Source organism: Peromyscus maniculatus, chromosome 4 (assembly GCF_049852395.1).
Source record: "Peromyscus maniculatus bairdii isolate BWxNUB_F1_BW_parent chromosome 4, HU_Pman_BW_mat_3.1, whole genome shotgun sequence".
NCBI classification, from domain to species: Eukaryota; Metazoa; Chordata; class Mammalia; order Rodentia; family Cricetidae; genus Peromyscus; species Peromyscus maniculatus.
In genome coordinates this window covers 42,145,954-42,218,042 of record NC_134855.1, presented here as the reverse complement: position 1 = coordinate 42,218,042, position 72,089 = coordinate 42,145,954, and the positions used below count along the sequence as shown (strand labels likewise).

At 38.7% G+C, this 72,089-nt stretch overlaps 2 long non-coding RNA genes across 2 annotated transcripts; both read right to left on the bottom strand.

The window, feature by feature from the left end:
• Nucleotides 1–15,476: 15,476 nt before the first annotated feature.
• Nucleotides 15,477–18,303, bottom strand: LOC143272697 (uncharacterized). The gene is made up of 2 exons (XR_013050316.1): nucleotides 18,034–18,303; nucleotides 15,477–15,628 (listed from the first exon to the last, which is right to left on the bottom strand). It is a non-coding gene; the product is annotated as an uncharacterized LOC143272697 (long non-coding RNA).
• Nucleotides 18,304–23,528: 5,225 nt separating this feature from the next.
• On the bottom strand, nucleotides 23,529–56,161 carry LOC121829049 (uncharacterized). The gene is made up of 4 exons (XR_013050315.1): nucleotides 56,117–56,161; nucleotides 34,040–34,201; nucleotides 24,842–25,037; nucleotides 23,529–23,748 (listed from the first exon to the last, which is right to left on the bottom strand). It is a non-coding gene; the product is annotated as an uncharacterized LOC121829049 (long non-coding RNA).
• Between the last annotated feature and the right edge of the window lie 15,928 nt (nucleotides 56,162–72,089).

The window sequence follows — 72,089 nt, the reverse complement described above, 5'->3', positions numbered from 1 at the left end:
AAGCAGAAAACAAGTCAAGTTTGAATTTTAAGCCAGTAAGGATGAAACTTTCTTCACTACGGAAGTTATGGAAGAAAGTAAGGGAGGAAAAATACCCGTGGAAAATAATCATTAAATCATTGCTCCAAACCGGCATTGTCCCTCTAGTGACCTTTTTAGTTTATTATACAAAATTGAGAAAGAAATGAAAAGATTTTTAGAGAAAAGCAATTAAACATAGTTTCTTTAAGAACAAAGGGCTTGTGAAAATTTATGTTTTCACTGATGGATTTAAATAGACTGGGCGAGAGAAGTGGTAAGAAGTGGGGAGAGGAAGAGGACAGGTTTAGTTTGAGTCACATGAGTTTGATGTGCTGATGTATCTGTCTGAAAGCCCAGGCAAGGAGACAGGGGCCTGTGTGAATCTGAACATAAAGTCAACATGGAATGAAATAAGGCAGAGAATGCAGGTTAAGGGTATTTTGTAGGCAAGGGACACAAGAGAAAATCGGTAAGGTAATTTAATGCATATATTAATGTTTATACCAAAGTCCAAAGGAATGATGAAGGGTGACTGCCAGAAACCTACAATGACATGAGATGTGACATCAGGAACAGACTACCACTATTGTCATATTTCTCTGAAAACTGGAATAAGATGGAGCTGAAATGAGCCAGGTGGCAGAGATGAATAGTTATTAGGAGTTGGGGCATACACCTTATCTCTCAGTTGTTTATAGACTGAACAACATCCTGCACAAATATTCTATATTGTTGTGGGAGATGGAAAATGTGCTCAAGTATGATCTATTGTACAAAATGCAACTTGACATGAGAGGAAACTGATATGTCATAAAATGAATTACAAATGTAGACTAAAATAAGCTACCAAAAAAATCTCCAAAGTTCTCTTACTAAGTTCAATGATGCTGTACCAAAATTTGGACAGCTTTTTAAGACTTCCTGCACAAATGAAATCTGGACCATGTCTTAAGGAAAACCCATCTACCCAGCTTAGTTTCGCTGCTCTGGCCTGTTTACTAGAAATGGAAAGAGGTGAATTATGTGGGGACTGGTAGCTCTAATCAGATAAAGGGGCAAGAAAACAAAAAGGGAGATCCGGTGAAAGATGTCTTCCCGACCTAGCAGTATTACAATTGTTTCTTTAATGTCAAAAACAAATAACACTTGCCAAACAAAATCCTATTTAGAAATCGAGGTGAATGATTATGAGAGCATTGGGCTGCTTTGTTTGAAGTGAGATTGAAAGAACCTGGCTTTCCAATTGGTGTTCTTCAAGCTTTTCGACACTACGCTATGGACTCCTGTGATCAACGTACTGAACCCCCATCCCTGCAAATACAAACCAGAAATTCAGATATACTTAGGCTCTAGCTCAAGGTGCTCCAACTAGCTAATATCTCAACAGAATTACATAATTACATAAATTACTCATTTATCTTAGGTTTTGCACATTGCATTTAAGTTAAAAACTACTTAGGAAGGCTTAACCTCAGAGCAAGAAATCAAAGCATGATGGGATTTTGCGCTGGTCCATGAATGCTTTCAGAAATTGTGTGTGTGTGCATGTTTAGATCATGAATTTGAGAGGGTGCAGGACAGGAGACCAGAGGAATTCGAGGGATGTGAGGTAGGGGTGGAAATGATCTAAATGCAAAACTCATATATGAAATTCTCAAAAAAAAAAAAAAACCTGAACAATTAAATTAATGAAGGCTGTTCAAATAAAATGTTTCCTATTCTATACTTTATCTCTCCCATTACCTGAATTATGTGTCAGTAAATAAACATCAATTTCATTTTCTAAGAATGGAATAGTTAATGAAGATATTTTTCTCCATCCACTCTATGATTTATTTTAAGCAATTTGTAAAAAGGCCTATATACTGAAGTCACTAAAGCTTCCTCTCTTAGAGTCTATACTTTAAGGTGCATTTGAAGTGCACAAATGGAAGGAGAGTGGTGGGAAAAACGACAATTTGTCCCCATTTGTACAAAAAAGTCATATATAACTATAAGTTAACCTTAATAAAACAACGCTTGTTCAGAAAGATGTGATGGTTTGAGTCTGATAGCAAATTCACTGAGAACGTTCGTGTTCTCAGTACTTCTGTGGGAGTGTGTGTAGACAAAAACAACCAGAGTATAGTTCTCTGTCTACAGAACAAACCCAAAGTCTGTTCTGGCAAGCACATTTTACAGTGGATTATTTTGGCCACATTTATTGTTTCATATACGGTGGGGGTGGGCATGAAGTCTGAAGTGTTATCAAACACACCTGTCTGCTGCATGCTTTGTGTTTTCTTTAAAAATGTGAAATTGACCATTTTAAAATTTGAGTGCTTTGTAGGCTAGTAGTTCAGCAGTCTTTTGGTAATAAACTTTGCCAGGAATTGCACTAGAGAGGCATGAACTGCAAGGATATTGCTGATCATTTGACATTTTCCAGCAAACAAGAAGAGAATCCTTCAGCATGAACTGGCACTCTGTTATTTGTTAGTTTCTGCTAGCTAGTAAAAAGTGAATGAGCCATTATGCTAAGTTCTCATCTGGAAGTACCCACACATAGTAGGAATTTATGTATTGTTTGCCAAAGCCAAATGTAATTTTTGTCACAAGTAAGGCAAAAGTTCCTCATTCTATTTCATTAAATGGCACCTGTGTCAAGATCCAAGACTTGGCTCTGTGTGTTCTTGGGTAGCCATACATCATTTGCAAGGGATTGCAGGCAAAAAGGCCAGTTTCCTTACGCAGGCTGTTGCATCTACAAAACATGGGAATAATTTGCAGTCAGGTCAAATGTCTTTGGAGAATGTGATTCATTGCACTGCCCATGACCTATACCGAATTTAAGTTTGGAGATCTTCATCTCAGTTTGAAACTAGGTAGATTTATGGGTCTGTCCACACAGCAAAGTCCTTTGACGTCATCTCAATAGGAAGTATACTTGGTAAGGAGAATATTAAGGCAGTCGCTATGTCAATGTTGGGCAAAGTTAATTAGTCAACTAAAGCAAATGGTACTTTTTACGTTCCCCTGAGAACATAAATATTAAAATTCTTTATTTGATCAGTTATTTTAAGAAAAAGCAGTCTAAAGGATTTTGCATAGAGAAGCAACCCATACTTTAATAATGAAAACAACAAAAGAAGTTATGCTAAAAACCTGTTCTCTGCTTTTTCTGTACTAAGCATTGTACATACATATGTGTACATGCATATATATACACAAACATTCACACACATATTTTTATGAATATAAAATATTATCCAGCTGTTTAGCTAAGTAATTGTGCGTGCGTGTGTGTGTGTGTGTGTGTGTGTGTGTGTGTGTGTGTGTGTGCGCATGAATATCCTACATTAAGTAAAGGTGAAAATAGGATCGGTGAACATTGTACACATGAATAATTTTATCTTATTAATAAATATGAGTGCTAAACATTAAATTCAACATATTCTGAATAATCTTAGATACTTCAAGGTAGACAAAGGACAGAATAATACAATGAAAAACTAAAAATCTTTAAGAAAAATGAAGACTTTACATTAGCATGTGTAATATTTGGGGTGAAGTAGGACCTAACAAAACAAAGATTACTATTCTAAGTGTAGAGGCTTTTACTGATCCTATTAAATCCTGTATGTGTAGCCATGTTCTTTAGATGTCTGAAGGAAAGACATGGAGACAGGGACTTTTTCAAAAACACTGGCAGCTTCCTATCTTGAATGAAGAGAAATGGAGGAGTTGTTGAAGAAAAGAGTAGTGTAATACAATATAGTGCCTTGTTTCTGTGTTGGGGAAGGGGATCAAAATCAGACTCCCTGGGACAATGATAGAGTAGGAATTTATAAAGAACAGTACTAGTCTTTGTCCCTGTGTTATTCCTAAGCTCACACAATGGAAGATTATGTAAAAAAAATAGAAGTACTTGAAATATGAAAGAGAAAGGGCTATCACCATTTTTAGTCTAAGGAAAGGGAAAACATATACAGGAGTGATAAAGGGATATAATCCATCATTCTTCACATGGGTTTCTCTGGAAAGTCTTGGTCTTTGCCAACAGGTTGTGGGGTATAGATTATGAAACATTTTTGTCTTGTGCACTGGTGTACCCTAACATACAAGATGATAAATAATATCTGGCCCATAGTAAGTGCTCAATAAAACTTGTAGAATGCACAGATGAATAAAAATTGATCAAAGAAAATGAGGTCAAACAAAGTAGAGACTAGCAACCATAAAAGGCTTCTCATGGGGCATCAGACATACTAAAAGAAGCACTGAGATCTCTTGGAGATATAATGGGTGAAGAGATGGCTTTAGCATCTTCAAGAAACAAACAGTTGTCCTCTGTAATCCTGAAGTGAGTGCAAAGTAATAAGATACTAATGCTTATCCTCTGCAGTTAGTATAAATCCCTTAAGTTAAAAACTCAGTCCTCTGCTAGGGTGATACTAGCCACATGCTGGGGATCCTCAGGTATCTTAGGACACCTCTTCTTCTAAATGACTAACCCTCAATTTTGGGGACCCTCCTCCCTACTTTAATAGTTCATAGAACAACCCACAGAACTCAAAAGCTAAATGCTCTGTCCATAATTTTATTTTTATTATAGAGAAGATAGATGAGGAGACACCACTAAAGGAAGGGATATTTATTGCAAGATCTAGGAAGAAATGGTGTCTAGGGGTGTCTTTGGGTTCCAACCCAGCCTCCAGCTCTTTTACCTCTCAGAAGGTCAGACTCAATTTACTAAGAGTAGTTGGTCTTTGGGTAACCAGCCCAGTTCCTAAAGATCTCTGGGAAATGGAGAGTAACCTCACTAGCTTAAGAAAGACACTCTCACCACTTAAACACCTTCCCGCATAAATATAGGCTCAACCAGACAGTGAAAACTTCGAATGTTATCTAAAATCCAGTTAGTTAATTCATTGTTGAATTTATCCTTGTGATTCCTAAAATTTCATGCAAATGTAGCACCAGACATTCCAAGGTAAGTTTAGAATGTTTATTTCTTACTCCTGTCGGTGTATTCTCTGCAACAAATTGGATTCTGCTAAGGCAAGTACTCACACTGTGGTAGTGTTAATGAATAGTTCTAGATGTAACACTAGTTCTAGAAGCATCTCTCCATGTCCTCAACCATTTCTGTTATAAAAAGAAGTCAAACACAATGCAGAGAGTTCCTAAGTTTGTCAAAGGAGTCTGGTCAAATAATTGTTAATCATTTTAATGAGAACATAACTCTCCCTTTCTAGTTCTTCCATCTGTAAGATTTAATCAGTTTTCTGGCAGTTTACACAGTGCCAAAAACCTTCTTTAAAAATTCAGTGTTTTTATAAACAAATGGAAGTGTTCTCTTCTCATTCATTCACCTATTTGCCAATTGGTTAACTATATAGAACACTGTGCTGTGTCCTAAGGGTACAGAAACTGCTTCCCAAGTTCTTGTCTGGGAGCTTTACTACAACAGGAGGCTAGGGAAGCAGATGATATTAAGAGGTAACACTGCCGACCAGACCATGAAGATATTAGACAGAGCACATCCTGCAAAGGGCACACTGTGGCTGAGGAAAGTGATTTAGAGTTTACCTAGGGAGGTAACTTGTCAAAAGATGACAATATGTCAAGTGACACAGAAGAGCCACATCTCCATCCTAGTAGAGAAAAGGGGCTTAAGGGGACCAGCACTGGTGGGAGAGGCAGTGAGTGGTGTGTTGGAGGTGATGCTCCATCAGGCTACCTGGATGGAACCTTGTTGGCTGCGTCAATGAGGTTGGATGTGTTTTCCTGAGGACAAAGGGAACTCATTGGAAGGTTTTCAAATGCTCTCCGAAGAGGCTCTCAGTTTTGCTTTCACAGATTGTTCTGCCTCCACTCTGCAGGAAAGCAGAAAGCAGCAGAAAACACGGAAACATGGAGATAAAAGCAGGGTGTTCTAAAAGTCCACAACCCAAAGCTGCAGCTTCCCACATATGAGACCAAGAACAGGAATGAGCTGTGTGCTTTACAGATTCACCCCCAGTACCAGAGAGATACTCAGAGGAATTTGCCTTTCCTGACAGTGGCTCATGTTCTTTATTTTCAAGTATCTGAGACAGTCCAAGGGCATTCTTGGTGCTGCAGAGGGACAGTGGATTCTCTCTTCCATGCCCACATTTTCTAGTACTATTTATCCATGCAAGGTGAGCAGGAGGGGGTGTGCAAAAACAGGTGTAAGGAATTTCAGTGAACAATGGATCATATTGTTTATCTGAATCCTAGTAGCTGTTGCCTTAGCAGGACAAACATCACTTTTCTCCTCTATACCCAACCCTCAAAGGTCATAGGACTTTGAACTTCTTTGAGTCTAAATTTTTCTGAGAAGGATCAGGTTGGAATTTACACAGGAACAACATTTCAGGAGTTGATAGGCATGAATATGCTTCTCATGTAACTCTGAAATTTATGCTATCTAGAAGATGCCTGTATTTCCAGATACCAGTGTATGACTTGGAGCTTACTCCTGAGTTTTCCATTTTGTACATGGTATATCCTCCTGAATTCAGTCCAATTCAGCCCCTATCTGAATTTTAAAGGTTAGGATTATGGCATGTATTTACAAAAATGGCATTTTAGTGATTTATATCCATAGGGTAATTGTAACTAATATTTTTACTGGGAGATACTATAGGAGAAATGGTGGTATTGTAAGACTTGCTGGGGCTTGAGACATTATCCATCTTTTCCTTTGTAGTGTACTTAATAATGGAGGATGGGTACTTTCAAAGATTATTTTTCATTTGAGAAAAAAATAATAATCATTTAGTGGACATGGCAGGAAATTTTCCTAATTCTGAAATTGTCTCAAAAACCAAGTGGTGTTATGTATTCTTTTCCTTGATGCGTTAAATCCCTGGCTCACTCCCCCTACCTGAGTCCCTGCTAGAGGCGTTTGCTTGCTCACCACTTTTCTCCCCTACCCCACTTATTCTTTTGGTCCTGTGGACCACTTACACATATCCAGAGGAACAAAATAGTTTATTTAATTAAAAGGAGAAAAACGATTTTTTTAAAGGCTGCCATTGTGAGAAGATGCCTTCCGAAATGAAGCATGGAGGGGCGGGCACTCTGGCTGCAGCCTCTGTGCCACTTGTGGGACTGTTTTGGTATTTTAGTGACTGTAAAGGAATGACCCTTGAAGTTCTCATGTCAGGCTGGTGATAAAATGTTGTCTTGAGGAAACCAAACCCTTTCTTTCTCTGAGCTTTTTTTTGCCTCCTGTAATTAGACTTGCTATCATTGGGGACTGTCTTTGTTATTAAACAGCATCCCGCTCACCTCTGCCCAGGGACAGCAACGGCTAACTGAAGGCATCCCCTTACGTACTAGGCTGAGGATGGAGATGCACAACATTCACAACAGCTGCAGTGTTCCTTTGTTAGCCTCTGCATCTTTAGGGATCTTTGCTTTTATTTGAAGGGCCCTGTTTGGTACCCCGCCCCCATGCTTCTTCACAATGTCGTATTATTTGTTATGAAAAGCATAAAAAGGTAGCTGCTGTGCTGGCCTCTCAAGTTTTCAGGCTATAGAACACTTCTGTGGAATTGGTTACCAGCCAGGACCATTACTAAAGGGAAACATGTGGCTGACACTTGTGTCTCTTGGCCATCTCAGTGAACCTAGTAGCTGTAGTGGAACACACTGCACTTACTCTTCCAAGTGAATGGACCCCACCGGGACTGCAGAGAAGGAACATGATTGCTTTGTATCAAGCCAGGGACTCTATATCTCCCTCATACACCATCAGCACACTCACCCTCTGCTGTGTCTGCTGGTGCCTGGACAGATGTAACTAATTACTACACTATTGCAACAGTTTTCTTCCAGGATCTCTGTGCCCTCTGTGCATTCTGCTGGGTTCTGCTCAGATGCCACTGAAGAGCAAAGTCATCTGTGCTTTCTCTTCTCTGAGGCAGATTTAAATATCCATGATTTAGAGTCCTCTACATTTTGTATTGGCATCTGCCAAAGGCTAATTAAGCACTCTCTTTTTTTTCACTCCCCCCCACAAGAAGGCAAGGCCTCCCATGGGGAGGCACAACCAGTAAAGGCAAGTCTAAGCCCTTCCCCCTGCCTCAAGGTTGCAGGAGGTGTCCCATTGTAGGTAGTGGGCTCCACAAAGCCCACTCATGCACCAGAGATGGATTCTGATCCTACCACCAGGGGGCCTCCCAAGCAGATCACGCTACACATTTGTTTCGCCACGCAAATGTCCTAGTCCAGTCCCATACAGGCTCCACAGCCGTTGATCCAACTTTCATGAGTTTGGACCACCTGGGAAGGGGAAATAGATGAAATTCCCATGAGTAAACTGGGGAGCAGGGGTGGGTAATGGAGGGTAGGAGATAGGAGATGAGAACATAAGGGACTGGGATGGATGAGCTGGAACAGGGAGGGGGGGGGAAGCAATGAAAGAGATACCATGATAGAGAGAGAGATCACGGGGATAGAGAGAAACCCAGTGCTAGGGAAGTTGCCAGGAATCCCCAAGGATGACCCCAGCCTGGACTACTGGCAATAGTAGAGAGGGTGCCTGAACTAAACTGGCTTACCCCAGTGACCAGATCTGTGAATGCCCTAACTGTCATCACAGAGCTTTTCTCCAGTGACTGATGGAAGCAGATGTGGAGATCCCCAGCCAAACACTACACAGAGCTCCAGGAGTCCAGTCAAAAAGAGAGAAGAGGGATTCTATGAGCAAGTGCATCAGGATCATGATGGAGAAACATGCAGGGACAACCAAACTAGTGGGAACTCATTTCTTAAAAATCTTATTGAGAGCACATTATGCGTTGGCACTTGGTTAGTACAAAGAGGATGCAATCTTTGTACTTACGTAATTACAAGTCAGTGGATGGACTTAGATGATGCATGCATAAACATGTAATCAGTGAGGATTTCATATAAGGATAAGTATGATGAAAGAAATTAAGTACTGGAGTGTGATAGAGAAAACCTGATCACTGGAGTACCCCACTGGAGATAGTCCTGGATCAAGGGATGGAACTGGTTATGGGACAAGCTAGAGGACAAGCATATGATGGAGCTATCAGCAAGCACAGAGGCCCAGAGGCAGCATTGATTTGAGCTTTCTTAGGACACAGAAGAGTTGGTTGGTAAGTACTTGGAAAGACATTGAGGCACGTGCACGTGTCCTTTGGAAGGTTACAATGGGATATGGGAACATCAGTTGAGGTATGTTTCCAATGAGATGGAATTTCTACATACCTAGAGTAGTTCCAGACACATAATAACATTGTAAATCTATCTGTGGAGCAAGACCATGGGTTCTCGGGTTTTGACTGTTTGATCAAACACATATGAGTATCAATGTTTATATATACGTTTCTACAAGGGGACATGTTGTTTAACAGTCACAAAAACGTTTTGTCCTGACTGAGGGGGAACAGCTGAACTCAGAGATGACTGCCTGTTTCACGTGTGCTTTTCCCCACTTCTGCAGACAACCTGGAGAGCTGGTGGGCCAGAGACACGAGGCCGTCTACTTGCATCAGATGAGGAGATGTTGTCCAGCAGGATGACACAGCCAGTAAACCTTCTTGGGCCACAGGCAATGGCAGTGGACACTTCCCTGTGCTTCATTAAAAAACAGAGGAAGGGGGATTGCTGAAAGACCAGTGAGAAGGCTCCCCAAGTGGAAGAAATTGCTGAGAGTTTCAAGGTGGACCTGTGCACCTGTGTGGGTTTTTTCTCTCCTGGGTGCTCTCAGACTGACTAGCTCAGCTCCCTCCTGTGTCTGTATGCTTCCTTGTAAACTGACCTACACAGAGAGACCCAGAGTAGGCCATTTGTGGTCAGATTCTCATCTCTATAGACTGAAGGGAGTGTGGTTTTCATTTTAAGAAAAGTGTAAGTTACCACACAGATCATCCTTAAAGCCCACAACGTAAGGATGTTAAGAATCCCCAAGGCCAACTATTCTTCAATCTGCTTTAATGACACCTCTTGTCTAAACTTACAGGGTCATTATCTTTGTGTGGCCTCAATTGTTACTGGATATACTTTTAGTATAAATTGTATCTTAAAATACACTAAAATTCTTATTCTGTATTGAGAAAAAAAAAACACTATAAGAACACAGGAACCACAGAAGGGTATTTACCGCTCCAAGATATTTCCAACAAAACTCATAAGAGTGTCTAACAACATGAACTTCATATTTTTTTCTACAGGGTAGTTTACAATGACATTGGAGGCAGAGTCTGCAATCTGTGCCTGTACTTCTTTATCTAGGCCAGTTCAAGACACTAGGCTGGTTTGCTCAGGACTCAGTACATCTGAGTTCAACTAATAAAGATGATTTTTGTTCTTTGTTCCCATTTCTTCAGCTAATGACCAATAATCAGGGGGAGTCCCAAGCAAATTTTGCATCTCTATCTTCATCACCATTTTTATAAAAGACCCTCAATCTAACTTTTAGCCCAGGTTGTTAACATAAAAGTTGTGTCCCAAACACTCTTTTCCCAAAAAAGCTAAACCATGCTGTGACTATAGTAACCCCCTCAGGTGAACCCCAAATTGTCCTCTGCCCCCTCTAAGCAGATCAGATCTGTGTTAAGCTTGCCACAGTTGGAAGTCCCTGTGTTGGAGCTTATTTTACCATTTTCACAAGCTAATAGGAAATTTCAAAACTTAAGTTCAAAGTGCTTGCAACAGTCTGCAGAGAGTTCAGAACCTTACAAGACCTGCCCCTGAACTCGCTCCTTTAACATCCTCAGTGGTTGTTGATAGCCCTTTGGGAATTAATCTCACAATCAGACTACAAGAAAGACAGGAAAAGAGTGATACAGTTGGGCAGAGACATGAAGAAGATATTCCCCTAGGGTTTAAAAGAAAAACTGTGATCAGAACGTCAATCTCAGGAGCCAGGCTGACAGACGATGTTTTAAGAAATAAGAATCCATGGCCGGGAAACAGTTTCTTTAATTGTGCAATCACTTTTGGAGCTATTTGGAGTTGTCTGCATAAACTCTTCCCAAATACAAACACACATACGCACCCACACACATTTATTGAGTGCAAATGCCCATTGCTGTAGTTAATGGAGTGAAATACAGCTGAAGTGGGATGAGGAGAGCAGCAGGGGAGGAATTGAGGAAGCCAAGTTAACTGCTCTGATACAAACTGGCTTTTTTCCTGTCTGTTCCAGCCAGACTACATATTACTGTGAATGATGTACCATGGGTCTACATGTTTCTGCTATCAAACAATATGGGATAAGTGGTAAGTAAATACTATGTGTGAGGTTTTCTTTACCTCATTCAATGCTGAAGCTTTTTCTCCCCTCTCCGATGTATCATCATTTGAATATTCATGGGAGGTGAGGATTGCTTCATGTTTGTTTAAACAGAGTTCTCATGTCAGCCTCTGTTTAGGGCTGGGAGATGTCAATATGAGAACCATGTCCAAAAATGGGAGGATGTCACATAACAGCCACCATCATGATGAAGGAGCTAAAGGAATTGATTTATGGGGAAGGATTGAACAATTTAATAGAGTGGCCAGATCTCGACCCAACTCCATACACTAAAGTTAGAGGTGGATTTTGTGAATAGGAAATTTCAAGGACAACATGGTCATGGCAGGGGCAGGGAAACATCTTACTTAGCTGGAATTTTGTGCAAAGGGCAATGACCAGGGCAGCTAGTCAGTCAGGACTTTACATACAGTGCTCTCTTTAGAGTGATAAGGGGGAAGGGGGTCTTTTCAGACAAGAATGACAACTCTAGGATGATGTTAAAAATGGACAAATACCTCCAGGGAACTGCATGAGCAGGGGGAAGGTAGATGGGATGATTTAATAGGCCTTTTCCAAGTCTATGATCCTTTTTGTCCCCCATGAGTTAGTAATGTTGTTTTTTAAAGTACATTTGGGAAGCAAAGGATCTGTAATATTCCATGACATTCCTTTAAGATCTAAGCTCATCTTCCTGACAATCTATTTCCAGGGCCATCAAAATGATCATTCCATTTGCAGGAGAAATTATACTAAAGAAATATAATAGTGATTTTTTTTGCAACCAAATAAAACACTTCACAATATTAAAGGCTAATAAAGAAAGAAGAGGAAAAGGATGAGGAATCTGGCTTCTTTTCTGCTTTTCTGGTTATACATAAAATCTATCATTCAATGCTAATTCCACAAAGGTCATTTTTTGATGGAAAAAAAGTATTTTATGAATTGAAACATGACCGCCACTGGTGGTCCTATTTTCCTGATACTATTGCTCTTAGGAATGAAGTTTTGATTACCAACTGATCATCAAAAGCAAAATGAGTACTTTGGTCTAATTAAAGCCTGGATAGATGTAATTTGGGTGCAACAGAGAAAGAACAGAAGGGGGAACTAGCTGCAACACTGCTTCCAGTCCTGGGCAATCTCCTCTGATTTACTGCAGCATTTGGAACATGCAACTTAATCTCTCTGTGCTTTTGTTTTTTTTTTTCCTGCAGACCCAGGAAGATAAGCAGCAGCCATCACAGCCAGAGCAGGAGATGGGATTTCGACATTCTTCTGGGATTTCCTGAGGATAGACAAGATTTCTGTATTAAGTGCTTTGAGCTATTAAACTAGCATGTGCCTGTATGTGAGTTCCTGTACCTACTTTTAAATTTTCCAGGATTCATGATGCTTTAGTGTATACAGTAGACATTCAATACATGTTACACTGAATATGAATTACCAATAATTTCTTTAGCAATTATGTCAGCTTACAATATGCATTTTTAATAGTTTTGCCTTACTGACGCAAAATGGTGTTCTTGGAACAGAAGAATAATTGTAATTCTTTTTCCTGAAGAAGGCACTAAGTCTGAATGCCCAAACTGTGCTGAATAACAAACAGAAAGATAGATGTGCCCTCGTTTTTGATTCTTGGTACACAGTGACGGTGGGAGAACAATTACAGAGAACTCTGGTCTCCAAGATCTTGTCAGCATTGGGGTGGAAAGGAGAAGGATGGAGTAAAGACACTTTTGACCCCAGAGCAGACCTCCTGTAATTCAAGTGACCCTCTACTGAAAGTGAGGACTAGATATTAGGAGACTCATGGTAGCTACTTTTTGTCAACTCACAAAGGGTAAAGAGAAGGAAGAATGGGGTTTCCCTTTAAAGGAGAATTTTAAAATACACATAATTCTAGAGCCTACAGTCAAGACCTAAAAAATATGGCCAAATAAACAGGAACCCCTACTCAACATTATAACCACTTAGAAATGCAGTTGTCCTCTTCGTTAAGTGACTTGTAAGCCCTGACACACATGCGAATTGTACTAGGGATGCTGAGATGCCAAGTTACTGAAAACTCTTGCCTTTTATAGCAAGGTGATAGAAACCCACTTCAAGGGGAGTGCATGTGCTGGTTATCCAAATTTTATACATCACATTCAGTTTAAATACTACCAAAGTTTCTTTTTTGAAATGTTCTTTCCTCCTGATGATGTATCTTCTCTCTAGGATGGGATCTTGGAAAAGGGGGCTACATAGAATCCTTTTTGTAAGCTACCTATGCTTAATAACAAAGAGCTTTAAATGGCTCCCATTTTGAATTTGACATTCAAGAAAACAGTACTGTATATCTTTACCTCTATGCTTACTTAGAATCTCATGTTTTTATTTCTAGCACTAAAGTTAATGTCACTTATGCCTACATTCTCATGATTTTCCTAAGCAGAGGTTACATTTTTATGATCTTGATTTTTGAATCTGTTTAAAATGTTGTTCTCTTCCCTTTAGCAGTCTGTGATTCCACGTCTTATCATTGATCTATACGAGTTTGGGTGGCCTTTTCAGTAGGGGTCAACTAAAAGGCACATGAATCTCAGAGATCTGGCAGTGACATAATTTTATTTGTCTTAAAAATAGAAAAAAAATAAATCAGTTTAAGCAAAGAAAGCACAATTTATGAAAAAAACAGCTAATCTTTGCAAAAGTATAAAATGCTGTTTAAATGTCCCTTTTGGGATATGATCTGACAGAAGTTACCTATGGGACTGGAATATGGGAGATGAGATATATCATTCACTATGGGAAAAATGCGCCTTTTAAACAGACACTTGTCATAACATTGGACAATGTGAGCAAAGGAAATAATTTACATTATGAAGAGCTCAACAAACAAATCCTGTAAATAATACATGCTGAAGAGCAACACGCAGCTCCAGCAGGGCTTTGCTCAGTGAGGCTCTGTTTAAAACATTTATTGGAGGCATATATTACAGTATATCACTTACTGGCTGGAAGCCATGCAATATGTGTCTTTACAAAAAAAATTACCTTGTAATATGAGCCCCTCCAAGGCATAATTATATAATAAAGTTCTTATTGGGAAAACTGGAAGTAGGCCAAGCCTTGTCCAAATATAGTGAATGTCAGAGCCAAATTTATTATCCTTAGCTATTAACAGGAGAAGGCAGGTTTTGTTTACCAAGCCTAATTCTCTCCTAATTACAACCACTATAAAATAATTACTATCCATGGGATAACAACACAAGACAGAGTGACTAACAGAAGAAACTGCAGGGGTTAGAAAACAGAGTGCAATCCTGTGTCATTTTGAACAGCTTGTGTACTGCCATGAACAAATTAACGGACTTCATTAAGGAATTATATTTTAAGAGTGGCTTTGCGGTGAAGCAGTAAAGCAATTAATGCATCTTATTTGGTCCTAGATCTGAGTTGCCGTGCAGTTTGAGACAGCAACTAAATTTTTTTTTCTTTTAATTTTTGATGTATCAGGTTTAATAGGATTACAAGCACATTACTGGGCAAGACAGTTAATGAGTATAGAGAAAAACCTCTGTTTGGGACAAATGATCTGCGGCCCCTGCTAACTTGTTCTGTCTTTATGAGCTGATTTCTTACCATGGCGATTTTAATAATCTACTAAAGACAAACGCCAACTTTTATCTAATTCCATTTCACAACCTGCCCTTATGTCCTCGACTCAGTTGGATCATGCTTTTGATGAAAGGGCTATTTTTCAGAAAGGGCAGAGTATTCTGTGTCTCTATTTGCGCCACAAAATTGGGAACTTGAAATATTATTTCAATATTTCATATTTGCCTTCCACACAAATCAAAAATGAGTATTATGTAGTTGAAACATGATGCCTCATTAGGTTCTCAATGTCGCCAGTTCCCACGTTCCCTCACCTCTTCCATCTCATCACAGAGCTCCCGCGATGGAAGGAAACCTTGCTGCAGATCTGTGAACCCTGGAAAAGCATGCATTAGGATCAACCGCGGTTCTTACTACCTGTCCAGGATGGCCAGGGTGAAAGGCCAGGCTGTGCTGGGCTGTGTCTTCTCTCTCCACTCTTACTCTCCAAAGCCCATTCACCTCATAGTAAGAAAGATGGTCCTGTTTTGGTGACTTGGTGAAAACCTACAAACTCAGCACACACACTTGGGGAGTTGGTTTTAGATACTGTTTTTAATAGGCCTCCAGATGGCCACATAAAAGCAAAAGGATTATTATAGCAACTCCCAGCTGGGCCATTAGAGATAAAGGTGGGCCAGAGTTTTCTTTAAAAAATTCTTCTTTTGAGGAGTACATGACCTGTTCCTAGGAGGAAAAGAAAAAAATCTTAAGAATAAAAGTAGGGGGAGAAATTCTAAATCCAGAAATTCAGTTTTGTATTGTATCTGCCTCTATCAATGTTACTTTATGCAAATCAACTCACTTGATTTAAAGTTAGAATTACAAAATGTAATCTTAGTTCTTTTCAATAATGCTATGGCAGGCTTCAGGTTTTTTATTTCTCCTTTCCTTTTTTATTCTCTAGATACTGAACATTTCTACAGGGAAATAAAGTTAAGAAAGGAATAGGCAATAAAGAGATTCAGGAAAAACTTTTCATGTGGAAAAAATGTCCTGTCTCAAATATATATATATATATATATATATATATATATATGTATTGCAAATGGCTTTTGAGCTGTGAGGTTGAAGGAGGACATGAAATGAAGGTCCCCCAGTGGCTGAACACCTCCTCATTGTACAATCAAAGGAAAAGCATTGAACGCCCCCTTTCTTTCCCCGCGGTCAGAATCCACAGTGGCTCAGAGGTTGGAAACAGGGCTGGCTGCTTCACTTGGCACAGCCATGCACTCTGCTTTCCTCCATGCTCCTTTTCTAGATATTTCAAAACTGCCCCTCTATGCGCAGGTCACCATATTGTTCAAAGATTTCTTTTAGGGTCTCTGCTTACACTCACTCACACCACACAGGTATGCATTTGTTTGCCAGGAAAATGGTTATCCCCAAGAAGCAGGTATGTTTCTCTCCAGTCCTGTTCAACTTCCACTGTGAGTCAATTCCTCCCAGATTCCGTGGTTAGCTGGTTGGTGTGCCCTACTTTGAATTGAGTCTTTTCATCTTTTCGTGTGTCTCCTTGGGAATCTTGGTGAGAAGTTAGAGAGGACAGTTTGAAGAATTACTATCATAGTTTTAATGTTGGAAATACAAAGAAAGATGTAAGAGCCAAAGTGTGTAATGACTGAGAAAATATGGAACCATTTTGGCATTAAAGCAACTCTGCATATAATGGGAAAAAAAAGAATTACTATCCACTTCCCATTTTAACAAGAAGCATCTCTTACAAGTTTCATTCTTATTATTTTGAAATCTTTCAAATATCTAAAATTAGACAGATTAACAAATACCCACATATTCACTCAGATTTAATAATTGTGACATATGATCAGAAGTTTTAAATATTTGCTTCTTGGTTCTTTATTCCAATAAATCATTGCAAAAGGAATGAGGACTGCTTTGTTCCCAGAGGTGATGCCACAAACCTCTCTCAGCATCACTCCACCCTTCTTCTGGGAACAAACTAATCTTAAAATAGGTGTATTGCTTTCATATCCAAGTTTATGCTGACTGCATATGTTTGTAATGTTCCATTGTTTTCTCATTTTAAATTTACATGAATGCTAGATTCGAATTTTGAAACACTATTGTATTTTCAACATATATCCTTGCTCATGCACACAGAATTAACTCATTTATTTTAATTGCCAAATAAGCTTTCATTGCCACTATGACTATAAGATAATTCATTGTTCAAAAGAGAATAAGGTCTTCGATATTATGCAATATAGTGGATGAAAAACAACCCATTATTTTCTCTGAGGTGCTTTCAATTTGATACTAAGAATAATAAGGATATTGTGTTTGTTTGATTGTTCAAAATAATGATTTACAGGGCTACAAAATGTGAATGACAACTCTAAGTCTTTCCAGCAACTCACATTCCTATATGGAAGAACTCATCCTGCACTAATTTTAATGAGGTAAATATAGAGAGACTATGTTGGTGTGGCCATGAGGGAAAAAATTAGATAGAGGAAGAGAAGGGATATTTGTTTGGATCCTAAGAGCAGAGATGAGAACCATCAGAGACAATGAACAAATTTGCTGGTCCTGAGAATTCCAACATTACTGACCACATCCAGTTATTATGATGTCAATGGGCAGACACAGCAGATGGTCAAGGACCTAGCAGTGCATTGTGTCCATGGCTCAGGTAGTTAAAGAGACCATAGAATGAATTAGTGAGATGCACTTGAACGTTCTGCCGTCTCAATGTACTGCCTGCTGAGCTATAACTTCTGTGACCAGTAGCATCCACCTACCCTAGCATTAAAGGCTGTGTCTTTTCTTCAAGCTTCCTGCGTAGACAGTTAAAGAGTGTAAATTCCATTTTAAAAGTAAATGCAACTATGAATTTTAAATGGTACAGTGCTACTCAGTGTCAAGAGAAGCAAAGTTTGTTGACTCAAGGTCACTAATACCCATTTACCAGATCAAGTGCAGAATGTTGCATGGTGAGGCATCATTTAATAGGAAGCTAGGAATGGCAGCATTAAGGCCATTATCAGCGGCCTCTGATCTTAGAGAGAATAATATTTCAATACACCTGTTCACTAGGGTCAGCGTTATGCAGAGACAAAGTAAACATGCACCTTTCAAGTACATTTCAAGGAACACCGGGCATAGCCAGCCTTGCAGAAATCTCTACTCCACCAACCTGCCACAAGAACCAAAATTCCCATATTTAGAGTCATTTTTCTGACTTGAGGCATTTTATGTAGAAAAAATCTATGACACTAGATAAATCAGTTAAGTACTAAGTAACTGGCTATGCCTTTGATACTCATTAAAACTTTAGTGAGACTTGGGTCTGGAGATATGACTCAACTGATAAGATTGTATATTGCTCTTCCAAAGGATCAGAGTTCAGTTCCTTGTCCCCACATCTAGTAGGTCTCAAATCAATAGCTCCAGGGGATCTAACATTCTCTATTGGCATCCACAGGTGCCCTCATACACATGCTATAAAATCATAGGGGCGCACATGATTGAAAAATGAAACAAAAAATGAAGACCATTTGGTGATCTACAATATCAGAAAAAAATGCTAGAATAGTTAAGTATTTTATTTTTGTGGGTAAAGAGGAAAAAAGATTAAATTTTACACACATACACATATAAAAACACCTGGTAAGATTGTGTGTCTACATGTGTAAGCATATGTGTGTGTTTATGAGGGTGATTTCATGAACATAGGTGCAGAGATTACAGGTGGTGATTAGGAAGTATTGTATGACAGAAGACTCTATTTTCAATAAAAAAATTAAAAAAAATAACTGGAGGATATAAAACATCTGGATAATTTTGACAAACACTTTCTACATGCCTTTGAGATAGAGAATTGAGCCTGAAGGGTTAATATCACATCCCCACTAGGACAAACATAACCCCCCTCAGTAGCTGATCTTATCAAATGGATGTTTATCAAACTCCAGCCACTAGGAGACAGTATTTTGTAGCAGTTAAAACCTTGAGTTTTGACAACAGCTAGACAAGGGTTCCAGGCTGAAGCTAGCATGAGCGTGGGCTAGTTATCCACTTTCAGGTTCATTTTTTTTATTTTGAAAAAACGGGTTAGGATCCATTACTACTGCATTGTGTTGTGAGGATTGAATGAGATGGTGTATGTCAAGTGATTAACATATGCTTGGTGCTCATGAAACCCAAATGAACCCAGTTCCTAAATGACATATGGATCCATTCCATCCTACAAATCTTTTTCTCCCCTCCTACTCCACTCACCTAGCCTTACAAACTCCTCTCTTCAAAACAAATGTCATGGACCCAGATGCAGAAAGCGTTAATTTTCATTAGAAGACTCTGGCATTAAGCCAAGACACGATCAGCAATGCATCTCCTGTGCATCTTATTTCTCCTTTCATCTAATTACAGGGGCAACAGCAGGGGAAAGAGTTATCTTTTCAGTTAATGGTAGGGAATGACTGAAACCCAGATGAGGAAAAGCTTTAAGGAAAGGAGATCAAAGCTTACACATTCAGGGTTCGTCTATCTCCCAGCTAAATCCAGAACCAAATGGAAAACATCTATGGTCTCCTAACATCCTTTCCTGTGCTCCCAAACCCACGGTCATTTCCTTGGAGTGTAATGACTGACTCATTGGGCTGCTCAGCTCCATAGCATCAGGGTTTCCCTTCCCATCATCTCCTGCTGTTTCATATCACAGTCTTGCTATCCATAACAACTGCACTAGCCACTGAGTACTCTGTACCCGTCCTTTGTGCAGAGCATGATAGCATGAGAGTAATACTTAGAATAAGTGCCAGAGAAGATTCTTGCCTTGTATTGTATCTCTGAGTTTTTCTTCTATCCAATTTAGCTATTCAACGTAGCAAATAAAATTTTCACTGAAAGATCTCGGTTAAATCTATCTATTGTTTCTATAGAAATGCACAGAAATTTCTGTTCTTAAAGCTGCATTAACATTCAGAGACTACACAGTACTTTCTAGTTCTTAATACAGAAGATACTTTCAACGAAAGCCACTGTCTGGGACTTATGTATAACGATTATTCTGCTATCAACAATGGACCCTGTATGTAGCATATTCAAGGATTTCAATCTCACTGCTTACATCAAGGCTTTAGCTATTTTGATGACTTCATTCATAAATTATTTTTTCCAATTCTCATCAATCATTCGCTCAAAAAAAGTCTGTCTATAAATTTCTTGGCATCTAAACTGGTTTTCCTACATTTTTACCTACCAAGGACAGAATTTGTGAACAGTTTAAAATTCATGCTTATGAGTAAAATTCTTTCTCATCCTGTAGAATTTTGATACCTTTACAATTTAATATATTACAAGGTTATAGATTCATAAAAACCCCATTGATTTTTAGGTTCTTTCCAAGATCAATCCCATGGTAAATTCATCTTGAAATGCAAGTAAATGTGCTGCCTGTTCTAAAGTCACCTCATTTGGAGGAGAAGGAATTCTGTATTTGCCCTTAACTTTTCTGGGCAGACATTCAGAAGCAGAACTCTGGCCTGTTAAGAAGCACAGCTGTACCCTGCAGGTAGAATGAAAAGGTCCTAGATGAGGTCTTGAATGCATGTCCTTACATGGTTCACATTGCAACCTAATGTACAGTTGCAGACCACCCCACCTGAGATAATAAATGAGAAACTCTCAGGGCTGTTGAGCACTTTGCAAATTTTCACAGTGGCTCAGCACAAACTTAGTTAGCACAGGTGTTCACATAATTGTGATTCATTGGAGAAATTCTCAGTGCTCAATAGCCCTCATACTCCTTTTCCTCCTAGGTGGTGGCTGAGTGTGAGTATATTGTGGGGAAATGTGCCATGATGTCGGGCTTCACTGGTGCTTGTCCAAAGGGTACTGGGTTGATTAAAAAGAAAAAAAGAAAGAAAGAATAGCTAACTGTGTCCAATTCCCTTGGTCCATTTACTTAAGTTTTGGAAATGGAAAGATGACATGTATTCAATAATTCCAAAGATGGACACTAATGCTAATTTATTATTCACACAATTCCACTAAAACAAAGCAAAACAAAACAAAAACTCCTATCACCAACAACTCTCTTATAGTATTGAATAAGACTATGACTTTTTACTGAGATTTTCAAATAAAGTTCAAAACAATGCAAAGATCTCAGTCTCCATTTTTTTGTGCTTTGTGGCTGCTATCTTCTGGTGCATGTGCTTGGTGCCATCCAAATGCCCCTTTGCTCATTTTAAAGTTGGTCACCATTTGGAGTAGGATCCCAAAGTAATCACTTTGAACCAGTGCTCACTCTACAATCAGCCATTGCTGTCTGCTCTATCTTTTCTACCTGCAGAGTGAAATACATTTATACAATTGAGTCTCTAAGTAATAATGTAAAATTTGCATAGTTCTTAATGTAATAAATTAACTGACTTAGATTTTCCAAAACCCTTACAATTCAGTTAATGAATATTAAGTTCCTATATTATGAAGCATTGTGAGTTGGAGGATAATGAGGAATAAAAAGCCACCCACTCATCATGCACATATGATCTATACATGATGCTCTTACACTGTAATTTAGTGCATCAGGGTTAAGATCTAAATTTTTGTATTCCTCTCCATTTTAAATTGCTTTAAATTCCATCCCTGATAATCAACTGGTGTGTCTTCCACTGAGCTTCATGTCACCATCTAGATGAAAATATAGCTACCATCACATTAAAAAAGGAAGTGATTTTTCTTGGAGGAAGGAAATCAAAGAGGTTATATTTTGATCTTTTAAATTCCACAAATCTTCTAGCATTTGACATCTAAATTTTCTGCTTCGTATTTGGATTTCCTCCATCTCAAACCAAGAACTTGCCTTGCACTTTGACAGTAGAGGGTCTGAATGTTTTTATTATTCACACAATCCCACAAAACCTCTGAGAAATGCATTGTTTCCTCTTCATTTTCAAATACAGATTAGTACTGTTAGAAATATCAAACTCTTCACCATCCACCTAAACCTCACATTCCCACACGATATCCTCCAGGCAAAAAGACATACTACTAATACCATGTACATTAGTCTCAAATACATATAATGCCTTCTAACCTGTGGCTTGTGCTAGAGTATCACTATGACTCCTGTCTGAGCAGGAAAGAGGTTTATATCAATTAATGTTCATTATCAGTTCTCTGGTCCTAATATACTCTACTAAAACCATCCAGGGTAGAACAATGCTTCTAAAAGAAACACATCATCAGTTCTGATGGCAGTTTCATCAGCTTCCAATAGAAAAATGTTATCAAGAAATAGAGCCTAGAAAAAGACCTCACCAAGTAAACTAAGGGTTAACTGGCTTTGAGAGAACTAAGGTAGGCACAGAGCAAAGCAAGAGCATAGTGCTTAAGCGAAGTCTTGAGTGAGTGTGTATTGCTTCATAGGGATAAGGCCATGTCTTGGACCAATGTCTCAGCCCCATGAGAATATCCAGGCCTTGGTTCCTGGTCCAAATGTGAATGCTAATAGTGTGTGCAGAAACTATTTACTTGTAGCTTTCCTCCCTTGCCCCCATGATATAGTCTGAAGACCATTTCAACTGAGATTCACTAACCCTGTCTCTTTGATCCCACTGCATACCATAAACCCCACCTCCTTTATCTGTGCCTTAACCACCCTCTTCCTACCTCAACAGCCAGCAGCAACCTCATCTCTCTGTTCAACTCTGTAAACACACTCAGCTTCTTTATGTATGAGAGAGGCAGGCCCACCAGATCCTGGAGTTCATTAGTCTTTTCTTCATTTCCCCTCAGTCAGGTCAGTCGCTGAAGGGGCAACCGCAAGGACCCCCATGGTGACACTGACTCCAGGGACTTGCATTAGTCGGACAAAGGAAGGCTCCTAGAGAAGTTCTCTAACAAAGGCAAAAGAAGCAGTAAAACAAAGGAAGAGACCAAAGCGCAGAAAGAACCGAGGGATGCAAAGCACATCTCAGCAGGCGGTAGGGCCCCCGACTATGACTATGCTGCCCTGGGTTAGCTGTGTCTATCAGACAGAATGCCAAAGTTTTACCTACTTATGAGACAAAGGAAATACATCCAAACTTGGAGAATGACTTTCAGGGTCCTTGACTGCTAGATGAGAACCATTAGTATAGAAACTATGGGTTCATTAGATTTCAAATACTTGTAAAAATATTTAATTTCCACCAATGTCTATAAATGGTATTATCTGCAAACAATATTTGTCATACTGAAATCATAGCCTTCATCTGACGACTCACTCAATTAGCAACTTCTTTTTTAAAAAAGATTTATTTGTTATTATGTATACAGGGTTCTGCCTACATGTGTCCCTGCAGTCCAGAAGAGGGCACCAGGTCTCATTACGGGTGGTTGAGAGCCACCATGTGGTTGGTTGCTGGGAATTGAACTCAGGACCTCTGGAAGAGCAGTCAGTGCTCTTAACCGCTGAGCCCTCTCTCCAGCCCAATTAGCAACTTCTTGAAGCCAATTATATCTACAGTCAAAACTGTCTATTTTACTATAATAAATTTTCCTTACCAAGCATCCAAGGTCATAAAAATATGTGTGAAGAACAAATAACTATGGAAAAATATTAATACAATGCTCATTGTATTTTTAAGACTTTTCAGTCTTATAGCTTTATTCTTGACATCCAGAAACAGAAATTTTCAGATTCGTTTTCACTGGCACAGCAGACTTCTTTAATTTGATCACTTTGGCTTCCAACTTCAGGCATCAGTTGGTGTGCTATTCTTAATAATGACTGCTGTACCATTCAGTTCTTGAACCTATGTTCAAGATGTCTGCCAGGCCTCTGAGTAAAATGTCTATAGAAATCAGGTTGAAAGTTCAGAGAGGTTTCTCCATTTTTCTTTCCCCTCCCTGCCCCCATCTGTCTCTCCCCCTTTCTCCTGCCCCTCCTTCCTCTCTTCCCATTATTCTATACTAATTCATGCAGCTACTATACTATTCAGATGCTATCCCATAATTCAAAAGTTATTTGGCACATCATATGACTGAAGTTTATTGCTAAAACAGGGCAGTCTTCTGCCAACAGTTTCTCTGCTTCTGACTTTACATGACTATGCATTTTTACTTTCTGTTCTTCTCCTAAGATAGAGTGACTTTTGCATTGCGCACTTAAGGAATACTTAAAATTTTAAACCAGAAATATGAAGGAAAATGGCTGAATTCATTTATCTTTTTCTAGGATATATTGTCATCAAGACCAGTGGAACAACGTCAAAAACATCATGCTTTTAAAATGTATGCAAGGATGCTTATTGGTTTGTAACGCTGTCTCCTAGCTCATTCTCCCGTGAAGCATAGTAACAGTAAATGAGCTTTCTTGGGTCTGGGATGCTTTCGGAATAGCCTTTACTGGAAGGGACTATACTGTCTTGAGTTCACCAAACCCCTCTCCCTAATTGCTGGCCAGCCTGAGAGGCAACTTTATTCCAATTTTGAGAAAGGAATTCTCATTGGTTAGCCTCTGTGAGAAACTCTCTTGACTGCACTAACTCCCTAGAATGTGGGAGACTGGATGCTCCGGGGGCAGGGGATCCCTCTCCAGCAGATTCAGATGTTTCCAGATCTGCTGGTGGTAATTGACATAATTCGTTCTAATGAGTTAGAAGAACCTGAAGAGCTTTCTGTGCAAACACGTGGATCCACTCTGTGAATTCCTAGGCTTTTAGGACCCTCTCAGTCCCCCGTTTCTGCATTTACTGCATCCAGTAAACTGATAAACAAAAATGATTTATTGTAAAATAGTTATAAGTAAAGAAATGTCCTCTGAGGATACAATAATTGTTTTCATTTTCCTTCCCCAGTGCCAGTGGTATAATAAAATGCTAATAGATGCAAATTATGCATGATCCTTAATGCATACTAAAGAGAAACCATTTAAAAATCAGGTACCTTTTGTTTGTGAATAAGCAGTGGGACATTGTTTTCTTTCTGAGGTATTGTACTAACTGGAAGTTTCCTTTGTGGATGGTCTGCACAGACAGGCCTCCTTAAGACTGTTGCAGGGAGACATTCCTGAGAGGAGTGGAGGCATCACTGTGGAGGAGAGGAGGTAAACAAAACCATTTTTTTTTTATTTTAGATGATTCTGTAAGGAAATCATGGAAATAAAACCAAAAGATCTGAATAGGACAGCCACTGTGACTTAAAGAAGAGAAAATTGAAATATATGAAAAATCAATGAGATAATAATTAAGTTGTGTGCACACCACAGAATGGCCAGGACACCTCGTGCATTTAGACCTGAAGCTTAGGAGCCGAAGTCATCAGTAGTTAAAAGGGAGCAAAGAACAGCCGTCATTCTGAAGCTAATTTCATGATGAGACACTAAAAAACACATACCTGCTACAGTCAAGCCGGATATTTATAGGAGGTTAAAGATACAAATTAAAGTCCAGGAGCCTATACATTCCTGATTACCCAGCATTCTTAAATCAGTCCTCCTCAGTCTCACACCTGGGGTCTCAGCTGCAGCATAGCTGTCATTTACGCTATCCATGGCCCAGGATTGATGACAGTCATTCGCTGATGAAGCTGTATACATCATTTCTGTCCGAGCTGCACTGGCCAGATGGACCCTGACCATCCATCGCCTGTCAGGGACGCATCTGTTCACACTGCTGCTAGGGGTACTAACAAGTCATTGGCTTCTCCAAAAGGACAGTGTCAGCTGGATAGGGCACAACATAAAAACCGGTGTTGCCAGCTTTCTCTTTTTTCTTATCAAGGAATAGAGTTTGTTTCCCTCCTCCCAAGAGGAGATACATTGCATTAACTTTTTTTTTTTCTTAGAAAAGTTAAAGAATAGATATCCAAAGATCACAGACACTTTATCAACTCCATATTGATAAAACAAATTGGTTTTCCATCTCAAATTTCTTTGTGTTGGTAGAGCTTCAGTAAAATATGACCCATTCAAGGCTATGAAATTCAAGTGTTTGGTCAAGCCTGGGAGTTTATCAGTATTTGTGTCTATAAGAAAAGTCAAAATGTTTGTGTATTGTTTTTTTCTTTCTGAAATCCAGGTAAATTTACTTTTTTTCATGCTTGTTATAAATAATACTCTGAGGCTAAAATAAGAAAGTAATCTAAAGAAAAGTTCACAATAATTTTGTCCACAAATCATATCAATAGCAAGATGGTACACATTTGGTAAAGAGCATTTTTTTCATTTATTCCAATTCCATTAAAGATGATTTTTTTTAAAATAAAGAAGTCATTGTTTTATTGGAATGATTAAGCAATACCTGTGGTTCAACTTGTTCTGTGTTTCAGGTAAAATCTAAGCTTTTTCTGTCTGTTAATTTATTTGCTTTTCACATCTCTATATGGTAGAACTCAGTTTTCAATGAGCAAACTAAAGACTAAAGAGTTAAAAATATTACAGCTATAGTGTGGTATTGGCATAATGAAGCTTTGAGACAAAAGTAAGTCTGACATCAAAACCCATGGGTTGATTCTTTTAAAATTTTAGTTTCCAAAAACAATCTTCAAATACGGATCCAAACAGCTCTTACAGTCCAATTTCCTGGTAATTAGAAAAATGTATTCTTTATTAAAAGGAAATTATTTGCTTTGGCAAAATTTTAACTAGAGATTTCAAACTAATCAAGAAAGAGAACTAGAACCCAAATTGGACAATTAACTACTTTCTTGTTTAATTTCAGGGTAGAATTTCATTTTTAAAATCTTCTTTATTGTCGAAAGATGAGCTTCAAAAATTAATAGGCAACCACACACATGCTCTTACATGTGCATAGTGCATCCAGAATTATCTGCATGAGAAACAGATCATGGGGGAGGAATGCTCTTCCACAGGACAGCAAAGCAGAGGCTATTGCTAGAATAAATCTGAATGGGAATGGGTGTCTACAGGGATCCTTCCTGGCATTTGTCTATCAATCCATGTCCCGCACATAGCCTCCAGCCCTGTATTATTTCAGTTTACTGGTTTATGATAGAAAATCCAGTATATTCAATCACTCATAGAAACCGTGTATCACAGATTCGGGTGACAATTTATTGTAAAAGAAATTAACCTAATTTTGTTAGATGTGAAACTGATAAGCGATGAGGTGCCTTTCTCAAGGTCACAGGGAAAGCATATCTGAATTGGCAATGAGAGACACATTGTTGAAAAATATGAGTGACTATAAACTTCATTTTGGCTGTCTGCTTTGGCAGCTTCAAGAGTTCTGCAGGGAAATTTCTCTATAATTCTCCATTTTGGCCTCAAAAACTGGCAAATCATATGGATTTTCTTATTACATGGCCTCAAACTCCAATTAATTCACTTTGCTCTTTTTCTTATAATTTCATATTACTGTAGAAATTTAAAATATTGGAACAGAATTAAATTTCTGAATGTATATATATATTGTTTAAAGATACAAGCAAATGCATTTCTACCAGGAAAGTTAATGCAGGTACTGAGGATCAGTCATGGTGTGCTGATTGTCACACTTGGTTCCTCTTGCATTCAGCTGGGAACATTCCACAATCTAAAAGAAATTATGATCCTTAAGAGCAGAAAGTAAGTCAAACAGGCTAAACTGCCATTTAGTCCTAAGAGCAATGCACTAGAGGAAATGAAATAAGCTGTCTTCCCAGTCGACTGGAACAGGTACTTTGTAAATGTTCTACAGCTAGAATGAAGAAATGAATGAGTGGGTAAAAATGAATTAAAGTATATGTAGGAGTATTTATGGGGTAGAATTCATAATTCCATCACAAAAAAGTCAGATGGTGGTAAGACAAATAAGGATCTTCTGGAGGTAAGTGTGCCTTTATCCTGGTACCCGGGACCAAGGGCATCGCAAAGAGGCATTGCAGATGTGATGAAGGTGTGGGGGTCAAGGTGGGATGAATTATTCACTATTAATTCATAGCGAATTATGGCAGGCCCAGTTGAATTGAACGCACTCTTACAAGTGAAAGCACTTCCTTGCTGTGATCAGAAAGGGATATGCCCTGAGGATGCATCAAGAGAGATGGGACATTGGTGATTTTCAGATGGAGGGAAGGTTCCAGAAGTCAAGAGGGTGGGCATTCTAGAAACATGACTGCAGAATCAGATTCTCCCCAGAACCTCAGAAAGGAAGGCAGCCCTGACGTCACCTTTTTCTCATCCCTGGGTGATCCATGTCAGACTCTGACTTACAGAGCTGTAAGGGAACAAAAGCATACCATCCATGTTAAGCCGCTCTATTTCTGCTGATTTGTTAAGGCGGGGATAGAAGACCAACACATATTTCTGATGTTGTTTTAGCATTCCACAGTTTATAGATCCACCGTGATGCCACCTAAGAGGTCAATGCCAAAAATGTGAATCCAAAGTTCAGCATTAAGTTCCGAGAAGAAATAACTCATTGTTTGAATAGGTACAGCAATTAAATTTTGGGATGAATTTGGAGAGCATTCTAAAATGGCTGTGTTAAAATGTGTGTCCCTTTCTTCAGGAGTAAAAATAGTACTGAGTTACTGGGAGTCTCCAGCACCAGCCAAGATCTCATTTAACAAATTTTGCAATTTATTTTTATTTTAATTAGCCAGATTTATTAAGTAAAAAAAGAAAAAAGAAATTTTGTTAATAAGTCAATATAATTACTAAGATAGACCTTGCGAAATGGTATATATATTCTTTCTCAGATATACCATGGTATCTAGTACATCGATGCCTGGCCCACCATGAAAATTTAAAAATTAGTGTTTGATATGATTTGTAATTTTTGTAAATATTATTTAAAAAGTAGTGTTTGGTTTGAGTATCTATCTTTCGGAAATAAATGACTCTCCATTAGGCAGATTTCTCTTCCTATTGTCTGGTTTAAGGAGCAGTAAGATTATTAGTGATGTAGCTTAAATGAACTACATAGGAGTTTACAAGGTTATCTGGACATCTAGGCAGTACATACGGCAATTGCAAAGGTTCGTAATCTAGAAATGCTTTGCTTTCGTTTAAAAATTCAGTGAAAAAATATAAAAAAAATACTGTGAAATACTGAAACAAAAGATTGTGCGGAAGTCATTTCTTAATGTAAGTACAGGATAGAATAACAGCCTGCTCTTACCGTTTATGCCTACACCTGCACGCCCAATCATTAGTTTCCTCTTATTCCATATTAAAGGTAAGATCTAAGAAATTTTAAATAATCCTTTCTACCATAGTCTCTTCTTACTCAGTATCTTGGTTATGTTACCATTACTGTGATAAACACTATCACCAAAAGCATCTTGGGAAGGAAAGGCCTTATTTGGTTTGCACCCTTCTCTCTCTGTCCCTCCATCCCTTCATCCCTCCATCCCTCCCTCCCTTCATCCCTTCCCTCCCTCTTATCTTTCTACTGGGGATGAAGCCTAAGCTTTCTCGCAGCTAGGCAGGGCTCTATTACTGAGCAGTGCTTCCAGCCCTAGCTTACATTTTACACCACAAATTGATAGCAACATCACAGCAGAAACATTACCCATGAGTTTTCTGGTCAGTGATGCTATCCTATCCACACAAAGCTCCACTGTTCTTCAGTTTTTTTGTTAGCTTCATTTGCTGTACATACAAGGTTTTGTTTGGTTGGTTTTCTTTTTCCTCCCTAGCTCACAGTGAAAGAATTTCTTTTTAATGCTGTGTCACAGAAGAGCCAATTCTACCACCCAATTATCCACCTCTTCACCCTCGAATTGGCACACAGATGCTCAAAGGAAGCTTGTGAGATCAAGCTGCGTGTGCAAAATATTGTGCCCTGAGATGCTGGATTTGGTGGCAAAGCTTTCAGGCCACTCCAGGGCCTATGTGTCCTGTGGGGAAGCGTTAGTCTCCAGGCAGACCATGATAGGCCTCAGGTTAATCCAGTATAGAAAGATGGATTCCAACCCAGTCACCACTGGCAAAGTAAAGCTTAAACTAGTGATGTTTACTTTTGCATTTTTACACATTTGCAAACCCTGCACTGGTACTGATTTCATTTACTCTTGCTAGGAATAGAAGTACTGTTGAGAGGCAGGCAAGGTTTTCCTTTGTGTGTTTGCATCATTCAGACCAGCTTATGCTGGGACAATCAGGCAATCTTCAAATTTCAAATCCAACTGTGATCAAAGACATGTTTATGGGAATGTTTTATCTTATGGCATGGGAGCTCAAACTCAGCTTTTTTATTTTTGTTGTTTTTGTTTCTTTGTTTTTCAAGACAAGGTTTTTCTGTGTAGCCTTGGCTGTCCTGGAACTCACTCCATAGTCAAGGCTGGCCTCAAACCCAGAGACGCTTTGCCTCTACCTCCTGAGTGCTGGGATTAAAGGCATGTGCCACCAGGTCTGGCTCAAACATAGCTTTCTATTCCCTGGAACTTGCTTGTTTGTTAGTCTCCCTGCCCTCCGACCCCAGCCCTACATTCTTTTGTACAATAGGGCATTTGATTATTTTATTTCTTTCTGCTATGACATAGACTGTTCTTCCATCTCACTTGTTGCTTCCTGCTGGTTTCAGTGCAGGTGAAGATGCTGAAATGAAGAAGCAAAGAGACCAGGAGTGTGGGGGACTGTGGGAGTCCAGCTCTGACCTGCTCCCACCTTTCAAAGGGTTCTTAGGTAGAAGAGAGAGAAATGAGAAAATATCACAAAGATAGGCCTAGGTGACTAGGAGAAAGACAGAGACACAGGATAGCGTCAGGAGGGCCTTAGTCAATACTCAATAGACCCTTAATTTACTCAAAAGGGCTTTTTGTAATATGCCAAGGGGAAAGACAAAAGACCTCCCACTTGCAAGATCAAAGCACACCATACAGCCAGGTATAGACCCTTCCAAATACCTGGTAAGCATGCCTGTGGTCAAATCATCTCCTTATGCAGCAAGCTCAGATTCTCTGACCCTGAGTAAGGTCTCACTAGATAGCCTCTGTGGGCCTCCACACAGGGGCTGCTGTTCATTGCCTGGACCCTCACTATATAACAGTGACAAGGCAAAGGACTTGTGGATAGTGCTCTCTTAGAAAAAAAATGTACGGAATGTATATTAATTTATTCATTTTGCAAATCAGTTCCACTCCCCTAAGCTGTAGGGATAAGAACATGAACAATGCCTGCCTTCAAAGTGTTTTAACCCAGCAGATATAGATTTTGGTTTAAAAGGGAGGCTCCTGAGTGAGTCTGTGGTACAAACTACGTAGAAGGTACTCCTAAACCTTGGGAGGGGAGAGCAGAGTCCTCCCTGACTGCGCAATGGCCTGCAGGAGTATGGGGAGTCAAGAGGATAAGTGTGAACCTTGAGGATCCTGCCAGGCAATCAATAAAGCTTCCTCCCTGGTCCAGAGGACGCCCTTAATTAGCTGGCTATGTATTTTACTTGCTTTTGTGATGTCTCACAAATGCACTTTGAATATTTTTGTATTTCATATTTTAAGATCCTGGTGAGGTAAGATCACAGGTCTCGCTCTTCTTATTATACCTTACTGGCTGAGAATTAAGCTCTGACCTCAGACTTCTGGGTTTTCAATCCCTCTCTACCACTGATAATTTGAACTCTGGTAAGTTGTTAAACCTCTCCAGTTCTGTCTGTTTTCCTCAGTTGAGAATGAGAATAACAGTTTTGCTTACCTTACAAGGTTGTGACTGGCTTAAAAAAAAATACAACGCACTTAGCACAACTGTCCTCATCAGTGTATTATGAATACTGTGTACTCTTTTGACTTCCTTGGATCATGATATGGCACAAATTGAGAGACCAAAGGCTACTTGAGCCTCTAGGTGAACTATATTTTTCCTTCTCTTGAAACTGTGAGAAAAAAAATTGGCCATTCACAGCTCATGCTCTGCAGCTGTATGAGGAGAAGGTACTGGAACACTGCACACCATCTCTCCCATGTGCTCTTCACAAAATAAGCAACACAGAACACTCTCTTTTAAGGCTTGGGTGGAAACTTACTGACCCTCATAACCCTAGTGCCCAGCACAGGGCCTGGCACCTTGTAAGACCTTGAATAAATAGGCTAACATATAGTAAGTTTCTCATAATATATGTGGGTAAATAGATAGCCCAGTTGAAAATGGCTATTCTGAAGTACCATCACTTGAGGCCCGTGCCTTCTGTATGAAATGTAAGTGTCACCTGATACAAAACGTGCTGTAGATGGACAGGGACTTTTTTTTTTTTTTTTTTTTTTTTTTTAGTCCCAGGTTATCATATGTTTCTCCAAGCCCACTGCATTCTTAACAAACCTTTACTTTTCCTGAAAGATTGTCTACACTTCCCATTCCCCTCCCGCTCTATGAAGAGGGGATATGGACTTATTGGTCATGTTGGTATCACAGGTGATTACTTCATACACTTGTCTTGTGCATGTAATAATTTTGTTCTTTCTTCTAGCTAATCTGTTTGCGGCTCTCTCCAGAAAATGTTTAGAGGACGGATAGGATGTTTTCCTTTGGCCCCAAACTCAGGATTTCCTAAGATTACCATCAAGTTAAATACTTTGCTAGAAAATCTCAAAGAATTCATTGAAAGTTTTATATGTGCCTTTTACTACAAAGAAATGTCACAAATTAGATCCAAAGCACAAAAATGAAGTCTTAAACAGTTCTAAAATTACATCTGTCATCAGATCGAGGAAGGTCACAGTCTCCTCTCTTACATCCAAGTGTTGAAATAGTAATGTGAACCAAGGACACTTTGGGAATATCTTCCAGTTTTCCTTGAGGTTCATCAAGAAGGCACGTACCATTGCCCATATGGTTAAAGTCAATCCACAGCTCTATCTTTCTTAAGCCAGTAATCACATGGTTGGCCTTTCTAGGTGGTCAGTCCCCACCTTGAGTCAATGACATTGCTGCATAAATTACCAGTGTTTTAGGGTACCCTAGAAAAAAACATCACTTCTTTTTGAGAAATTTCAAAGAATACAGGGTACTGTCCAGGAGCTCTGGTTAAAGGCAAGACCTTTCTATTAATTGAGACAAAATCCTTTATAATTCAACTTCTCTTTTGTCCAATTTTGCCTTCGCTTTAGCACTCATAATTTATTTTCAGATTTCAAAAAGAAATGATGTGAATACATTAATAGAGGTAGAAATAGAATTTTTAAATATATGTCAACATATATTTAAATTATATAATGTTCTCATACCTTTCCTATAAGTCAGAAATTATGTAAAAATATAAAAACAATGAGTTTTTATAATTTCAGTTATACATTCTATTGAGACAACTGATGGACTGAAAATAGGAAACTATGTACTACCTTCAAAATCAAATCTCTAATTACAGGTAATATTAATAGGATGTAAGATTCCTTCTAAGTTCCACAAAATATTAACTCCTAACTCTCAAGTAAATTCATAGAACAATCTAGAGGACAAAGAACTGGGGAATCATATCTTATCTCTTGTTCATGAAAATACACAAAGAGAGGATTCCGGTGTGTGACTTCTCTATTAGTATTTTCTTTAATCAAATGATCCTGGGGTCTGCACAGGGAACTTACTTTTAATAATTTTAGAGAATTGTGTCATTTCACACAAGGAGTTTCATAACATACTTGACTTCTATTTATTAAAAGCTTGCCAAACAAACATTCATAAACTGAAGTTGTGGGGAGTCTATTCTTATGTAGGTCTTTAGAAATGTAGATGAGCTACTAATAAGACTGTAATTTGCGTTATTTGTCTGTGCGAGCCAAAAGAGACAGAAACCTCTAAAATAATAAAAACACACTGACTGATAGATGATGGGTTGGAATTGAAGACACATTTTGGCAGAGGAAAAACTGGATAGATGGAGAAATACATACTTAAAAATCAGTTAACTCAGCTCTAATTTGTCAAGCTGCTGGGTGGTAAGATCAGGGGTTGTGGTGAGTAGTTGCTTTCTCCCTGTTGGACATTGGGCCTTTTTTTTTTTTTTTTTTTTTTTTTTTTTAAACAACCATGACTACATTACTCTCCCTGTACCACTGTGAAAGAGGGTGTCACTTTTGAGTAGTTTGAGCCACATTGCCATTGGCAGCAACTAACTAATTCTCCTCTGCCAGTTCACTGGGGCATCCAGTAGTCAGGTTGCCAATATGTTGGGAGAGGGCCAGGAACTCTTTGGAAGTGGAAGGCCTTACCTGGATGGTCTCTGGCAGTCAGGATGGACAATTCCCTGAGCTGAGCTCAACAGCCCTTGGACATAGGTCAAGAGTCCTCTGCTGGCTTCAGCTCAGGTGACTTCAGAGCAGGTTGCTGGAGGGAGTTCAGCAAACCACTGAGATGAATCCACTGGAAACCATCTGACAATAAATTAAGGGAAAATTCAATGGCAACACTCCAAAAGCTATAAAAGCAACCATTAGAAATTAGAAGCACTGCACAGATCCATAAGGAGAGTTCTTGGCAGTCGGGTGAGCACATGTTTTTTTCATTTACTATTTTTTGTTTTCTTTTTTCTTTGTTGCAAAAAAGTACAACAGAATGGTACAAAAAATTAAACCAAATTTTTAAATGTGTTCTTATGAAATATTTTTATGTGACGTTGAAATATATACAGTTGTGTTTCTTATACTCAGGTCAAAAGTAAAAGGTATAGAAATGAAATTTTTATGCTTTATCACTGCATTTTCTACTTCTATATTGGGTGAAGATCACAGGTGTGGCAGCAGTTGGAAAACAACCTAATAGGTGAAAAAGTTTTTATTTATAAAAATAAAGGCAGTTCTTCAAAGCTAAAATAAGACAAGTGGTAATTTGATTTTGAAATTAATTTAACTTGTTTCTGTCTGGGAAAGAACAATATAGGTTTTTTTGTTTGTTTTTTTTGTTTGTTTGGTTTTTTTGTTTGTTTGTTTTTCAAGACAGAGTTTCTCTGTGTAGCTCTGGAGCCTTTCCTGTAACTCACTCTGTAGCCCAGGCTGGCCTCGAACTCACAGAGATCCTCCTGCCTCTGCCTCCCAAGTGCTGGGATTAAAGGCTTGCGACACTACTGCCAGGCGTAGATTTTCAATTTAGTATGAATAATGAGGAAAATTAATCCTGAACCCCTAATCAGAGACTTTACAGAGTTGTATTTCTCCATTTGTTTATCAATTTGTCAATTTCGAAGCTGAATCAATAACATTGTGCCACGACCTTGCGTGGCTCCAGAGCTTGGTCTAAGTGGGGAGACAAAGGAATGAAGAAAGGACAGAGATAGACATATGGATACGGATATGCTGGAATCAGGACTGAGCTCTCTGAGGGAGAAGCTGCAGCACCTGGGTGCTCAGCCTGTTTATTGTATGTAGGCAGGAGGGGTCATTGCATACAGGCAGTAAAAATCTCAATAGTGGCTTAAACCCTCTTGGTAAGGGCAGGGGAGCAGACTTCAGGCTCTAAACACCTGGCAGAGGTAGGGAGAGCTATGATAGACATTTTCTACTCACACTGTAAATATTTACACTCATCCCTCTATGTCTCACCCAGGGAAGCCTCCTCTCCCATGAGGCTGAGGCACTGGGGTGCTTGACATGACTGTGCCCGCATCAACAACACATTTACTCAGGCCTTCCCTGCCTCCCTACAACATCTCACAGTTTATAGTACTAATACATTTAGAGATGGTTTATCTCAGAAAATCCATAATATTTCTTTGGTAATTTGCTGGTTTTGCTAGTTATTTCACCTACTTGGGCTAGTAGTTTTTGCTAATGATGCTGTGTGTGTCACTAGAGCAATGACTACTGCTGGGTTATCAGACTTGCCCTTCCACACCCCTTCATAGGGTGGTTAGAAAGGAGACAGGACACTGTTCTTATTGGGGAGGCTTTATCATCCATCTCAGATTTTCAAATTAATAGATATCCACAGTGTACTAAGTCTCAAATGACCATAATTAGTCACGTATTTTCTAAGTAACTATGAGGAGGTAATTGAAGTCAAATGGCCAAAGGAAAATATGTCACTTACACAAAATAACCTTTTAAGTAAATCAGGAGAAAGCATAATAAAGAAAAGGAACATTTCAATAAGAAGCAAAACTCCCAACTATCTTTTTGTTTTCTTCAGAATTTGTATTTTGTCACATGGAAGTATATTTGTTCCCTTCACAAGATGAAGCAAAGGCATAAATTCTCTTGCATGCCTGGACTGAAAAGAGTTTAAAATCAAACAGGTGACCTTTGTAGTCTTTGGACTATATAAGAGAAGGCAAGCCGAGGGCTTGCTATTTTCCCTGTTATGTTTTGATGGAACACTCTTACATTCTGGGACAAGGACACAGTATACTATAATTTGGTTGTTTTCAGAAAAACCTGTTTACTGAGTGAAAATTGCATTATCAGATAACAATGGGGTAAAATTTACAATGCTTGCAAAACATGTATTGATATTTAATCAGGCTGTTGTTTAAACAGCTGATCCTATGAAATTTTACACAAATATTGAATTTTTCTGGTGCAGTTCTGGACACATTCAAGGACTCTTCCATATTACTTTTTGAGTAAAAGTACTGAAGTGGTAGCACGGAACTCATAGTTATTCATCACCTAACTTTGAAATATCAGCACTGGCCCATTGGAATAACTGCTCAGAAACAAGCTTTACATTTACACAGACAAAACATTTCCAAGTATCTTGGTGTTCCTTTTCATTACAGAACATGATCAGGAATAAATAGATCATGGTTAAAAAAAAAAGGACATGGTTTTCAAACAGAGTAAAATAAATCTCCTTCACAGGTAAATCTGTTCTTTTTATGAGGAAGCAGACAATATCTATCTACAAGTACAGCCCTACAGAAGTCACTAGAAGGGAAGCTCCAACCTAAAGAGGTTAACCCTACTCAAGAAAACATAAGAAATAAAAAAAAAAATTACAGAAAAGAAAATCAAAAGATGGGAATCACACACACACACACACACACACAAATAGCATGAATAAACTAACACTTCTCATTAGTAACTCTCAATGGTCACAATTTCATAATGAAAAGACAAACAGACTAACCAAATGGGTGCTAAAACAGGATCCATTAATTTGACGCACCCAAGAAGCATACGTTTACATCAAGGATAGACATTACCTCTGGGTAAAGGATGGAAAAAGATATTGTAAGAAAATGGACCTAAGAAGCAAGCTGGTATAGCAATTTTAATATTTGACAAAATAGACCAAACCAAAACCAATCAGAAGAGATAAGGGAAGCACTCTTCATACTCATCAAAGGGCATATCCACCAAAAGAACATTGTAATTCTTAACATCTATGCCCCAAACACAAAGGCATCCACATTCATAAAAGAAACACTACTATAGCTTAAATCATATATTGATCTTCACACACTGAGAGTAGAAGACTTCAATATTCCACTTTCATCAACAGACAGGTCATCCAGACAAAAACTAAACAGAGAAATGCTGGAGATAACTAACATTACAGAGCCAGCGGATCTAACAGATTTTTACAGAACATTTCACCCAAATACAAAAGAATATACCTTCTTCTTAGCAACTCATTCAACTTTCTTCAAAACTGACCACATACTTGGGTATAAAGCAAGTCTGAAGAAATATAAGAAAATTGACACAACACCTTGCATCCTATCTGCCCACCAAGCACTATAGCTGGATATCAATAACAACAGAACATTTACAAACACATGGAAGCTGAAAAAGTCACTACTGGATGAAAAACGAGTCAAGAAAGAAATTCAAGTTTTTCTAAAATGGGGAGAAAATAAATACAGATCATGCTCAAACTTAGGGCATATAACCAAGGCAGTTTTACAAGTCAACTTCATAACACTAAGTGTCTACATAAAATATTTGGAGAGATATAATCATAGTAACTTTACTGCCCACCTGAAAGCTCTAGACTAAAATGAAGAAATCATGACAAAAGGAGTAGATGGCAAGAAATAATCAAACTTAGGGACAAAATAAAGAAAATAAAGACACAACCACAAAATACAAAGAATCATTGAAAAAAAGAGTTGGTCCTTTGTGAAAATTAGTAAGATTGATAAGATAAGCCCTTATCCAAAGTACTGAAAAGGCAGAAAGAGAATACAAAAATTAAAAAAAAATAGAGATGAAAATAATAATCACAGATACTGAGAAAGTTCAGAGAACCATAACGATATACTTTAGAAGCCTGTACTCCATCAAATTGGAAAGTCTGAAAGAAATGTATAATTTTCTCAATACATGTCACCTACTAAAGCTAAATGAAGATTGCATAAGCCATTTAAACAGACACAATACCCCTAGTAAGATTAGAAGCAGTTATTAAAATCTCCCCACCAAAAAAATAGTCCAGGGCCACACAGTTTTTGCACAGAATTCTACCAGACTTTCAAAGGAAAGTTAATGCCAATACTACTCAAATTATTCCCCCAAATGGAAACAGACAGAACATTGTCCAATTTGTTTTACAAGGCCACAGATATCCTGATACCAAAGCTACATAAAGCCCCCCCAAAATGAGAAATACAGACCAATTTCCTTTATGAACATAAATGCAAATTTTCTTAAAAAAATACTTGCAACCTAAATCCAATAAAATATCAAAAAGATCATTCATTATAATCAAATAGGCATCATCCCAGAGATGTAGAGATGGTATGTAATTTTGTAATTATATCAATATGTAAATTGATAAATGTAATCCACCATATAAACAAACTCAAAGACAAAAATCACATGATAATCTCATTAGATACAGAAAAGACCTTTGACAAGATTCAACACCCCTTCATGATAAAAATCCTGGAGACATTAGGGATATAAAAAACATATCTAAATATAACAAAAACAGTTTATAGGGAGCCCATAGCCAATATCAACATAAAGGGAGAGAAACTCAAAACAATTCCACTAAAACCCAGGAACAAGAGAAGTTTGCCTCTTTCTCCATACCTATGTCTTAGATAGAGCAATAAAGAAGATCAAGGGGATAGAAATTGGAAAGGAAGAAATCAAAGTATCTTTACTGCAGCAGATTATACATAGTATAAATGAGTGATCCTAAAAATTCCACTGGAAAACTCCTACAACTGATAAACACTTTCAGTAAAGTTGTATTCAAAATTAATTCATAAATACCAGTTGCCCTACTGTATACAAATGACAAATGGACTGAGAAAGAAATATGGGAAACAGCACCTTTTATAATAGCCTCAAATAATATAAAATATATTGCAGTAACACTAGGAAAGTGAAAGACTTTCATGATAGAAACTTTAGGACAGTGGAGAAATAAATTAAAGAAGATATCAGAATATGGAAAGATCTCCCATGATCATTGATCTGTAGGATTAGCATAGTAAAAATGGCCATCTTACCAAAAGCAATCTACAGATTCAGTATAATCTCCATCAAAATTCTAACATAATTCTTCACAGATTTGAAATGATATTTTCAGCTTCATATGGAAACCAAACAAACCAACAAAGAATAGGATAGCTGAAACAATCCCAAATAATAAAAGAACCACTAGAGAGATGACCATCCTGGACCTCCAATTGTATTACAGGGCTATAGTAATCCAAACAGCATGATAGTGACACAAAACAGGCACATTGATCAATGAAATTTCATTGAATACTCAGACATAAATCCACACTTAGAGACACTGGATTTTCAATAAAGAAGACAAAGTACACACTGAAAAAAAAAAGACAGCATATTCACCAAATGGTACAATCAAACTTGATAGCAGTGTGGAAAAAAAATGCAATAGATCTAGACTTATCACCCTAAACAAAACTTAACTCCATTTAGATCAAAGACCTCAGCATAAAATTGGATACACTGAACTTGATCAAAGAGAAAGTGGGAGACAGCCTTTAATTCACTGGCACAGGAAAAGACATTCCGAATAGTATACCATTAGCACAGGTACTAAGATCAACAATTAATAAGTGGGACTTCATGAAACTGAAAATCTGCATGGCAGTAACACCTTTGTTTGGACAAAGCCATACTCTATAGAATAGAAAAAAGTTTTTTTTTTTTTAACCAACTCCACATCTGATAGAGGCTAATATTCAAAAATATATAAACAACTCAAAAAACTAGATATCATGAACAAATGCTTCAATTAAAAATGGGGTACAGATCTAAATAGAGAATTCTCAAAGAGGAAATGCAAATAGCTGAGAAACACTTAAAGAAATGCTTAATGTCCTTAGACATGGAAGTGCAATTAAAAACTACTTTGAGATTTCATCTTATACCCATCAGAATGACTAAGATCAAAAAAACAAATGACAGCTCCTGTTTGTGAGGATGTGGAACAAGTGGAATACTCACCCACTGTTTCTGGGATTGCAAACTCATACAGACACTATGAAAATCAGTGTTGTGTTCCCTCAGGAAGATGAACTACCTCAAGATCCAACTATACCACTCTTGGGGATGTAACCAAGGGATGCTTCATCTTACCTCAGAGATACTTCCTCAACCATGTTCACTGATGCTCTACTCATAGTAGCCAGAATTTGGAAACAATGGAATATTGCTCCTCCATTTAAGAAAAATAAATTATGAAAGTTTCAGTTAACCAATAGAACTAGAAAAAAATCATCCTAATTGAGGTTGCCTGGACCCAGAAAGATAGAGATGGTATGTGTTCATTTATATGTGGATATTGACTCTTAATTTAATGATTACCAAGCTCTAGTCTGTAGATCTAAAAAGACCATGTATAATGTAAGGGACTAGGGGCAGGGAGGGGTATAGGTCTCTCTAGGAAGAGAAGTGCATGGGTCAGTGGGATTGGAAAGGGAAGATCAAGTCAGGAAGTGGAAAGGGAGATGGGAACAAGGGAGAGAATAGGGAAGAGACAACTAAAGTGGAGAGCCATTTGAGGAGAGCTAAGGAAACAAAACATTTGCAGCATCTTAAAATATATACATATACAAAGGTGATCTAAGTGAAATCACCAAATAATGGGAGAGACAGAGGCTCCCAGCTGGACATCTCTTGATGCCAAATGAAGTTTCTTGTACTGGGAGTGTGATCATCTAATTGAGTTTTTGGCCAAAGGAGCCCCATGGGAACCCCTCAAACAACCCAAGACTACAGGTAGCTCTCTACAAGCTGATGTCAAGGCCCTGTTGTTGAAGGCAATACCTTTACAACTCATTAAACAGGAAGAGGCCAAACCAGTGCCTATCTAGAGCCTTCACCCCTATATACTAGTGTCTTTGGTGCAAGAAGGTACTCTGAACATTACCAAGGAAGATATAGTACCACCAACTGAACTACAAACCCTTTGAACTACAATGGTGTCTGGTCTGCAAAATATGCTATGGAAATGGGGGTACAAAGCTTGTGGGAGTAAACCATTAATACCTGGTTGGGCTTAAGGTCCACTCTCCAAGATGGAACCATATCTTCCACTGCTAGGGTGACCAATGGACCTAGGGTAAAACCAAATGCTACTATTCTACTACAACAACATATTAATAAATGATTCATAATGACACTCTGCTATATACTCATGGATCAGTGCCTTTCTCAGCCAACATCAAAAAGCTTTCTTCTACAGCAGATAGGAACAAATACGGAGACCAACACCTAAACAATATGTAAAGGGTGAGAGACTTGGAACACTTAGACCTAAATGGGATGTCTTAATCAAATCCCTGCTCAAGGCACAGAAAACCCTGCAAAAGAGGCAGAAAGAGTGGAAGATCCAGAGGGAATGGAGAACACCAAGGAAACAAGGCTCTTTAAACACAACAGGATAAAAACACTTATGAATGAACTCATAGGGACTGAGGCAGCAGGCACAGGGCCTGCGCGGGTCTGCGCCAGATGGGATCTTATAACTAGCTGAAAGAAGTAGACACATGCTCTTACCCCAACCCATAAATGATCTCCAATTGATGAGCATTTGCAAATGAAAATTTAGTTTTCTCCAAAGGAGTCTACTGTGGAAAGAAACTACTCTTAAGAGTAGGCCACATGTCCAGCAGTAGATGGCCAGCAGGAAACAAACTCAGTGACCTCTTTGGATGTACCTTATCTCATGTCGCATGTCATATCAGAGCTTCTTAACAAATTATTGTATTTTTGATATTTTTATTATATATATATATATATTATATATATTATAGCGGGTAGTTGTTCCAGCTTTGACCAGGGAGTACTGCCCCTAGTGAGACTTCTGGTGACTGTCACACCTACTTATGATCTGTCCCTGGGGCGGGGCCAAGACTGGAGCTCTTTTTTTTGTGTGTGTGTGTGTGGCTTCTATTTGTCTTTTTTTTTTTTTTTTAATTTATTTTACAACACCATTCGGTTCAACATAATAGCCACAGATTCCCCTGTTTTCCCCCTCTCGCCCCCCTCCCCCTCCCCCCAGCCCACCCCCCATTCCCACCTCCTCCAGATCAAGGTCTCCCCCGAGGACCGGGGTCAACCTGGTAGACTCAGTCCAGGCAAGTCCAGTCCCCCCCTCCCAGACCGAGCCAAGCGTCCCTGCATAAGTCCCAGGATTCAAACAGCCAACTCATGCAACGAGCCCAGGACCCGGCACCAACGCACAGCTGCCTCCCAAACAGATCATGCCAAAAGACTGTCTCACCCATTCAGGGGGCCTGATCCAGTTGGGGGCCCCTCAGCCTTTGGTTCATAGATCCTGTGCTTCCATTCATTTGGTTATTTGTCCCTGTGCTTTATCCAACCTTGGCTTCAACAATTCTCGCTCATAAAAACCCTCTTCTTTCTCACTAATTAGACTCCCAATGCTCCACCAGGGGCCCATGTCGCTAGAGTTTTCCACCTTGCCCACAGTCAGGACAAATCTTTGTCACCTGCCAGTCCCACAGCCGCTCAGACCCAACCAAGTAAACACAGAGACTTATTTTGCTTACAAACTGCATGGCCGTGGCAGGCTTCCTGCTAACTGTCCTTATCTTGCTAACTGTGCTTTTATCTTAAATTGATCCATTTCCTTACATCTATACCTTGCCATGTGGCTGGTGGCTTACTGGCGTCTTCACATGCTGCTGGTCATGGCGGCGGCTGCAGCGTCTCCGTCTCCTTCTGCCTTTCTGTCCTTTTATTTCTCCTCTCTGTTAGTCCCGCCTATCTTTCCTGCCTAGCCACGGCCGATCAGGTTTTATTTATTAACCAATCAGAGCAACTTGACATACAGACCATCCCCCAGCACAGCCAAGTGCAGACCATCTCAAACACCTGCACTCAGGCCCATGGTCCTAATCATCCTCTATACGGACCTGCTGGGTAACGCCACAAAGAACCCAAGAAGGGCTCCCACAGGACAAACAGAACATCCCACAGCAGGCCCAGCCATGGATGTCTGCATCCAGATTCCTCAGTCCTTGGATGGGGTTTATGGCACAACTATCAGGGTGTCTGGCCTTCCCATCACCAGAGTAGGTCAGTTCCTGCCGTCTCTTGACCATTGCCAGCAGTCTTTTGCGGGGGTATCTTTGTGGATCTCCGTGGGCCTCCCTAGCTCTCTGCTTCCTCCCCTTCTCATGTGGTCTTCATTTACCATGGTCTCCTATTCCTTGTTCTCCCTCTCTTTTCTTGATCCAGCTAGGTTCTCCCACTCTCTTTCCCTCGACCATTGCTCTTCATTGTTCCGACTCATGACCAGGCTGTTCATGTAGATCTCATCCATTTCTCCGTGTCTTTTTTGGGGTCCCGTTTTTCAGGTAGCCTCACTGGTGATGTGAGTAGCAGTCCAGTCATCCTTGTTCCACATCTAACACTGAAGACACTTTATGCTGGAGAGGATGTGGAACTAGGGGAACTCTCCTCCACTGCTGGTGGGAATACAAGCTTGTACAACCACTTTGGAAATCAATATGGCGCTTTCTTAGAAAATTGGGAATCAATCTCCCCCAAGATCCAGCTATACCACTCCTGGGCATATACCCAAGGAATGCTCAATCATACCACAAGAGTACTTGCTCAGTTATGTTCATATCAGCATTGTTTGTAATAGCCAAAACCTGGAAACAACCTAGATGCCCTTCAACTGAAGAATGGATAAATAAATTGTGGCACATATACACAATGGAATACTACTCAGCAGAGAAAAACAATGACATCATACGGTTTGCAGGCAAATGGATGGATCTAGAAAAAATCATCCTGAGTGAGGTAACCCAGACTCAGAAAGACAAATATGGTATGTACTCACTCATAGGAAGACTGGAGCTCTTAAGACCAGAGATCTGGATGAGCCGGGTCTCTTGGTTCCTGGTGATCCTGGATGCTGGATGATAGACAGAGCAGAGTTCTCCAGAGAACACCGCTGGACTGCACTCCACCTCTCCTGGATCCTGTAGCCAACCCCTCTACTGGTTGTAAGTTACCTCCAAATAAACCTCCTTTTTGTCTATGTGGAGTTGCCTTTAAAAAGCCCCCAATATCTGACGCTCACATGAGGCAAACTCCAAACGCCTGGGTGGCCGCTGCCCTCAGCCTCCTCTGTGGCTGCTGTGGCATGCTTTCCACACTTCCCATGCTTCCCCGTCTCTTCTTCATCACTTTAAAAATCCCCACCCCACCCGGGGATCCGGTGCTTACCCGTCAACCCATAACCTTCCGGTACTGCTCCTTCCCTTCCCTTCCCTTCCCTTCCTTTGTCCTCCCTGGCTCACACTGGCACATTTACCAGACTGCTGAGTTTGATATAGCCAGGGAACACCTCCACGGTGAATCTGGTTCCATTCCCACTGCAAGGGAGCAGCTGAGTCTGGGTCCTGGTTCCCCCGGCAAGCTTAGCCCCCAGACCAGTAAGAGCCTCTGTGAGTAAGTTACCCCTATGGCGCCAACTTCTGCCCGAGCTCCCACCTGAGCCCATGGCTTCCACCATCTTACCATCTCTCTCAGAAGCTGCTCAGAGGCTGCCTAGCAAAATAGATGCCACTGCCCCACCCCACCCCCATGCAGCCATGAGAGAGGCTCAGAGCTGTGGCTGCTGGCCACCATCCTTGCTGCCTGGAGATCTCTGTGCCCTGAGCTCAGGCCACTCAACCCCACACATTGGCTTTTTGGCTGAGGGAAGTGCTCTGAAGGGCCAGGCAGGCCACAAAAGCCAAGCCAGGCCCAGAAGCTCCAAGGAATCACAGGAAGATCTGGCCACACTACCTCACTGCTGCCACCAGCCAAAGCCTTCCGCAGGACCATCCTTAGAACTACACCAGTGACACCTGCTGGCCAACACGTGCCACTACACCCAAAAAATCATCACGAGGCTGGTAAGATAAGCAAACCAGTGTTTTATTTCAGGTAAGAGTACTTGATAATTTTATGCCTTGAAACTAACTAACAAATTTTGAGTAATTCTTATAATATGGCTGAAAACATTACTTTACAAGAATTAAAATTATTTTTTTTGCCTGTATGATGATGATGAATGACATTTTCCAGGAAATATATGACCTTTCTAAGGTATATCTTGGTTGTACCATTTTGGCATTTACCATAATATTTTACATAACATTCAAATACTGGTTTAATAATAACAAAGATGAGTCATTATTAGGACTGATACAGGCTTTAAAAGATAGCCATGAAGGTTTAGATAAAAAGATTCTTTCTCTGGAATCTGCTAACCAGGATTTACAAGATAGTAATAAAGATTTACAAAACAGGCCTCTTAGTTTGGAATCTGCTAACTTAATATAAGAACTTTAGTCCATTAATATTAAATGTATATCCAAGTTTGATTTTATTGATAATAAATATGAATACTTAATGGATAGAACAATAACTCTCCAGGGTGAAGTTGTGATAGAACAATAACTCTCCAGGGTGAAGTTGTTGCTACTCAGACACTTTATAAGGAAGAAAGATTATCATTAACTGATAAAAATAAGGTCTATGGAATCACCTGTTTCAGAAGAACATAAAAAGTTACATGATTCCATGAGAAATCTGGAAGCTCTTGCAAAAGAGGAGGTTCACTCCCTAGAACAGAACCTAGGTGCAAGCCCTGGAAGAAACTCTCAGTAAACATGACAGAGGACCTAATAAGCAGAAGGGCAAGACCATGCAGGTTATAACATCTCCAGATGGCCTTCATACAATAGCTCATCCTGTCATCATTCATGAGAGGCCAGCAGATGATAGACACTTTGAGCCATATGTGGAATATACAGTACAACCTATTTTGATGAGATATTTTTAAAAATATGAAGGAAGCAATAGTTACATATGGAATACACTCAACATATGTAAGAGAGATGTTAAATTTGTGGTATACCTCTCATAGAATCATTCCAGATGACTGGAATCAGTTAATTTCAGCTGTTCTAGCACATAACCAGCAGTTACAATGGAAAAACTGGTTGAGAGAAGAGGCAAGAAATTTAGAGCAACAGGTAAACTCAGAGGTTTTGAGATCTCCCAAGAACAAATTCTTGGTGAGGGCTGTTTTGCTGATAGGAATTTACAAACCACTTATGATGAACATACAATATCCCTATGCTGAACAGTAGCTCTAAATGCTTGGGGGGAAATTCCAGAACCAGAAAAACCAACTGAGGTATATACAAAGATATTTCAGGGACCACAAGAACCTTTCACTGATATTTTTACAAAAGCTGGCCACAGCTATAACAAAAGTGTCAGATAAAGAATTAAGACAAGTATTAACTGAGTCCTTGGCATTCAACAATGCTAATAACACAATGCAAAAGACTATTTACACCATGGAAGGTCAGATCAGCTCTTTTGGAGTAATGGATTTAGTATTCTAATGGTGTTGAGTCCCTTAACTATAGTAATGAGGCTTGGATAGGAGAGGTAATTCCCAGAGGTGGAAGAAGGCCCTGTGGTACCAAATGTTTTAAACGTGGTACACCAGGTCATATAAGTGAAAACTGTACATGGGGTGCTCCTAGAAGTAATAATGTTTCTAGAAATAACTCAAACAGGAGTCCCCAACCTTCTGGATTATGTAGAAGATGTGGCAAAGGCTGACAGTGGACCAATAAGTGCAGATCAATAATAGATATACGAGGCAACCCTTTACTGGCAGGTAATGCCTCAGGGGTCCTCTTGGAGACCTCTAAATTGAATGTGGTCCAAACATTTTCAGCCACTGTGGAGGAAATTCCTCTCCAGGACAATTAAATAAACCAATGCCTAATGTACAGAACGATACTGCACTGGATGATAGAACAGCTCTGATAGATGAATCAAAAGTTCCAAAGATCACAATAAAATGAATATTTTTGCAGACTTCCATAAATGATCAAAGACCAAAGCTTAGAATTTGAATTAATGGCATTGTTCTGGAGGGCCTGGTAGACATGGGTGCAGATGTGACGATAATCACACCAAAATCATGGCATCTGAATTGGCCTTTTCAAGAGGCAGATGTCCAGTTTCTAGGGATTGGAACCTTATCTCAGATAAAACAGAGTTTGAGATAGGTTGAATGCATAGGGCCAAAAGGACAGAGAGGAAGATTGAAGCCATATGTAGCAAAAGTGGCAGTGAATCTTTGGGGCTAAGATCTTTTACAACAGTGGAATACCCAGATTAAAATTCCTACACTCTCAGAAAAAGAATACAGACCAATGTATGTTTCTAGGAATAATATCATAACATACTATAAAAAACAGCCAGCAACCATTCAGGCTGTACATGAACAAAGCACAACTGCTGTTGAACTCTCAGAAGTACAAACAGCTTTACCTTTAAAATGACTAACTAATAAACCTGTTTGCCTTTGACAAAAGAGAAGGTACAAGCTTTAGAACAGCTGGTTCAAGAGCAGTTAAATGCACAACACATTGAAGAATCTACCAGCCCTTGGAATTCTCCTGTATTTGTTATTGAAAAATTCTGGTAAATGGAGAATGCTGACAGATCTGAGAGCTATTAATAAAGTAATTCCACCTATGGGCTCCCTACAGACTGGTATGCCCTTCCTCTCTCAGCTACCCAAAGAATGGCCTATAATAGTTATTGACTTAAAAGACTGTTTCTTTAGCATACCCATTCAAGAAAATGATAAGACAAAAATTTGCCTTCACAGTACCTAATTATAACAATTCCCAGCTAGTCAAGAGATATCAGTAGAAGGTCCTCCCATAGGAAATGTTAAACATTCCTACCCTGTACCAATATTTTTTGCAACAACCATTGGAGATAATTCATGTGAAGTTTCCACAATCCATAATTTATCATTATATGGATGATATCTTATTAGCTGATCCAAAGTTAGGCACATTAGAAAGCACATTTGAAGAAGTTAAAAAAAGGTTTTTTCTTGCTGAGGACTACAAATTGCTCGTGAAAAAATATACAAACAGGAGATTCTATTAATTACTTAGGATATAAGATAGAGCTATAAAAAAATAGACCCCAAAAGTTACAACTAATAAGAGATTGAATGCAGCCTCTTAATGATTTTCAAAAGTTTTTAGGAAGCATCTCCAAGTTACTGGGTATCATGGGAATGCTCAAAGATGGACTACAGAGTTTCACTAATACTCTAATAGGGGACAACGAATTAAATAATACAAGAGAATTATCAGCCAAAGCCAAAAAGGAATTGGCTCTAGTAGAAAAGACAATTTGAGAAGCACATGTGGCTCGTGTGAATCCAGAAGTTAAATGCATTCTTGTCATATTCCCCTCCAGACATTCCCCCACAGGTATTTTGATGCGAGGGAAGATATTATATTGGAATGCATATTTCTATTATGTAAACCAAGTAAGAAGTTAAAGACTTATATAGAAAAGACATGTGATTTGATTCAAAAAAAAAAAATTAAGACTTTGCCAGTTGACAGGAATGGACCCAGCAGAAATTGTACTCCTTTAACTAATGAGGAAATTTCCTTACTATGGAAAGATAATGAATATTGGCAGAGATCCTGCAGTAACTTTTTGGGGGAGATTAACAACCATTATCCCAAAAGCAAGAGAATAGTGTTGTGGGATGTTCTCTATGCTGTGAAAATGTGTTGCTATGATTGATTGATAAAATGCTGATTGGCCAGTAGCCAGGCAGGAAGTATAGGTGGGACAAGGAGAGAAGAGAATTCTGGGAAGTAGGAGGCTGAGGCAGAGAGCTGCCAGCCACCTCGATGAGAAACAGATGTTAAGATACCGGTAAGCCACGAGCTATGTGGCAACTTATAGATTAATAGAAATGGGTTAATTTAAGGTATAAAAACAGATAGCAAGAAGCCTGCCATGGCCATACAGTTTATAAGTAATATAAGTCCCTGTGTATTTAATTTGGGTCCGAGTGGCTGCAGGAGCTGGGTGGACACAGAAATACTCCAGCTACAGAATAGAATTCATAAAGATGATTGAATGGGTCCTTCCTCACATTGTACGACAAAAGCCAATTTCTGGAGTCCTCACATTCTATACTGAATCAAATAAATCAAGGAAATCAGGATATAAATCAGGAGACTTAAGTAAAGTGGTTCAAAGTCCATACAAAAGGCAGAACTGTATGCCATTCTTATGGTACTGATGGACTTCACAGAACCTCTCAAGATAGTCATTGACTCTCATTACACAGAGAGAGTTGTTTTACATATTGAAGTTGCTGAATTTATTCCTGATAATACAGAATTAACTTCATTACTCATACAATTGCAGGAAATAATAAAAAATAGGGAACATTGTATATATATACATATATATGTGTGTATATATACATATATACATGTATATGTGTACATATATATATCTGTGTATACACACACACACACACACATATATATATGTATATATATATATATATATATATATATATATATATATATATATATATCTCACATATCAGATCCCATACAAGTCTGCCAGGACCTCTAGCACAAGGGAATGATGAGATTGATCAGTTACTAAAGGTAATGTGCCAGAAGCCTCAGAATTTCATAAGAAACACCATGTAAATAGCAAAAGTTTGAAGAAAGATTTCTCCATCACTTGGCAACAAACCAAGGATATTGTTTAAAAAAATGTGCTACTTGTTCTTTATATAACCAACTATATTACCTGCAGGGAGCAATTTAAAATGTATACAAAGAAATGAAATTTGGCAGATGGATGTGTTTCATTTCTCAGAATTTGGAAGATTAAAGTATGTACACCATACCATTGACACCTATCCAGGATTTCAGTGGACAAATCCTATGAGTTCTGAAAAGGCTGATTCTGTGATTACACACTTATTAGAAGTTATGGCCATCATGGGAATACCTATACAAATTAAGACAGACAATGCCCTAGCATATGTCTCCAATAAAATGAGACAGTTCCTTGTTTATTACAATATAAAGCATGTTACAGGTATACCACACAATCCCAAAGGCCAAGGTGTCATAGAAAGATCCAATTGAACTTCAAAGGATATGCTAAATAAACAGCAACAGATAACAATGACTCCTAGAGATAGATTGCCTAATGCTTTATTAACCTTGAATTTTCTCAATGCTTATGAGAAAGAACAACAGCTTCAGAGAGACATTGGATAACAGACAAAACTTCTGAGCTAAATCAACCAGTTTATTTCAAAGATGTGCTGACCTCAGAATGGAAACCAGGATATATCCTACATTGGGGAAGGGGTTTTGCTTTTGTTTCTGCTGGAGAAGAAAAGCTATGATACCAGCAAAATTAATAAAAACTTGTTTTGAACAGGAGAAACCCCTTGATGAGAAGTAAATACTCATCTGTCAGTGTGGCTTCTCTATAAGTTGTAAGAGAAATTTAAGAAACAATGGTTGGGGGGGGGTTCTGATTTTGTTTTTACAGGATAATAGAAATACCCATCTTCCAGAAATCATAAGGCCTTAGATATACAGACATCCACAGCAGAAAGAAAGAATCTGTTGGTATCAATCTACACAGGGTAATATCTTACTGCCTGCCATCTATATCTCTTTAATTCTAGAAAAGTTATGGTTCTGATTCAATTATATACCAAGCTGACTTTGGAGTTAGAATTGGTTCACTCCTTCTCTAAACCCAAGCATATTGCTAAAAGAAAAGTTTGAGAGATTCTGTCTCATATCTGAAGAGTCATCTGATGTGGGACAGAAGAAAAACCAATAAAAAGGGACCACATTCTAATTCTCTCCATGCTTATTCTTGATTTCTCAAAATCCTTTCTGACATGTCATGTCATCTTTAAATCCAAACTTTACATTTTGATATTAATAATGTTCAAGTTTTTCCCAGTAAAAAATGAGTTTTTCCAATAACAATCTTTTTTTATTTTAATTTTAATTTTTATTTTATTATTTTTTTTTTGGTTTTTTGAGACAGGGTTTCTTTGTGTAGCTTTGTGCCTTTCCTTGAACTCGCTTTGGAGACCAGGCTGGCCTCGAACTCACAGAGATCCACCTGGCTCTGCCTCCCGAGTGCTGGGATTAAAGGCATGCACCACCACCACAATCTTTGAAGTCTCCAGAAGGATGATGGGGTCCCACAACAACAACTCTACCCAGTCCAGAATGATGCCATGGTATTCGCAAACATTACTCAATGATCAACCCTCGGACTGAAAACTCTCCAAGATAATTCCATTATAAGATGGTTTATTATACTACACATCTAGCCAGAATCTCAGACAACCTTACCCATTACTCTGAGACTGGCTGCAGATTCTACAGTTAGTCCAACTGAGACTTAACTATCTGAGCCTTCTTACAGGACCCTGCATAGATACTGTTGCCCCCTGAACAGCAGGAAGCAGTTCTAAGAAAACGATGCCCCCTTTTCTCAAAGATTTCATGTTTCTGAGGGTTAAGGATAATAGTTATAGGGTTAGAGGTGTAAGAAAACATTGGCCTCAGTATTCCACTTAAGAAAAGAAAAAAATGGGAATTTATATGTATAGTATGTTAAGATAGATTATTGTATATACTAGTAAACTAATTTAGTAAAATACCAGCCTTAGATAAATTGCACTGTTATGGATTCTTATATATTGATACAAACGTAAACTATTTTTATATTTTATTCCAGATAATTTGTATATTGATACAAATACAGAACCATATTTGTTGTAATGTATATATAGTATTTATACTCTTATTTGAAATGTCGATACAAGTGTAAAATTGTATTTGTCATACTGTATGTATGTTCTACCTCTGTTTAGAATATTTGGTATATTGATATATATTTAGGATTATTGTCATATTATATATTGTACTATACATTCCTACCTCTGCTTTAGCTATTTTGTATATTGTCACAACTTTGTAGTCATTGTCCTTTTACTGTACATTTACTTACAGACTGTTTACCCTGTTTACATGAAGCCTTAGTCCTTAGGGTATCTAGGTAAATAAGTCTTATAGATTTACATTCACCTATGCTTGTCATCTCTATAGTTATGTTAGTTAGGTTCTCCAGACTTACAGAAACATATGTCAGATGGATAGGTAGTCTTCCAATTCTTCATAGACCTAGAGAATATAGCATTTAAATGTTTTGATAACTTGGAATTCTATTGACGTGAGACACAATTGCTCCTGACAGCACCAATATGATCCCGAGAGAATGTTGGGCTTCTGAGACATTTCTGTTTGGAAGTTTGTCTTCACCTTGGCACAAAATGGTCTACTGGGCAAAGAACTGCTCTTGCCTCAACTGCTGACAGTAAAATGGTCTGACAGATACTCTAGGCCTATAGCCAATTTGAATGCACCAATGATGCTGACAAACTTTAGGTAACTGTCCGGGCTGCCAGCCGTCTCTGTGTACTCTTACAAGATTTCTGAAAGTTGCTTGCATCCTTCTCCTGTTTCTCAGGTATTATTATATTCCTTCTCAGGTCTTTGATGGGATTGAAGACTAACAGTTATACTAACAATCTTCTTGTATCTTAGCTAGAATGTATTAAGTATTAGGCTTAGTTTCTTTAGGATAGGACACCTTTTGGAATGATCTTTGTAATGTGCTGTTTACCTATGCTCCAGTCTTCTCTGGATTTTCACATTTTAGTATCTCTTGTTTGATACTGTTTGTATTGGTTGTAGTTCCATCTTGTCTAGGTCATTATCCCTTATTCATCCTGGACAATATTTGATAATCATTCCTATTGTTTATAGTTTTGTATTATGTTAGAACTTTCTTATTTAGACAAAACGGGGAGATGTAGTGGGTAGTTGTTCCAGTTTTAACCTGAAAGTACTGCTCCTAGTGAGGCTTCTGGTAACTGCTGTGCTTACCTATGACCTGCCCCTGGGGCAGGGCCAAGATGGGAGCTCTTAAGACCCGAGATCCAGATGTGCCAGGTCTCTTGGTTCCTTGTGAGCCTAGATGCTGGATGGTAGACTGAGCAGAGTTCTGCAAAGAATACCACTGGACTGCACTCCACCTCTTCCGGATCTTGTAACCAACTCCTTTACTGGTTGTAAGTTACCCCCAAATAAACTTCCTTTTTAACTATGTGAAGTTACCTTAATAAATCCCTCAATAATATGTAATCTTTTTTTCTCAGAAGCCCTTTGCATATGTATTTGGATACCAGTTTATTGTGTTTATGGGATGCCTGAATATGTGAATGAGTTTTTCTCTGAGTCTATATCTATTTCTTGTTCCATTTCTTGGTCTCTTTTTCTTCTGTTTGTTTTGTTTTTCTTGGTATATTAGTTTTTGTTGTATCTTATTATATCATAATTTATATTATTAAGTCTTAGAAGCCTGTTTGTTTTCTCATGAGAGATAGAAAGAGGGTGGATTCAGATGGGAGGGAATGAGGAGGAGATAGTAGAGGGAGGGCAAAACTAATTAGCATAAAAGAAAAAACCTATTTTCAATAAAAGGAAAAGTACAATTAGACAACAGTATTATATCAGGTCTCTGCCATTTGCCACAACTTAAATGCAAACTAAAATAGAGTTGAAGCTGGTTAAAATATAATAGGGTGTTGTGTGATATTTTGTTTGAGTTCTGATAAATAAAGCTTGCCTGGAGATCAGAGGGTGAAGCTACCCACTAGCTAACCATAGAAGCTGGGCATGGTGGCACACACCCTCAATCCCAACACTCGGGAGGTGAAGACAGAAGTGATAAGGCAGGGTGGAGACAGGGTCTCGGCCTTTTTGTCAGAGAATCCAGAGCGGTAAGAAGTCACTTGTGGCTGCTCCTCTGCATCCCTGAGCTTTCAGGTTATTACCCCAATATTCTGACTCCTGGTTTTTATTCACAAGACTAATTAGGCTCACAATTCAATAGGGTCATTAAATAACTCATTGAATAAAGGTATTTCCTACCAAATGTGAAGACCTAAGTTGCATTCTTTGATCCATGTGGTAGAAGAGAACCAGTTCCTGCAGGTTTTCCTATGAGCTCCATATGCATGTCATGGCACATACATGAAACATAAATAATAAATAAATAAAGGCATACATATAAAATATACACATAAGTAACCAGATGGATGGAATGGAAATTAAAAGTCTACAAAGTATAGAATGAGTACCATACATTTGCATGGGTTTCACAGCTCGATTTTTATACAAATTCTGTAAAGTACTTAGTGTTATTTATGCCCATATATAATAAAGTAAATGCACAGATAATCATAAACTTTCAAATGATCCTATCATAAAGTCACTAAACCATAGAAGTCTATTTAATAGAAGTCTACTTAAGACCCCTGACATTGGTGCATATGTGCGTTCTAACACAACATTTTCACGGCCTTCAGATTACTGATTCATGGAAATGACATCCAGATTGCAGTTTGCACACCCTTTGAAGAACTTGAAGGTTGTAGCATAATCCTGAGCTTGATAAGATAAGGTCTGTAATGAGTGGCTGTTTGAGCCATGCCCTGAAGCACTGCCCCTAGTGAGGTAGCAGGTAACTGTTACACCTGCCTATGACCTTGAGGTACATGTCCCTGGGACATGGTCTTTGAGGGGGGATCCCTAAGTCCTGGAATGCACAAACATCCTTCCCTATGATACCTCATGGTTTTGGAGGCTGGAACAAACCAAGGAAGAGCTTGCCAGAGAACAGTATTGGACTGTGCCTCACCCTTCCAAGATCCTGCAACAAATTCCTTTATTCTGTCTTGTGAGTTAACCCTCAAATAAATTCCTTTGCTCATTAAATAGACTCCATGGATTACTAGTGATATAATCCCAAAAAGGTCCAAACGATCATAAACAAATTTAGTCAAATTTTAAGTTATTTAGAGAGAAAATCTAGATGTACATACTTTCAGTCTTGCTTCAGAATCCATTGTAAGTATCCTGGCTTTTCCTTGATTTTATTCTTACAGCCTGCTTCTAACAGCACTGCAGAAGGTCAAGACATCAATTATGCTCATCCAGGTTTGTACTGGTTCCTTTCATTACCAGCAAGATACAACCAAAAATCTCACTGGCAGAGCGATGCTCAATGGAGGGATTTCTCAGATCAGACTGGCTTTTGGCCAAGTCTGTATGACATTATCTTGAGTGTTGATTGATGTGGGACTGTCTGCCCAAGCCACTGTGGGCAGGGCCAACACTGACTAGGTAAGTCTTGGGTTATAAAGAAATCTTGCTGAGCAGGAGCCAGGGAGAACAAGCACCATTCTTCCATAATTTCTACTTCAATTCCTAACTCCATTTTCCTGCCTTGACTTCCCTCAATGGTAAATTGTGACCTGGAAGTATAAGACAAAATAAACCCTTTCCTCTCCAAGTTGCTCTTGGTTGTGGTGTTTATCACAACCACAGAAAAAAGTCACCAAAAGAATTTTCAACCACTAATGAGAAGAAACGTCCCAAAGGAAGCACACACACTTCATTCGTTAGAAGATGCAGTGTTTCTCCTAACGTACTCAACTTATATCTCAAAGGAAAGGGCTGGCCAAAGACAAATTTAGTTGTAGAAACCAGGAAAGTGAGTATGTGGAGTTTTCCCATTTCTGTAGTAGGAAGTAGTAAACAGAAGGAAAGATCTTGGGATGGTGGAGGGCTAGCCAGGTTACAATGTCTCCCAGATAGTTCATATCTGGAAAGATTAAAGACTATTTCTGCTTCAGGGTAGCTCACAATGTGGTAGCAGAAATAAAATACGTTCATAAACCACCATAACGCCAGGTAGAGAGTGCAGCGTGCAGTTCTAGCAGACATGACCTGCGTCTTCAGGGCATGCCTCCTTTTCAAGAATCTGCCTTTGCTATGGCTGCAACAATAACTCGAAGCTCTGGGTTTATTTGTCCCCCTAGTGTAGCAATCTCAGAGCAAATAAAAAACATACCTCTTTCATGTTGCCACCTTTAGTGAAAGCCCTGGAGACACAGGGACAGCACTGCCTAGGTCACATGACTCTCTATCCTGAGGCCATTGCCCCTCACAATGGGCAGTGTGAATCAGAGGATGATTGTGTTATCTGTAGTTAGGGGAACATCAGGCTGCACAGAGGTTACTGAGGGACCACTTCATTGTCAGAAAGGAGGTTTTCCTCATTGGTAAGGTTGCTGAATAAGTAACACGTATCCACCCTAAAGCAGATGCTGCTATCACAGGAACAGGAATAGCGAGTTACTGCACACTTAGTCCCACAGGACTAAGAAGAATTTGCTCACGTGGACCCAGTTGGTTAGTAAAGCAGTACTCGCCCTGACTCTTCCCAGTATTGCTCACTGTTCCTCACATAAATGGCATCTTGTCACTGCTGGTGATTACTTGTTGCAGGAAAATAGCAAACTACATTTTGCTATCTATCAAAATTACATCTCTGGAAGGTGAAGATGCTTATGTGTCAAAGGAATTCATGGTACATTTAATATTAAATTTATCTAATGCTCCGAATGATGCAATTTTGTCTATTTGCGGTGTTTGAGAAATGTAATACATTTCACATATTCATGTAGATATTTGACTTTCATTTCATCACATTTTATCCATCCTGAACACCCACACAGATCTTCCTCTACAACTTTCCTTGACCCTAATTTTCTTTTCCTCAGATGAGTGGGCTATTCCTGCCGCCCCCATTTATCATAACTGTTTTTCTGCTTGGACTTCTAAACTGTGGCTTCAACTGTTAATGCTCTCTGGAAACTTCACTCTGGAGTTCACCTCCTTCAGTGGCCCCATCTCAATCCAAATTTTCCTTGACCTTCACATGGCATTTTTTTTTCCTGCTAATCAATTTCTCTTTCTTTCCTCCATTGCCTTTGCTTTGGCCCTTGAGAACTTGACTCTGAATTACAGTTCCAAAAATGGTGAGCCACCTCCCTCTCTCTCTCCCTCTCCCCCCCTCTCTCTCTTCCCTCTGTGCAATGAACTTTCTTCATGTACTCAATCTGAATTTTGTGTTTGGTCAGAGTACCTCCTTTAGCCTAAAGCAGACCCTTCCTTCAAATTATACTACAGCTTGGTAATCATTCCAGTTGACAGTAATGCCCCCCCCCCAACTTGTAATATTATCACTCTTATATTTAATTGTTTTCTGTACTCTTCCATTGTTGATATTATCAATCCTTCCAGAATACAGACCTTTTATGCAAGTTATTTTCTGGGTTACTTCTGGGTCATTGAGTATTTCATAAATACATTTCAAAAATGTTTTCAATTAAATTTGTTCTCTAAATAAGCATATTCAATATTTCTGTGAAACCACAAAAATTTGAAGGTAGTGGGATCTTTTTTTTTAAACTTAATGGGTTAAAAATTGAAAAGGAGTCAATTATGTAAATTAAACTTTCATGTTCCTAAATGCAGAATTTCTGGGAAGGAAAGGTGTGTAATGGCATGTCTCAAGGGATGAATACATTCCAGAAACATCAAAGAATAACACTGCAATCTTTAGAGCAATTAATATCCATTTCAAAAACTTAAACCCTCCCAAATTAATACCAGCATCACATTTTACAGACACTTAATATTTTAACATTTCTACATTTTAATAAGATTTTGCTAGTATGAAAATAAAGCCATTATAAAAGACAGTTTACATTCTCACTAATTCTACGTGATTTAAAATTTCATATACAGCAAAAAACTAAAGGATAAGAAAGGATTAAAGGATATGAAGCATTTTAATTAAGAGCAAATATCCATGTATTAAAGGACACAAATTCAGATCACTGTATCCCTAAATATATTAATAGAAATAAAAAACCATTTCTGCCAGTTACATATGTCTGACTAGAATGTCTGATTCTTGAAAGACTCAACTTTCATACAATTGGTTCTGGGGCTTGTAGTTGTCCTGTATTTCAGTAGCTGACACTCCTTCTTTCTGACACTATGCCTTCATTGTGGCCAAACACAACCTCTGTTGTTTCCAACATCAGCTCTTAAATTTCCTCTACTTCCTTTTCTGGGGTGTGTATTTTCAGTGTGTGACAAGCAGCTTTCTTTTGGCCTAAATTGCTGCCACTTTTGAAAGGGGGTTGTTCTTACATGCTACTGAAACCATCCTGACTTGGGAGGTTTCTTTCTTCATGAAACTGCATGTCTTAAATGTTTATGTCACAACGAACTTAATGAAAACCATCAGTGGAAATATGCTTTACTGTCAATTTATAAAGAAGTTCCAGATGCCATGAAACAATTGCTGGTTTTTTAGATCATTAGTAGAGGGTCAAGCTTGTCTACACAGCCCTCCAGGGGTGCTGCTGGGCCCTTCGATTTCTCCTAATCTTGTCTCCACAGCCAAGTGAGAATCATGAAGACTCAGCCCTTACCAAGCTTGTCTTTGGCTAGTTATCAGTTTATAGCTAGTTGTTTTACATTTTGTTGTCTAATTCATATTTATTGGGAATGTATAAAAGTAGATGTGCTTAATAAATTGAATGAATAAATTTTTTATTCTAATCAAATTAAATGTGTCTATATCCCTGAATAAAAATTAGTGCACAGTTTTGAAACATTTGAATGTTTGTACTTTCTGCTGACAGAAAACTCATTTGGGTCATGCACAGTGCTTGCCCACACAGAATCACTCTAGAACAGATACGGCCCCTTGCTTGTGCCTTGGCTTGTGTCTATGACTTCTATGCAGGTTTTGTTTGTTAAGTGAGTGAATGAACAAATGAACATTTCTCAGGAATTACGACCTTGAACCACACTGAGCCAATACATCCAGTAATTCCTAGGCAGGCCTGGTAGTAAATACCCACAGTCCCAGCTATTCAAGAGGACGAAGCACAAGGAACACAAGTTTGAGGCCAACCTAGCCAACTTAGTGAGTCTCTGTCTGAAAATAAAAAGTGAAATGAGGCCTGAATACAGCTCGAGATTAGAGAACTATTCTGGTATCTTCAGGGTACTCGGTTCAGTTCCCATCACTGCAAAATCATTTTTAAAATGGTGGTAAGGATCGAGTTCAGTTGGCAGACTGTTTGCCTAGCCTTCATGAAGTGATGTGTTTTATCCTTGGTACCACACCCATCAGGCACAGTGGAACACCTCTGGAACCTTAGCACTTGGAAAGCAGGGAAAGGAGGATCAGAAGTATAAACCCATCTTCAGCTACTGAGTGAAATGGAAGACAATCTGAGACACATGAGGCTCTGTGCCCCCAAAAATGAATGAATGGATGGATGGATGAACAAATAAATAAATAAATACAACCCTAAATATAAAAAGACTCAAGAGTAGGGGTGAAGAGTAGGGGTGAAGAGACATTTTGAATGTCTATGGATCTGGTTTTGACATAGGGGAGGCAATTTGGACAAAATCCACCTTCCACATAATAGGGATGTTTTGTTATCTGTCCTTTGAAGCATTCATTTCTTCTGTCCCCAGTGCAGGGTTGTATTGCTGGTAGCTACAGTTAGATCTGCTCTTAGTATTATGCTGCCTAAAAAACTTTACCATTTAGTAAACTATCTTAAAAATGAATATTTTCTTAGTTCGCAGGCTATTCATTATTTCACATATTAGTAACATTTTTATTGACACCAGATGGTTTTCAACAAAAAGAAACAAATATAGTATCTGTTGCGTGTTGTGGTAATTTTGCCTCCTTCCATCTCCTTCAATGTACGCACATTCTTTTACTCATTTCCTTGGCAACAGTCATAGCAAGGATTTCAGCAGAATGCCAAAGAATAAATATAGTTGTTGATAATGTCATAGCCGATTATTTATAAAATCTCTCTTTCATCATCTTAACAGCAGTTTGAAATTTCACAATACAGTCCCAGTTTTTATGACTAACTCTGGGTCAAGGATGCCTGCATTCTAACAGCAAAAACCATTAAAAGATGCTATGCCAGAAGGTGTACATTAGTCAGGAGAGTTTAGGACAAAAGAAAGAATATATATCTTAAAGTGACTCAGAAACAAGATTCCCAATTTGATACAATATTAACTGGTACAATCTAATGAGTTATGCTGCATCATTGGCTTTCATTTCTTTAATTGATAAAAGAAGCTCAGCCAGCAACAGTGAATCTCAAGGTACTGTGAACAGAAGAAACCCTGGCAAAACAATAATGTGAAGAAGATTTCACTTCCATTTTATAACATGGATTCTTAGTTGGTACTCACCAGTGTTGCCCATATAATGAAGCCAGTAAGTCTCTGGAACATAATGGAACTCCAAAATTTCTAGCACTCATTTGGGTTTTGAATGTCTATGGATCTGAAAAAGCAGTGCAGACTTTTGTTCCGAGTTTACAGGCCAATAACCATGCTGTGGAAGTACGGTAGCTGGTTTAGGAACCAGTGTGATGCTAAGTGAAGAAATGCAGTGAAAACCGATGATTTCAAGTTCCAAGTTCAGTTTTTTGCTTTGAAATGAGTATCCACAGGGTCGCAAAGATGTTTGGCTAATTTTTAGATATTGTGTTTATCTTACTCTCCTCAATGTGTAGATGACCTAGACGTCCTGGTCATCCATGATTCTGAATTTTGACTGAAAAGATGTGGGAAGAGAGCTCCGTACTTGTTTATAATAACCTGCCAAGAATAATTCTATAGATTTTAACACACCAAAAGAAAATTAATAGAGATGCATGACATCCAAAAGATAGACTAGTCAAGGGTCCTCACCACTGCGTGTCCCAGAAACTTGCATTTCACTGTGCTCTGTGTAAGAAATAATTTTATATTATTTTAAGTCACCAAGAAATTGGGCTGTTATATGTCCATATGGCCATGTAACTCATAGCACCCCCTTCCATCGTATACTTCTGAAGGATAAAATCACAACAACCCCCAACATTGACATATTAGTCTGTTTTTCTTTCTCTGTCTTCTTTGCCCTTATTTTTCCTTTCCATAGACAGATAGCCCTGTACTTTCTACCCCAGGATCACAGGGAACCATGCACTAAAGTGTGAAGAAAGCTATAGAACACTAAGTAAATTCATTATGATTCCTCCTCATTCACTTATAAAAGCCTATGGCCAGAGCCAGAACAATTTGTGAATATGGGTCAAATGATTTAACCAAAGACAGACATAAAGGAAAAAGCTAATCCAGTAGGTTAGAAAGTGCCCTGACTGCATGGGAAGGTAATGCAGGCTCTGAGAACGAACATTTCCTGTGGTTACCCCTCAGTGAAATTCATCGAACCAGGGACTCCAATATCTACATCTTGAACCTGGAGCCTTGCCTCTCCAATCTAAACACAGCCTTGTTCTATGAAGCAGCAAAGGAGTCAACCCCAGACCAGTAACACATATGAGTCTTTGGGTTTATGGAGTATTTTCTTAGGATACAGAAAAGCTCACAAGAATGGTGTTGTGAGCAGGCTAGATCCTTCCTGGTGCAGATGTGATGAACCTTTGTGGAAATAAGTTCAAGTTCCCTGTTAGGTCAGTGACAAACTGTGTATGATCTTCTACATATATCCTGGAACTTTCCACAGTCCTCAAGTAAATTATCAACCCTTATCCTTGTGGCAAGGCTAGATCCTGGGACAATCTAGACAAAGACATCAATAAGCCTATGAGTCAAGTAGTGATTTGAATGAGAATGGTTCCCAGAGGCTCATGTATTTGAATATTTAGTCTTCAGGTGGTGATACTGTTTAGGAAGGACTAGGAGGTGTGACTTTTTTGAAGGAGGTGTGTTGCTGCGAGTGCACTTTGTGGTTTGGAAATTCCACACCCTTCTAAGTTATAACCTGCCTTTCCTGTCTTCTGGCTGTTGTCTCCATATGTAAGCTCTCAGCTACTTCTCCAGAGAAATACCTACCTATAGTTACCATGCTCTCCAATATGATGGGCATTGACTCACCCTCTGAAAATTTATGCCAGCCCCAATGAAATGCTTTATTTTCTAAGTAGCCTTGGTCATGGCATTTTGTCACAATAGAAAAGTAACTAAGATAGGTTGCAAGATGACGATGACTTTCATTTAATTCCAGAACAGAGATTCTGGGGTTGCTTCAAGATCTGATACTGCCATAGGATCTATGATCATATGATCTTTGTGAACAGCCCTCACCCTGGTTTTAGAATACAACCCATGTAGATACACAAATCATTATAAAATACATAGTTTCCTGGTATGCCTATTCAAGAACAACAGTGAATTAACAAGCTATCCAAGCCCACAGTTTGGAAGAAAACAGGCATGGAGTACTGAAAGAGTACTACAAATCTGTTTTTCTCAACAATAGCCCAAGTAGACAAATGAACAGGACCCAAGTCAAGGGATCCTAAGTATAAAATAAAGGGCTGAGCATAATGGCCTCCAATACTACTAATCACCACCTAGCCATATAACAGTTACTCACCCCTTTATTTTGTACTTAGGATCCTATGCCTTGCTTTATGTTGTTCTGTTGTAGACATGATAAACATTTAAGAAGTTTAACTTGATTAGATTTTAGTTTTGATAAGAAGAGATCTTTTAGTTTGAGAGCAAACATAAAATGGTAAAAGCAAATGTTTGATGTCAAAATCACTGCAATTAAAGGAATGCTATTTGCCACAGCTGGCTAATGTACATACTAAGTACAGACACTGGACGAAGATGACCAAGAAAAATTGCAGTGCAGTGTGGCATCTTCTAAAGATTTGAAAAATGTTCCAGTTTACACTTCTGTATAATTGATACTTGTCATCTCTGTCACTTTCTGGTTATCCTCCAAAAGTCCAGAGACAATTTCACTAACTACGTGATTGAAAGTATCAGTGGTGTGTGTGTGTGTGTGTGTGTGTGTGTGTGTGTGTGTGTGTGTGTGTGTTTGGGAGAAGAAGGCATGCAAAGACTAACACTATTTTAAAGCTTTCTATGGGGAAGCTTTTTTTTTAATCTCATTATCATGAAAAGTTGGAAGGCATTCTCTTTTTTAAATGATTGCAAAGTTTAAAATGCAAGTTGGGAATTCACATGAATGCCTAGAACTATGAGTCACTGAAAAATCCTGGAAATGCTGTTAAAACAGCCCCACACTCCTCCTCCCAGGAAGGCTTTCTAAAACATTATAATTCTTTGGAATATGCAGTGTAGACAGAGGGATAGAGAAGTCTCAAGTTTTTCATTTGTTTGTTTTCAGTTGCTAGTTTTTCCATATTATTGAAGATAATTGCAAGAAGAAAGAAAGAAAGAAAGAAAGAAAGAAAGAAAGAAAGAAAGAAAGAAAGAAAGAAAGAAAGAAAGAAAGTAAGAAAAAGAACCCCCCCAAACCAAACCTGTATATATTTTCAGTGCATAAGGTGATGTTTTGATATATGCATACACTTAAAAAGATGTGTACAATCAAGGAAATTAATATTCCCACCACGTCCCATAGTTTTACTTTCCTGGTGGAGTGAAAATATTTCAGATATACTTTTTTTTAATATCTAAGCAATTGCACTTTATTGAAAAAGGGTTAGTTTAAATGGCTACAAAGTTGAAGTGCAAAATGTGTTTTCAAAATATATTTCTACAGGTACAAGTTACTTCTTTGTGAGAGAGCATTTATTAGCAGAAATGTGTGTTTAAATTTGGGTGGAAAAACTGAACAGTAGGGGAGGGTTAGAATTGTGCCTGCAAGACCTTCCAGCACACATTGCCATCCTTTGATGTCAGCTGGCCCTATGTGGCACCTTTAGCTCCCAAACACAGGGCTCACACTGCACTCTTGAAAATGCTTTTGTTTTTTAAAGAACGCCTTTCTCCAATCTAATTAATGTTAAAAGAATCCAAACAAAGGATGCCTGTGTTGAAGCCATCAACACTTTTCTTGGTAGGAACTTCAGACAATGAACCCTGTAACCATTCACAGTGATGCAACACTGAAGGGGCACAATGAGCAAATGCATTATTTTCTGTAATTTATAACTAACAATTTTTAAGTCTCATTTTATTAGTACGATTGACTTTTGGCCTGAATTAAACATAAATCCTTGCCTCGTCATCAAATACTTTCTTCTGCAGCAAAATGAAAACAGGAAACTAATGCCGGCTTTGCTTCCTCCACACCACTGTCTCCTTCACTTGGCCCTCTCTGTGACCATTAACTGACATTAGAAGGTATGGAAAGAGAGGGCAGGCCAGAGTGCTAGAATATAAGCCAGGCATGGCTCTGCTCACGTGCTTGCAGCACAGATCTGAAATGACTTTCATTCATGCCATGAAGATGTTTCTATGACACAGACTGAGGAAAATGGCAATGGCTGAAAACAGATGAGACAGTCTTTACATTAAAAAACAAACAGACAAACAAACAAACCACTGCTATTTTCCCCTCAATAGAACATTACTGAAAAAGGGAAGAGTTAGAGGAAAACCTGGCAGGCATTTGGGCTTCATGCAACTTTTAGTGCAAGAGCACCACCCAATCACAAGCCTGGGGTCAGATCCATGCCAGCCAAGGACTATGATTTCCACTGCCATGGCAAATCAGATCTACTTTTTTAATAGTTATTAATTTAAATTACAATCATGCTGTACAATCGTCTGCCATACTTATCCATCCTTACTGAATGGTAATCATCTCTAACCATCATTGTCTTGTTTCCCCTTTGTGACACGGCCTTCACTAGCCTTGGAAAGTACTCATTTTGCATTCTGCTGCTGTGAATTCACTTTCTCTAGAGATGACACATGGAACAACCTCTTACAGTATTTGCCTTTCTCTGCTTATTTCCTCTAGGTTTGTAAATGTTGTCACCAGCGACAGGGTTTTCTCATTTTAAGGACTAAATAGTATTCCAATGGGCCTGAGTATGTGTGTGTATGCATGTGTGTCTGTGTATGTGCGCGCGCGCGCGCGCGTGTGTGTGTGTGTGTGTGTGTGTGTGTGTCTAGATGTCTGTGTATTTGCATATTTGCTGTGCTTTATTTAATCATGCATCAGTGAACAAAATTTCTGTATCTTAGCTATTGCAAATAATAATGAATGTATTGAATGTGGTAATGCAGATGACTCTATTAATAACTAATTTCATTTATTTTACATGTATACCAAATAGTGGGTCATCAGTGGGTCTACAGTCAAAGGCAACAATTTCCCAGTTAACTAGTTCTATCAGCAACAAATAGTTGAGCAGTGAGTGGTCCCTGATCCATTCATACCTGACTGTGGATAGGTCTATTATTTCACAGTCACAAAGCAGGCATCCATAGCTGCTAGGAATGCATGGCTATGTTGGCTGTGTCTTGCCTAGAAGATGACATTTTCCTTCTCTTCTCTCCATTTGTTGGCTCTTATCTTCTTTCTGCCCTATCTTCTTCTGCAGTGTTTCCCTAGTCTTCAGTGGGATAGAAGTAATGTGTTGTTTAGGGCTCCTTTATATAAGCTACCATCACTAACTTATTCTCAGTACCTCATGAAGCCATGGGTTCCTGGGTTTTACACTATCCACTGCAAGGAAAAGTTTATCTAATTAAGGCAGATAGAACTATTAGTCTATGGGTATAAACATAGTGTTATCCTAAGTCAATTAACTAAACAACAGTGTTCAGTTCCCTGGGAAGAACTATGAGCTCTGCAATCATGGATTTTGACCAGTAGTATAATGCCAAAGACAGATCAACATCAAACATAGATTCCCTCCCATGGAATGGGTCTAAAATAGGTGAAAAGTTGGCTACCCCTACAATTGGAGTGCCACTATGGCATATATTGCCTGATTGGTTGGTTTTTAGACTGTAGGATGCACAGATGGACAAGGCTACCCATGCCCTTTTCTTCCAGCAGTCTATATATACCATCTAGGATTCTGAAAACTATCCAATAGAGAGGAAGGTTCTAGCTCAATTATAGATATTTTCCATATCATTTATCCTTAGTGTGTGCCGTATTCTATAATAGGGTCTTATCATCTACTTCCGATAGATAGTCAAGAGAAATAAAAACAAGACCTTGTATTGTACTGGGGCCTCAAGGACTTCCCTGTCCAACAATTAATAGGACAGTACCCTACCCTTTTCCCTAGGACTATTTCATTAGTCACCTATGGCTTCTGGGAGATTTGTCCGGCTCTACAGGGCAAGTTTTCTTCATTTCCTAAAAATAGATAAATTATATGTTAAATTTGGTTATAAGGTAGTTGGTTCCCATTTTGGTTTTGCATATCCACTTGATTTTAGTTAATCATTCTACCCTACCACTTTACCTGCCCACACTTCCTTCCCAATATTCCTCTATTCCATTTCCATATTCCCTATGTCCTATAATTCACCATCCCATTAAGGCATTCATCTCCTAATAGGTCCTTTCTAGTCTCTTGGCTTCTATGAGTATTCTAAACCAAACAATATCATGTGCAAATATGCATAATTCTACCTTTAGTATTTGTGCATGCTTTATTTCATTCCCTTATCTCAATAATCTGCCTAAGACTTTGAGTACTATTTTGAAAAGGAATGGAGTGGACAGGCTTGTCTTGTTCCTGATTTTAATGTGATTGCTTCTAATAATTTTTCCTTTAACATTTTATTGATTATGTATTGGTCATAACCACCCTGTATGATATTGAAAGACATTTTCTCTGATTTTATTCTTTCTAGAACTTTCATGATTAATGAACATTGGTTTATGTCAAAGGTCTTTTCTACATCAACTGAGATGATCATCTAATTTTTGCCTTTAAATCTATTTTTAGAATTCATTATGTTTATTGGTTTGCAGATGTTGAACCAACTCTTGATCTCAGGATAGAGCCAACCTATCATGGTGAATTATCTTTCTGATCTGTGTCTATATTTGGTTTACAGGTATTTTGATGAGAATGTTTGCATCTATGTAGAGTGGAGATACTGGTCTCTATTTTTCTCTTTTTGTTGAGTCTTTATCTGATTTTGGAATTAGAGTAATATCATTCATAGAAAGACTTTGAGTGCCTTCTTTCCATTTCTTTTCTGTAAATAATTGGAGAACCAAATGTTGTAGTTCTGCTTTAAGGTTCTTGAGGAATTCTGCTGTAATTCCATCTAGAAATAGGCTTTTCTTAGTTGGGAGGTTGTATAATTTTTGCTTAAATTTCCTTTCCTGTTCTATTTTGTTCATTTTAATAATTTATTTAATTACGCTAAACTAATTTCATCATTTTCTGGCTACTGAGTTATTTGAGATGCTTGGTCATTTTACATCTCTGTGAACAATCTTTATTGAATCCTTATTTTTAACATGTCTCTTTTCACATTCACTTTAAAAATCAAAATGACTTTTTACAAACTACATTAGAAAAAATGAAAGATAAGCAGGATGAGAAGAGTACTTTCTTTTCATACTAAAAGCACATAATTTAGTGTGGCTTGAATAAACATTTGCTAAATGATGCCATCATGACCTAAAACTGAAGAAATCATTTTTCATTATCTGTATATAAATTATTCTGTATGTATATTATGCTATGTTTTAAGTAAGACAATTTTTTATTTTGATTTATTGAGACTAGAGGAAATATTTAGCTTCATGTATGTTATGTGTATCCTCTTGACTTATTGATAACATAATTCTAATTAAAACTTAAATAGCAATATGCTCTTTTCATCCTACTCCTGAAAATTTTGGATAAAAGACAGAAATACCTAAAGATTTGCTCAAATGTACATTTAGGCAAAGCATTGAGTTCTCAGTAATGTTCGTATACTCTAATCTCTAATCAGCTAGTCTATATTCTAACTCTATTGAGACAGATCCGGCAGCCTCACTCCTCTTTGAGGTCCTAGGAGAGTTTTGAGTATTATTAAAGTTTATTTAAACATGGTTAAACCATACTATTAATGATAATAATGAGTGGCATGAGTGGCAATAAAACTGAAATATTTATTTTCCTCTAAATAAGCTAATATTTTAAAGAAGATGCTATATAACTCCCTCACTAACAAGTGTTATCATGTGTGCCTTGAGCAAAAGGACCATCAAGTAGTGAGTAAGACTTAATGCCAGAGCTAATTGTTTTGAACACTCTACATGTACCATCAGGAAATTATATAGGAATCACTGCTTTTCAGTAAATAGATGTGGCCCCAGCTGTGATAATGCCATGTAATTTGCAGTGGATTTTCCCTGAAACGATTTCTACCCAATTTAGAAGGGAGAAGCAAGTTAATATAAGTGATCTAATACGTATTTGTATAACAACCTTTATATATTTTATAATATATATATATATATATACACATACATATGTGTATATATATTATATAGTATAGTGTGTCACTTTGGAGGTAGGTTTTGAAGTCTCATATATGCTCAAGCTATGTCCAGTGTGGTACTCAGTTCACTTCCTATTGCCTGCAGATCAAGATGTAGACTCTCAGCTCCTTTTCCAGCACAATGTCTACCTGATCACTGTTATGCTTTCTGCCATGTGGATAATGGACTAATACTTTGCCCACAGGGAGTGGCACTATTAGCAGTTATAACCTTGTTGGAGTACATGTATCCTTGTTAGAGGAAGTGTGCCAATTTGGGGACAGGCTTTGAGGTCTCATATATGATCAAACTATATGTGTGGCACACAGTTCATTTCTTTTTGCCTGAGGATCAAGATGTAGAACTCACAGCTCTTTTTCTAGTACCAAGTCTGCCTACAGGCCACCACGAAGATAATGGACTCAATGTCTAAAACTGTAAGCCATCCCCAATTAAATGTTCTCCTTTATAATTGTTGCTGGAGACATGGTGTCTCTTCTTTTCATAGGAATAGAAGCCCTAAGTAACACACTGGACATGTCATAACACACACACACACACACACACACACACACACACACACACACACACACATACACACACACACACACACACAAAGAGGGAATGAAAGAATGAATTCTATAATTATGTAAGCACAATTATTCATTTGCACAAAGGTCTGCTGTGACAGGTGCAAACACCAGGTTAGCTCATTTTGTGACCAAGCTGGGTAAAAACGTCTTGAGTTGCTGTACTGGCATTATAAGACTAGGCGTCTCTGAAGTTGTGTTTCCCTGCCTACTTTTCATGTCCATTATTAGTAGAGTGGCTAAGTGCTGTTACTGAGTGGATAGCCCAATGAAAGAAGTGGTGTTGGCAGTGGACTTCAGTCAGGTAAACTGAAGAGGCAGTGCTGGAGAATAAGTAGCTGGAAGCTTTGATAGCTGCAGAGGAGGCAGAAAACAGATGATCTCTTTGGCTTTGATAGCCACAGAAGTAGAGCTGAAGCACACTGATGCCTTTACCATTGCAAAGGTGGCATCGTCAAGGAAGGCAGATGGTGGTCACACTACCACCCTAAGAGTGACAAGAGGCACGCGGCAACAGAGACACATCAGGGGCAATGGTGACAGCAGCTGGTAGTGTAATAGTAATAGAGACAGCTGGGGCAGCATCTGCTACATCAGAAATAATAACAGCAAAAGAGGCAACGGGGGCAAAAGAAGTGGTAGATGCCACCTCAGGCATATCAGTAGTGATGGTGTCCATGACAACAAGAGGAAAACAGTTCAGCAGGATGACTAGAGCAGGAACAAAAAATGGTGGAAGTAATGAGGCGAGGAGTATAGAGAGATGCCACTACAGGATTGAAGACTGAAGAGGGCTACAGAGAAGTTGCATATCCTGCTCACTAGAAGAGTTTCAGAGAGCCGTCGAACCTCAAGAGTCAAAGGTCTTAGGGTCACATTGACTACTGTCAAAGGCTGAAGAATTCTGACACTCTAATCTGGGATTTATAACACTAGCTACTCTTAAAGGATGGGAATCTCATACATAGTTCCGAAAGTCACAACACAAGCTGCTGTCAAGGTCTGGGGAATCCCCACTTCCTAGAACTACACAACAGCGGTAACATCTATTGCTATAGGGATAAAAGGAGAGGTACAATTGACATATGTAACAGTCTTAGCATGTGTCAGTTGTCAGTATAGGGCTAAGGATCCTAGTACCCAAAGCTTGTGCACAGTCTGTAACATTACAAGATACCACCTGCTACTGTTCCTGTCTTCTTGCTGCCTAAGGCTGCTCTTCACTGCTATCAGACATGAATGGATACAAAAGTTGCCCAAGACTAGCACCCGAACAGCTTCCCATTGCCTGCTTATATATTTTTTTTAATCTTATTAAAGAAAAAGGACCCTAGCTAGCTGGTTGATAATACTGCTCAATGCAAAAAATGAATTATCCACACTCCTGTGACACCCAAGATCAATCTCTACTTCCATTGCACCCAGGACCTTCTTGATTTCTCAGGAACTTTCCTCTGGAGTCATTAGTGCTTCCTTTTATACTACCTGTCTTCCATTAGCAAATAGCCTCAACATTGACTAAATGGCCTGCTGGGTGCATTGTTGGTATGACACATACTGCTAGCTGACACTAAACCTGTTTTATCTACTTCCATACAATTAGCCTACATTTCCTAGTCACTTACAATTAGGAGTCATTTTGTCAGTAATCTGCAGCCAGTGAAATGCAAACAGAAATGACACCCTTTCAAGTCTGTCCTCCAAAACCTTCTCTATGTTAGTCACATGCTCTCTTCTTTTCTAGGTAGATGCTGACAACATCAGAGATGTGGACCATCCTGAGAACCCTTACATCTCTGCTAGAAGAGCTGTCCACTGCTGAGGATTCACTCACACTACATAAACCACGATGACATGGAGTTAAGCACTGGGCGTTTGGGCCAGGCCATTGGAGCAGCTAAGGTTAGGTTAGCTAGCGAAAGTGGCAAGACTGAAGAAAAACCATCAGGAGACTGTGGGCAGCCTCCATTTCTCTACTCTTTAAAAGCTTCTCAAAATAATTAACACTGTTCCCAATTTCTTTCTTCCAGTCAGTTTTTCATTTTGGCACCAATTCCTCTCCTTTCCCCACCAAATCTAACTGCTAATTAAGATGGTCATTGATCAGAAATGTCACTTTTATATGACTCTCTGCTGTTCTTTCTTGATGTTCATCTTACATCACAGAGCTCAACTCTCAACACCGTTTATAGGATCTCTCTTATCATCCTGATACATTTATCATGTTTCAGCAAACCTGGGCTTGTTTGTCAGACCTACCCTCTTCTCTTTCTAGCCTTAGGCACTGTTCTCAGCCTTGTGGCTGTAATTGCCATCTACCGGAAGGCAATCACACATGTGATAACTCAAGTTTCTACTTCACTTATCATTTCATCTGTGACTATTGAGTAACTCATTTATCTAAAATACTGTGTGTCTCACAGACATCTGAAAGATTATAGACCTCAGTGCAAGTTTGACTTTTACCTACCCTTTATACCACTCCTATCTTGATGATATTCATCTGTGTAAAATGGTAATCTTAAGTAAATGGATTCCTTAAGACTCAGAACAGTGTTTGATGTTCAGTAGTCATTAAATAGGTAATGTCAATTAAGCTAGACAATGTCCATTGCCAATGCACAGACAAGCAGCACTCAGACTCAGTGAGTCATCAAAAGACAAAAAGAAAAGAAGACACGAAGCTAGATGGGGCAGGCGTTGGGGAAGATGTGGGAGAGTTAAGGGAGCAGATGAAGGGTATACATGACGATATTTCATTATATGCATGTATGGCATTTTCTGAGGTAAAACAAGATATTATCATGTGTTTTATGGTAATCATAAACAAAAAAATAAAATAATACAAATCCCTCAGCAATACTACCCATTTTCACAGACACACACACACACACACACACACACACACACACACACACACACACCTTCTCCAGACATATCTCAATTCAAACGTCACAGTTCCCTTTTCTTCCAGGCCCACTGGCCACCTGCTGATCCTCAGACACACTGTGTATCTGTGTCCTTTGCCTACTGACCTTCTACCCATTATCTACATGACTCATTCCTGCACATTCTCAGTCCTCTGTTCAATGCTCCTT